Source organism: Megascapheus bottae, chromosome 20 (genome assembly GCF_031878675.1).
Source record: "Megascapheus bottae isolate mThoBot1 chromosome 20, mThoBot2.hap1, whole genome shotgun sequence".
Taxonomy (NCBI): domain Eukaryota; kingdom Metazoa; phylum Chordata; class Mammalia; order Rodentia; family Geomyidae; genus Megascapheus; species Megascapheus bottae.
This window is the reverse complement of record NC_143528.1, coordinates 18,213,814-18,285,902: the sequence shown is the minus strand read 5'-3', so window position 1 is coordinate 18,285,902 and position 72,089 is coordinate 18,213,814. Positions and strand designations below refer to the sequence as shown.

General features: G+C 36.1%; 1 long non-coding RNA gene and 1 pseudogene across 1 annotated transcript; both read left to right on the top strand.

Moving 5' to 3' along the window:
• The first annotated feature begins 22,036 nt into the window (after positions 1-22,036).
• Positions 22,037-36,848, top strand: LOC150049239 (uncharacterized). Its single transcript, XR_016539007.1, has 3 exons — positions 22,037-22,112; positions 35,685-35,827; positions 36,779-36,848. It is a non-coding gene; the product is annotated as an uncharacterized LOC150049239 (long non-coding RNA).
• A 6,077-nt stretch (positions 36,849-42,925) lies between these two features.
• On the top strand, positions 42,926-45,928 carry LOC150049238 (vesicle transport protein SFT2A pseudogene; annotated as a pseudogene).
• Positions 45,929-72,089: the final 26,161 nt, after the last annotated feature.

Sequence of the window (72,089 nt, the reverse complement as noted above, 5' to 3'; positions counted from 1 at the left end):
GGTAGAGTGCTTGCCTAGCATGCATGAAGACCCAGGTTCTATTCCTCGGTACCAGGTACATAGAAAAAAAAATGCCAGAAGTGGTGCCGAGGCTCAAATGGTAGAGCTCTAGCCTTGAGAAAGTCCAAGGACAGTGCTCAGGCCCTGAGTTCAAGACCAGGACTGGCAAATATATATATATATATATATATATATATATATATATATATATATATATTTCCCTTTCTCAGTAGTCTCCATCCCCTTCCCATTCCACAGGGAGTTTATTTGAACAATAACCAGAAAAGCACTTTGTTCTTAGTTTCTCTATATGGCTCTCTCCTCTTCAAATTTGTAAAGATCAAATTGTGTCTTGTTCCAAAGTTCTCCATCTTGTACAGATTAGGTTATCTTTCCCAACTAATCTACATTATAAAGCAATGCTTTGTTTCATTTGGGACACGTATTCTGAGACTCTGTATCTTCTTTGTGTACCAAACTCTCCAGTGCAAGCCATGAGATGGACTGATTACAAACATATACATGAAAGATTACCACTTATTAATTTATGTATTTATGATGAGTAGTATTTACTTTTTATATGGGTACACATTTTGGGCCGGTACATCTAACCATGGTCTGCCACAAGCAGCTAAGTCTCCAAGCCATAAGAATACCAAGGAGGAAAAGAAAAATGTGGTGAATGTTTCCTGGCAATGACTTCAGCAGTGCATTTTCAAGTTTCTTCTCTTCAGATCCTAATTTATAAAATATAAAACAATGCCTTCATCTCAGATTGGTGCCTAATGGGCACAAATGTTTCCAAGTACACACATTGGTTCCAACTCCAACCACACAACTCACCTTAGATGATACACTTTCCTATGTAGGAAGAGAAATAATGAATGAGTTGAAGTTTAGAATGAAGTTTGCTCAGATTGTTGAAAGAGTGTGTGACTGCTGGGTACACTGTGAGAACTTTCTGGTTACAGAATCTGCATAGTGTGGGTGTCACCTGACACAGACTAACTGCTATACATCAATGCAAAGCCTAATAATCACAGTGGTCTTGCTTTTGATTTTAAAACCCAGACAATGATTTAAGAAGCCCTAATACTGTTTTTCTTATGCCTTTTCTTTCTGAATGGTGGGCTAATACTCATTGTTCGAACATGAACATGGAACTAGGATTCTTGGAGAAATGGGTGGGGTTGAGATAGATGGAGGGATGGGGCAGGAGAATGACAGAAGGAGTGGCATTGATCAAGAGTCACTGTACACGTTAATGGATATATTAAATGGAAGTCCCTTTTTGCAACTATTTGAAGATCACAATAAGAAAGCAGAAAACTCTGAACACAGTATTCACAGTTTTTCCACCTAAAATTTGAAGATTTTTTAGTCACTTCTACATCTAGTAAAGATAACATATTGAAGTACATTTTAATTCATGATCAAATTCTTCTTTAAATTCTTCAAAACCAGGGTTGCGTATCTACAGGGTGTTGAATGCTAATGGTAGATAGATACCATCCTGAGCAAAAAGAAGGGGGAAAATGAATTCTGTTTCATATCCTCTTTTCAACAGAAGATATACCACTGCTGGAAATAACAATCATGAAAACAGTAATCATAATTATACCAAAATAAAATTGTGTATATATACAAAAAAAGAGATTACCACTTATAATGCTGCTAACTAAATCAGAGGCACATCTGCAAAACCTAAATTGATTAAGCACACAGCCTAAGAAGTAGCCTAACTTTCTTCCTTGGATTATCTAAAAGAAGGAACAACTACTCGTGGGTAACTGACACCCAATGATACCATCTGGTGAATGAACAATTAAATCCATCAAGGACAGACAAGCATACACTGAGCACTGACAAATTATGAACCTGAGATTCTATCCTTGGGCTTTGGTTCAGTTTTATCTTTCTGTTTGGAATTGTGAATTACCATCCATCCAGATACAGGAAGCCTAAAATGAGATAACCAGTCATGCATCTTGAGCCATCATCATACCTTGAACTAACTTTACATTCTGATACTACCTAGACAAGTGTATGTATAGTTCTGAGGTTGTATTCCTCACTAATAAATTATCCACTTGTGCAATCCAAGGACCCTCTGTGGCTGTATTTGCATCCTTATTAACTCTTTGAACTCAATTCTTCCTTGGTTGATGTAGCTTTATGTTATGCAGTATAGCATGTGATCTGAGATTTAATATTAGTAGTTCTGATAGAAATAAAAGAATCTTTGGCAATTGGCTTATGGCTATCAAGAGAAATCTGAGTATTTGGAAAATTGATGCCAATGAAATTGACGTAGCTTTGGGATTTATTTGTTATTTAACAAATTATAAGAAGCATTCCTATGTTCCTGACATAGCTTGTTCACAAAAAAGGTCGATTTCGTTACTCTAGATTTGTGACATGATGTACTCAAACTAACAAAAGATAACAATAATTCAGAAATGTCTTCTCTTTTGTCAGTTAGCTATCTAAATTGGCTCTAACATTCTGTAACAATGGGAATTGATTATTCTTCCCCTATAGTTCTATTTATTAATACAGCCCCCAGAAGTTGGTTATCTGCAGCTTGGGTGTTTATGAGCCAGTGGTTGTACACACTCCTTTATAAGGGCTATTTGACTAAACTGCATTATGATTTTTACATCTGCAGGTATGACTTTATACCTAATGCTATATCTAAACTAAGTGAACTCCTTTACTGAAACAAATTTTACCTTAACCTGAACATTAAACATTTGAAACAATTAAATAGTGCCTTTTCCAGAGGGGAGTACTTTTTTCACATCAAAAGCTCTATGAAAAATTTATAAAATGGACAGAAATTCTCAAGTCAAAAGACAAATCATTAATATGAGATTATACCTTCCAAGTGCTATGAATTAAGGGTTTGGGGCATGAAAGCAAAGTTTCTGTTATAGAAAGAAATGTCCAATTACACTTTATTCTGTGTGAGTATTGAGTTCACTATATTTCAAAGTTTTCTTTTATCATTTCTATAATTTGTAGGTGAAAAATCTCAAGGAAAGTGTTTAAATAAATTTCGAGCAGCATTTGGATGAGTTCCTTGCTAAGACAGATTCCCAATACGGCCAGGTTTCTCCAATTCAGGAACCTGAAGTAAAGTACACTTTCTCAGAAGTTTAATTCACTATTGTAATGTTTCTAACATGAGAGATGGAAGAGAAAAGCACAGTGTAAAAGTGATATTGCATGTATGTTTTGTGATTCTTTAAATTCAATGGATGTTTATAATGATTCAAAGGGAAGCCAAAGGAAGCATTCTGTTAGTGATTGGTGTAGTAGTTAACATGAATGAGTTAAACACCTAAGACAGACATTGCCACTCATGGTGATAAGATTGGGAGTTGGCTGGATTTTCACTTGGGCTGGTGGCAAGATGCACCTGCTGCAGAAGAAAGCAGAACGACCCAGTGGAGGGGGTGAAGGAATAGCTGTTGTTCCCAATTTTCACATTCTGCTTGACTGTAGCACTGAGTTTTACAAAAGCAGCTGCTTGTGGCCCCTTTTTCTAAGAAAGAAATCTGATTGCAGACTTAATTAGTGAGGAGATGACAAGAGTTGAAAAAAAACAGTAATAGGTTTCATCTTATGCTCAAGAAATAAAGGAAAACCTCTCGTGAAGGGAAATGTGTGATTGCCGATATAATTTTAAGGCTAGACACCAGTGGCTTGTGCCTATATTCTTAGTTACTAACATAATATAGATCCACAAATGAAGGTTCAAACCCAGCCCCAAACAGATAAATCCAAGAAACTCGTGTGTGTGTGTGTGTGTGTGTGTGTGTGTGTGTGTGTGTGTTCCACGGTATTTTTTCCTTCATTCTTTTTTATTTTATTTTATTGTTGGGATAATGTATAGAGGGGTTACAGTTACATTTGTCAGGTGCATTACTTCTCCCACATTAGTACCCCTTCTCATGTTTTTGTCCCCATTTCCCTCCACCACTCCCTCGCAATCATCTTCTGTTCCCCTTTCCTTTTCCTATTTCAAATAAACAAATAAATGTATATACAATATACCAGGTAACAAAATCCAATACAGTAGCCACATGAGATTAACTATAAAGGCAAAAAAAAGAGAGAAGAGAAATAACATGCATTAAGAACAACAATCACAAAACATAAAGCTCTTGTTTCCATATCCTAGAATTTTTTTTCCCCAGTCCTGGGGCTTGAACTCAGGGTCTGAGCACTGGTTTTGGGCTTTTTCTTCAAGGCTAGTGCTCTGCCACTTGAGCCACAGCTCCACCTCCAGCTTTCCTATGTATGTGGTACAGAGGAATGGAACCCAGGTCTTCATGTATGTTAAGCATGCATTCTACCATTAGTCCAAACTCCCCACCATCCATGGTATTTTGTGGTGGCACAAACACAGGATTGGAGGTAGATAACAATGAAGGTAGAATAAGAACCTGGTATTTACAAGTTTTTGAAATTTTCCCAGGTGAGTGATGTCTTCTATGCCAAATGAGTACATAATACTATTTCAGGGCACTGTGAGAATTAACCATCTTATCAGTGATACTCTTTATTATTGGAATAAGGTACAGAGGGCTTCCAATTACATTCATCAGGTAGTAGGTGCATTACTTCTCACACACTGATACCACCTCTCATGTTTTTGCCCAGTTTCCCTCCCCAGCCCTTCCAATAATCGTGTTTTCCCCCTTCCCATTCCTATTTCAAATAAAAAAAAAAACATATATACAATATACCAGGGAACAAAGTTAGGTACGGTAACAATACGAGATTATCCATAAAGTCAAAAAAAGAGAAGAGAAATAGCATAGTACATTAAGAACAGTAAGGACACAAGATAAAGCTCTTGTTTTCATATCCTAGAGTTTCTTTTTTGTAGTCTTGTCCTATATGACCTTATGTATCTAGGTTTTGAGAATGGCCATTATCAAGAAATCTAATAACAGGAGGGATAGCTACTGCACTGTTGGTGGGCGTGTAAACTCATACAACCACTCTGAAAAGCAGTATTGGGATTTCTCAAAACACTAAATATAGAGCTCCCCTATGATCCAGGAACTCCACTCCTTGGCATTTACCCAAATGACCAGAAACAAGGACATACTAAAGCCATTAGCACAATGATGTTCATTGCAGCAGTATTTACCATAGCAAAGATATGGAACCAACCCAGATGCCCCCCAGTAGATGATTGGATCAAGAATATGTGGTATTTATACACAATGGGATTCTATACTGCCATCAAAAAGAATGGCATCGCTCCATTTGTAAGGAAATGGAAAGACTTGGAAAAAATCATACTAAATGGCCAGGAGTTTGGCCTAGTGGTATAGTGCTTGCCTAGCATGCACAAAGACCCAGGTTCAATTCCTCAGTACCACATAAATAGAAAAAAGAAGTGGTGCTGTGGCTCAAGTGGTTAGAAAGCCCAGGGATAAGTGCTCAGGTCTTGGCAAAAAAAAAAAATCATACTAAGTGAAGTAAAACAGGTCCAAAGGAACATAGGCTCCATGGTTTCCCTCATTTGTAATAACTAGTACAAAACTTGGACTCTCCTAGCAGAGGATTACAAACCCAAGAAACTCTTATCTCAAGTGGTCAAGCACTAGTCTTGAGGACAAAAGCTAAGCAAGAATGTGTGTAAGCAAGGCTCCTAGCTAAAATTCCATTATCAGTATCATAAATAAATACATATGTTTCTTTTGCATGTATTTTCATTGTTATTACTAATTAATTCTCTTTAAGAAAGTTATTCAGAAAGTACTGTATTCTCTATATTCATGTGTTGTGAATTTTCTTTGGGAACATTTATTTTACGGAAATGTTCAGATTTTACTCTGATATTTATTCCAACATTTGATAAAAAATTTTCTTCTGCAATTTTACTTTAACAACTTAAAGCAAAATTATTAAATCATGTACTTAATGATTACTAAATCATTGATAAAATTTATTTTTACCATTGATAAAAGTGTTAAATGTGAGCTATCAAAACTGGATGCTGAATATTTTATTGTTACAGACACAATTCTATAGAATTTAAATTTATGATAATTTTACAAAATTTACATCCATAAAAATGAATGTTATGACTTAATTTAAACTTCATTAAAATTTTGAGCTATTTTTCATGCATTGGGGATAATGGATTTGTATTTTAGCTGGAAGCAGAGATTATTTTTCTTATTGTATACTGAAACATATAAACAGTTGCTAACTACTATATGAAAAACACATTTGCAAATAACATGTTTCTTTATGTCCCCTGAAAATGTTATCATCTTCACTGTTTTCTGTATAAAATTTTCTCTATCCATTGTGTGACAGCTTCATTTCTAGCTTTTTGGTGGTTAATTGGAGAGGAGAGTCTCACCAAGTTTTCTATCCTGGCTGAATTTAACCAGCAATCCCCAGATCCCATCCTCTTGAGTTGCTAGGATGACAGGCATGAGGTCTACAAATAAGGTCTAGCCATATTTGTAAATTTAGAAAAGATCATTATTACATGGCGTATGCCCAACCCAACTATCTGCTCAATTTTCTAATGAATTTAACTCTAAGGAAGAATTTCTAGAAGATCTGATGAAGGAGAAAGTTGTCCCAACAAAGTTCTTGTAAACACAATTGGAAAATCTGTTGAAACTGCTGTCAAATTTCTTTTTTTGGATATGAAAATTTGATTGGTCCTGCGGGGAGAGTCACTTTTCCTGTGAGCTCTCTTAAACAAATTCCTAAGCAAAACCAGAAGCTGAAGAGAATGATGTGGAAATAATTAGATTGCCATCTTTGATGCCGTGCCTATGAAGTAGCAAGAATTTTATTAATAAAAGAAACTTAGAATAGATGGATTGTAAGAAAATTACCTACCAAACGCTATGCTCAAGTTCTTTCAAGTATATCTGAACCAGTGAAATCAAACATAGTTTTGATAATTTCACAAAGCACTTCCACCTCTTTGGTGAGTTTAATTTATTCTCTTATAGGAGAACATTGATATCCTACATCCAAATGGAAGAGTCTCTTTGAGAGGAGTTAAATATTATGAGAAGTAAGGGAAAATAAAATCATGGGCTGCAAACAGCAGAAGCTATCATAAGCAGATTAATTACTTTTTTAAAATAGATCTACGGACTAGTTATGGTAACAGAATCACACACAAGCTAGTGTGATTTAAACCTAATTTTACAAACGGAATCACAAGAAAGCAGGGTGATGCAAGATGAACGCTAGAGATCAAGCACGCGTGTTCAGTATTTCAGGTTGCAGATCTCCTGTTCATGGTTTCTATGGAAAATGTCAGAGTCAAGTGACAGTAATATTAACTTTGAGGACATTCAGCTGTGACAATATGATGGACAAATGTGTCGCACTCTTCATGTTGGCGACTATGGTTCCTAAAGAAATCAATATCAAATGACAGACTTACTCATTTCTAACCAGAAAGGAAACCTTAATCAAATAGTTCCCATTTAGAAGAAACATGATCCTTTGGAAAAGTTGTCACCATTTACTTAGTCTCTGGTTCCAGCCCATCAGTTGACTGATCCGTCCATACTGTATAATGGACTGCCATCAAGTCAGCCTTTGGCAGATTTGCAATCTCATGACACTTCCAAACCTGGCAATAAATGCAAATGTCACCTTATTGCCTTGTCGTTAACTCTTAACTTCCCAAATTTCTGTGTGCCAAGTTGGCATTTAAATGGCCGTTAAATGTTTAGCAAAGTAGGCATTGTCAGGATGAATTGGAGTTTGACTTTTATTTTCTTTTTAGAATCTTATTTAGTTTTGCTTTAAAAAGTAAGAAAACATGGGAGATTACTAAGTGAGATGAAGAAATGTCAAAAGGAAGGTTCTGATAAAAAAACAAACAAACAACAACAACAAAAAAAAACCTGAGGTAAATTACTCATTATACTGTTTTAGAAACTTGGCAATTCTGTAGAAACACAAGAGACATTCATGTTTCAAAAGTGTAAGCTTCCGGTGAGAACCATGAGAAGCAGTGCCATGCAGGTCCATCTTGCTCCCCAGAGTGGGGTCAGTGGGAATCTGCAAAGTGACAGTGCATTTGGAGCACTGAAACATACCCATATACAGAATGTTCTTCGTGGATTGCGAGGCAAGGCTTGCTTTGGTGAGAAAGGACACAAGAAAATTCCATGTTTGGTGGAGCACACACACTATGTCTTGTCTTCTGGGTCCTTCCTCTCTTTTTATCTTCTTCAGCTTTCCAGCGTCACCTTTAAATGTAAAACTATTTTTCAATGAACATCAATTTTGTAACTGACAGGTCCCTCAAAAACAGTCCAAGAATAGGCCGATGGCCTGATTGGAAAAATTGGAGCTGTAGTTCGACTATCATGGCTAAACAAGTCTAAGATTGACCCAAACCACAAATGAAGGTTTCTGAACATATTGTAGATAATAAAAGCCAACCAACCTTACAGGGTTTTTTTGACCCTGCTCTGATAATGAATTTATATCCATAATATGTCAATGACTGCATATATCAATAAAAAGAAAAATTCCCATTGAAGTATAAGAAATATTTGAATATAATTTCAGTAAAGATGATACAGATGTGACTCGTAAGCACATGAAAAGATACTCAAATGTTGAAGTCATTTGAGAAATGCAAATGAAAGACACATTATTTTATATTCACTAAATGGACAATGATCAAGATATAAATAATAAGAGGGGAACAAAGATAATGACCTTCATGGTTAGAAGAAATATAAAATAGATTACAAGGCCAGGAGTTTGGCCTAGTGGTAGAGTGCTTGCCTAGCATGCATGAAGACCTGGGTTCAATTCCTCAGTACCACATACATAGAAAAAATCTGGAAGTGGTGTTGATGCTCAAGTGGAAGAGCTCTAGCTTTGAGAAAGTCCAGGGACAGTGCTTAGGCCCTGAGCTCAAGCCCAGAACTGGCAATCAATCAATCAATCAATAATCAATATAAAATAGATCCCAATTTGGGGAACTAGAATGTTATCTCTTCACTTACATAAAGTAATTTGGGCCATATTTATTCTAAAATCTTCCCTCTTGTTACATATTCTCTGTAACCCAGTTTAGTCTCAATCTGCATTTTCTGCAGAAGTTTTTAAGACTGTATTATTATCATGACAACAAATGTTAGAAAGTGAACTGTACTTGTATTCAAGGTACCTAACTATAAAAGCTGGATAATGGCTTGCTTCAAATAGCTAAGAGAAATGTTGATCTGTTATAAAAGAATTCATCTTCCTTCAATTTTACATCTTTCATTGAATCAATGTGCTGTCATAGCTACAATTTCTGGAGTATATGTACGTGAGGTTTTATTATGGCTGTATTCAGACACCATTCCTTCCGAGTTTTTAAAGTCACTGATGAGAATAGACTGACCTGTCAAGGTGGGTCAGGTTGTGTCCGAAGTCATTCAGTTAACATTTAAATCCCGATTGATCTGCATCCCCAAGGCATGCCCATCAGAGTGGGGGATGCTGCATCTGCCAAGGACCATTTCTATTCATAACATCATTCACAGGCCACACAAAATTACCAATACAGGCAGATGGCAAGAAGCATAAGAAATGCATATGTATCTGTACTGTCACATAGCCAATGATTTTGGAGGCCTTATGCAGCCCTGGAGCAATGCATTTCTTGAAATTCCTCTGGAAACTGGAAAGCAATAGCAACTTTTGACTTGGAGATGATTGTTTTACCTCTCAAGATCTTTGTTCCTTCACCAGTAAGAGAAGCCAGCTGAGCTAAGTCACATGGAACGGCTCTTGCAAGTTTGAGAGCAGCTGGGATTCACCTTGCTAACTTTACAATTTATCTATGTTGTAGTCATCACTAGATCCTATAAGGAGAAAAAAAAAAGGTTAGGTGTAGACTTCCTCACTACTTGCCTAAATGCCTTGTGCACCCCTCCTGAAACGTAGCAGAGCCACTTCCTTCTACACTATTGTCCTAGGGGCTTACACGTGCCATTCGGGTGGGATCACATTTTGAAGTGTGAACAAATCATAATATTAAACGAACCACTGTTAGCAAAGTAAGTAGTTTTAAAAATCTTAAACTCCACATCCACAAAATCTCAACTAAGAACCACAATATAGTTTGAAATCATTTCCCCATCTAATCTGATCATGGATGGATCTAATGCACACACTTTAAACACAAAGTAATTCTTGTTCCTTTCAGAATTTTTCTTGCACACATTTTCCTTAACTAGAAATGCCAAAAGGAAATTAAAACACTAAGGAATAGATTTTGACAAAAAGGATTTAAACAGAAGGGGGAAAAGTTGAAATTGGATTTAAAATAATTTACATGGACCCACTCTGAGCTGAGTATAATGAAATATAATTACGTGCAAAGTATTTTTGAACCAGCAAAAATATGGAATATAGTCAGCATATGGTGCCTTGATTTGGAAGAGGCAATTCAAACATAATTCAGCCTCTAGTTTATGCCATATTTGAATAACGTATGTGTCTTCTCTCTGCCCACTCGCATTCCCAGTATTCAATCTCCTACATTACTACTTAGGTACTTTCTGCATTTGTTCACTAGTCAATATTTTAAACCTTTCAAAAGCAATGATTTTCAATTCTGTCTTTTTCTCTCACACAATGCAAGCAGTACCCAGAGCTTCAAGTAAAATAAATAACAAGCAGGGCTGATATATTTTTATTTATTTCTCAGTCCACACTGTCTCTAGATCCTCTGTGAAGTAAGGAGATTGGATAGCCAAAGCAGGTTCTGTCAACCTTGTTTCATTATTGTGGACATGCATGGCCTCCTATATAATTTGCTTATTGATCTCAATAATGAAGACCAGAAAATTACGTACTCTCTTGTCTATGGAGCTATGAATCACAGATTACTCAACCAATGTCAAATTAAACTACTTGCCTTTGACTTGAAAGGATTCTCGTAGAGAAGAAAATGATCATGAGCTTCTTGTTACACCCAGCACATCACTTTTGTTAAATATAGTCACCATTGTTCTGGACAGCTGTGCTGCCTACTTTCAGGCAGTGCATAAAATTGCTCTCTCTTTCAATCACTAGGCTTAACCAGTATTTGAATCCTGACTTCCTTGAAAATTATGTAAACAGCTTTGTTTCTCAGAAAATCGCTGCTCAAAAACAAGCAAACAAAAAGTAAGCCAAATGGCTCTCAAGGTAACGGTTGTGATCTGTCTAAACGTTCTTAGTTGATACCTGAAATACGGTGTCCTAAGCCAGGATTTGAATACTCAAGTTGTCTTGCAGATTTATTTCATTCAATCCCCCAAATTAAACTCAGACTGTCATTGATCTTCAGAAGCAGACTCTTAATTCCAGATCACATTACTGTGTCTAAGAAACTTGAGTGTTCAAGGGACAGAACTGATATCAGGCTCCAGACTCCCAGTACAGCAATATTGAAGAGTATAAGATGCTCTCGGAAAAACATATCAAGAACGTGAATTAAAAGTGGAAAGCTAAAAGCTTATCTGACCAGTCTTATCATTATATGTGGAATATTGGCAGGAATGCAATGTGCAAATTTCCATGAGGTCAGATAAATCCACTTAGGCAAGTTTCACGGAATCCTTGAGCTTATTTCTTTTATCTAAACCTAAGGGTTTTATGGCATATAGGATGTTTTCATTGTGCCAGCATTGGAGCTCAAACTCAGGGCCTCGTGTTGGGGTACTCGACTTTTCTGCACAAGGCTTGAGTTCTAACCATTTCTGACATTTTTGGTGGTTAATTGGAGATAAGATCACAGGGCTTTTCTGTTTTGGTTTGCTTTGAACCACAATCCTCAGATCTCAGCCTCCTGAATAGCTAGGATGACATAATTCTTTTTACTCTCACATGTCTAGGGCTTAGTAGGACTTTCTTAATCTTATAATATGAAAATAATTTAAATTTTTTATAATAGCTGTATATATTTTATATCTATGTTTATGCCTAATTGTGCAATTACTTAAACTTAAATGTGATTGTGTCTTCTTATGTGATTTGCAATTTGGAATTCAACTACCTTAAAAGAGTACTTAATCAGTAAATGATACCTGGAGAGGCTCCAGTAAAATTCAACAACAAATGCCTTCTTTTTTGATCTAAGTGTTCTGTTTCTGTTTAAATATTGATTGAAAGTAAGAAGGTGAAACACAACCTTTTCTAAACTAATCTATTTAAAGCTTAAATTGTATCCACAATATAGATAGCCTTGTTTTATTAAAATTGCATCATTTACCAAGCTGTAAATCATCAATTCTTTTATCCTTCAAAATAAACCTATAATAGATATACACGCCATGCAAATTTTTTTAAAAACTTGTGTATTTAGGGCTAGAAGCATGCTCACGTTGTATAGAGGGTATGTGTAGCAAGCACAAAGTCCTGAGTTCAAACACCACTACCACAACTACATCATAAAGAGATTGTGTTTGTAGTACACCATATGTATGTAGACATTTGTATAGATATAGATATAGATAGATAGAGAATGTATATAAATGGATTATTTTCATATTTCAAGTTATAAATATTAAATACAGAAGTATGAACTTACTAAATATACAACTGAAGAAAATTTGAACACTACAAAGAATAGTAACTACTACTATAAAAACTTGATTGATAGATCTGTTAGTAAATTTGAAACCAAACATACATATTTTAAATATCCAAAATGTCAATACATATCAAAGAGATTATTAAAAAATTACTGGTGCTCTTGATAAATCTACATCTTCTGTCTTCCAGTTAAAATGACTTCATATTCTTGTTAAAAGAATGTTTATTATCTAAAACTTAACATTTTAGCTGCCTAGCGACCTAATTAGTATTTATATTTAAATGGAAAACAAACTTCAAGTGCTATGTCATGGTGAGATATGTTATTAAATTATTGTTAAAAGAGTTTACATGCTGTTTAAGGCCAGCTTTCACTAATGACTCTGACTGAGAACAAGAAGCCAATATAGATTTACAGTAGAAATAAGTTTCTTGATTCTAGGTTTCTAAAGGCCAACTAGGTAATAATGTACACTAATTATCTGAAGATTTGGATAACACATTTATTCAGTTTTTCATGTCAGAGCACATTGATTTTATATTTATATATATATATACACATATAATGGCATACTACAAAGGAATGACTTTCAACATTCAGCCTGCAACTTTTAGTATTTTATACATCTTTTTTGTGTTTGAATGTGTATACATGTATGTATATATATATGGATATGTACGTGTATATGTGTATATAATTTGTAAATATGTACACACATATTATGCATATATACATTATCAATACATATGTATATAAAATTATCTATTTCTCAATAACAAAAGTTAACTAGTACTATCATACCCATATACTGTTTTCATACCATAGAGTAATTTATGAATTATTTCTGAGGCTAAGAATATAGTTGTTTCCTTGAGAGATAGTAATACAATCTAAATCTTTAATACTGAGTTACTAGTATTAGGACAAGAACAATTACATCTATTACATATATTTAGTTACATGTGATGCTTAATAGTATATAGCTGAATGAAGAAGTACCTAACAAATAGATGAGTGAATACAAAAAAATCGTACTTATACTCAATGGAATTTTACACAGCCAATAGAGAGAATATTATGATGTCATTTGTAAGGAACTGGATGAGCCCAGAACAAATCATGTTAAGTTAGGTGAGCCAAGCTCAGAAAGACAAATGACCATATTTTTTCTCATATATGTAAGCACATGGGAGGAATTTTCTGTCTTTTGACTGAACTCTTCTATCATTTCTTACCAAGTCAACTTCTTTCTTTCCCCCAAGGTGGTCCACACAAATGCCTATTATCAAAAAAGCAAAGATGCTTTCAAGAAAAGATGCTTTCAAGAAAACGGAAGGGAGTATTACATGCTGTATCACAGGACTTTCAGTCTTGTCCTTGCGTCTTGTAAAATTGTGGATATTTCCTGAAGGATGGAGTCAAGTTGGTGGAAACCCACTCCTGCTTGTTCACATGTTATCCCAAGATTGTGTCAGCTAGATGAAAAGGCCAGGATATATTCTCAGCTTAAATTACTTTCATTACTAGAATTTGCTTGAAAGTGGCTTTTAGTAACATGTAAAGAAAATAGTAGTTAATATACTTTTAAATGGATTTTTGAAACTCAAGAAATGATCATGTCAGTAATAAAATGAGCATCATAAGAAATTTTACAGATCTCACAGTGAGTTAACAAGTATAAGGTATTTAAAAAAATGCTTGGCAAGGAAAAAGTGCACAATTTATTATCTTCAGCACCTATTGTACATTCGTGATTCCATTTAATCTACACAATCACTGTAGGAGGTAGCTGTCTTTATCTTACTTATGAGAAAGGTCAAGGACAGAGGCAAAGAACTATTTGCTCAAGATCAAACAGCTAGTTAGTGAACATGGGAAAGGATCAGAGTTCAGGTGAGGTAAACCAACCTTGTAAATACCTTACTTTTTCTTTTTTTATTTCCTACCCTTTCTTTGCTCAGATTTGTTAGGAACCCTTCAGATAGCCATGTCATCTGTTTCGTCTATTCTATAGACGTCAAGATTAGATCTGAATCTCAGCCAGTCTTGGCCTTGATGCCACAGGGGACTGTGATACAGATTCTTAGAATCTATATCAAATGAAAACTTCATTCTTTCCACATTCCCTGGGTGCTATTTCTGGACTTGCTAAAATATCTGTTCTAGCCAGCTTGCACTGCTCTTTGGATATATGTGTTTTCTGTTTTCTTTTTTATTTTTTATTCAAATAAGTTTGCACACTTTTATCCATTTGAGAACAAGATTTTTCTGCAAATCCAACTGAGACCTTTGGTATATGCGTGCAGAATTCATATTGAAAACAAATTCACTCTTTCTGCTCCTCAGGCTTTACTAATGTCTCAAACGTATTGAAGTTTGTTGCTCTGGGGGTTGAATGCCATTTTCGTATCATAAAATATAGCTGCACATTCTTTCACCTACAGATTTCAAAGTATCCTCCCAGAGCTATTTCCTCTGCAGCAAGCTTTACTTTGAACATTCGATTCAATGGTTTGCCACATGGCATTTATTCAACATGACATCACCAGCACCACTTCATATCACAGGTCCTTCTTTGAGTTCTGTCAAATATGAAGAGAAAAGTCATCTTTACGATAACAAAAATTGACATATGAAATGAGACATCTACAATGAGTCTATTATAGAGCTATTAAAATATGCTTTTAAAAGGCAAATTTCATCAGTTTTTCTAGTAGGAACTATATGGTCCAAGTGGAAGAATATTTATTGCTTTTTAATTAATAGAAAATGACCAACTCTTAATCAAAATGTGATTAAAAATAAGCATGGGATACTGTTGCAAGTCAAGTACAGATAATTAATATCTATATAGTAAAGCAAAAGAATAATTACATCCTCACATGTTACAAATTTGTAATGATATTTAAAGCCTTTACTATATGTTTGTGAACTGATTTGGGCTATTTTATTTTAGAATTTTACTTTTTGTTTACTTTTTAGAGGATACCTAAAAATATTAAGCCTACATTTATTGCCAACTCTCAGTGGCTCACACCTGTAATCCTAGCTACTCAGGAGCCTAAAATGTGAGGATTACAAGTTCAAAGCCAACCCAGATAGGAAAGGCCATGAGACTCCTATCTCCAATTAACCCCCAAAAGACAGAAGTAGAATATTACCTCAAATGGTAGAGCCTCAGCCTTGAGCAAAAACATCTCAGGGACAATAAAAGGCCATAAGTTCAATGCGCAGGAGCAGCACAAAAATAAAAATAAAACAAAATATTCCTTGCATATATTTAAAGGCATATCATGTGATGCTTAAATAAACACCTATATTGTACAAGGTTTCAATCTAATGAAACGTATCTGTTTTCAAAGCATTGATCATTTCTCAAAGGTGAATATCCTCAAGCTCCTTTCTACTGGCTTCCTTTTTCCTTCTGTGGAGAGGAGCATATCCATGAGCTGGGAGTCTAGGTAATTAAATGGATAGGCTCATTTCTACATTTGAGACAATCTTCTGTGTAGAGTCATATAGATTCCTATAAAAATGCTCCTGAAATTATGGCCCTGGCTTTCCTGGGCCTTTTCTACTCATACCTGTACTTGCAAGGTTAGAGTTCTGCTTGGATAGCCAAAGGAAAAATTTTGTTGGATGGATGAAACTTAATCCTTAGATGCCAGGATGTCCACCTGTGAAGTATAAACCATGTACAGAGCAAGACAGGACCTACAGGATGAAGAGAGCTGAGTCCTACCAGGTTAGAGGGGACAAACAAACCTTCTAGAGTTCATTGGGTAACTCTAAAGGAATAAATAATGTCCAATTTAAACTCAGGCCTTTACAAAGGCACATTTATTTTGTCAATAGACAAGAAGTGAAATGTATTTTTATATTACCAAACTGCCCGTTAAATTGTTTATTTTATTGTAGCATTGTTTCTAATCTTAGATAACATTGTGTACTAACTTGTTTGATATTTTGAATTATAATTTGTTAGCCTGATTTATAAATCTATACTCATGTGTGTTTCATATAAATATATTAGATCTTTGTGACCAGAACCCTTAACAAGTTTGTAATGTATCCTTAGCATTCCTTTACTTTTAATTTTTTCAGTCTCCCTTATGTTATCACTCTTGTCGCTCAAGATAACAGACTAATTTATTAGTCCAAGCCACTCACTGAGAAGAGGAGGCCTTGCTGATTGCAGAATGTACCCAGGAAGGGCCTTTGCACCCTCAGTGTCACACATGGTATGGCTACCCTCCCCTGGTCTCTCTCAGTTGGAAAGGGCAGTGAATACTGGGCAGACAAGTAAAACTCAACAAACTTGCTTTGTACTGAGAGAAGTAAAACCATGTTTAGTCAGCTAACTACTTCGAGTCTGTTTAATCAGTCCACGTTTCCCACATATACAAGTAATCATCACAATAAATTCATTGGGGTTGTTTTGAGGATTAAAAGAAATGATATGTGTGAGAACTGCTGTGCAGACTGCCAACATAGTCTGTGGAGAGGCCCAGCAGCTGCTAATAAAAAGTTAAGGGAAGTGCAAGAACAGCAGGCATGCTTGACAATGATTAAGAGTAGTGGTAGCAGGCTTGGCTGTTCCTGTCTCAAGGCTGTGCTGTTCCAATCTTTACCATTTGGGTGCTACTCGTTCCTAAATTATAATGGATAATGCTTACATCTTCTTTGCAATAAAGTTTCAGGCTCCATTTGGTCATCACATAAGCTGAATAGACTCTAAACAGGCCATTGAGTACATTCAAGGATTTCACAATAAATAGTTATGATCCAGTTATCAACCAAATGAAATGCCAACATTAGATTGAGGCCATGTGGAGGTGTTTAATGCTACTGCTTGGGAATTATAATTATTACTTGGCTTGACCTTTAGAGGTATGAGTCATATGATGTATAAATATTATATATTATATGCTAGTAAGAGCATTTGAGCCAAGCACCAGTGGCTCATGCATGTAATCCTAGCTACTCGGGAGGCTGACACGTGAGGATTGTGGTTTGAATCCAGCCTGTGCAGAAAAGTCTGTGAGACTCTTATCTCCAATAAACTACCCAGAAAAGGGCAGAAGTGGCTCAAGTTGCAGAGCACTAGCACAAAGAGGTTCAGAGATAGTGGCCAGGCTGAGTTCAAATAAACATGTTAAAAATCTCATGTGTAAACATTTAGTGACTAGAATCTATGTTAGCACTGAGCCCACACACACAAAAAAGAGCTTTCTTATCAGTTACTGACATCTATTATCTGGACTAAATTCAGTATGGCAAAAACAAACAAACAAACAAAAAATAGTGCTGGAAGGCTAGAGGCTCCTACCTATAGTCCTATCAACTCTGGAGGCTGAGATCTTAGAATAGCAGTTTGCAGCAAGGAGGAAAAGAAAAGCCCATGAGATTTCTATCCCCAATTAAGTACCAGGAAAAGCCATTAGTGGATCTGTGGCTTCTGTGTTACAGTGGTAGATTTGAACACAAAAGCTCAGGGGCAAAGAAAATAACAACAACAACAACAACAAAAATCTTGACATCCAACAGGAGTTAAAATTTGTTCTTGCGTTTAGTTTACTTTTGTTTTGTTTTTCCCTCTTTTTAATCGTTTATTTTATGGAAGAGAAGTATATGCAAAGAGACTTCTGCTTTAGGTGACCTGGAAGTCTGGCAAGATAGTCACTGGAAATGTGAAGAGAGGAAAGACAAACTCTCCTGACAATTATTAAATAGATATTTGAATGATAATTTGAATGATAAATTTCAGATATCAAGAAGCCAGAACAATGAACACTAGACAAATTCATAATTGGGTTCTGGAAATTTTGTCCAAATATCCTCTCTTCTTTGAGTACTGAGAATAAACTGAAAAAAGAATGCAGTATCCACAAAAACCTCTGTTCAACAAACAAGTTTGTTGCTCGATTCATTTTCCTCATGACACTGGTGGTGAAGCATAAATTTTTCTTCCCATAGACTATCATTTTATGAAAATAATTTGCTCAATCAAGAATGGAAAAAAAAACTTAGAAGAACCCACTCCAAATCTATTTTTAGGTTTGTATTTAAAAATCTGTTTAATAAAGAAGCCCAAATCTGTTTTGCATTGCTTAGTGTTAGCATCTAGAAAAGCTGAGTTTATAAAATTTCTTGACAGGTGAATTTCCATATTACCATTCCCACGGCATTCATGCTATTTTATTCCTTGCCACATCAACAAAATCCTTTGAAATCTAATGTCTCAAATAAAGCTGCTCTTGAAAAGATGTTACCAAGACAAACATAATTCTCTTGTGAAAGTATCATCAAATATTATTTTTATTATCTTTAAGTAGTTGTAAAAAGGAGTTGCCATTTAACAAAGCAGTTTATGAAGAAAATGAATCTTGATTAATGTTGCTCCTTTCAACATTCTCCTCCAACCCTCTCCTACCATCCCCTCCTTCACTGTTAAATTTTGTAGGGTATAGTTTGCATTTTAAAATTGCATTCTCCCCCTCTTCTCTTTTAAATTCATCTACCCCCTTCAATTTAACACCATCCTACCTTTTTTGAGTCCCAAATTCCTGATGTTTCATTTTTGTTGAATTTTGTCTTTGCTTTTCTAAGAAATTATGCTACTTGAGTTCTCCCTTAAATCTCTAATACTTCAGTTAGTACATTTGTGTGTACTTGCTTACAACCCAACATATTTGTTTATGATTTGTTTGTGAGGGTTTTTTTTTTTTTAGTTTTAATTTTTGTCTGTTGTGGGGCTTGAATTCAGGGCCTGAACAGTATTCCCAAGTTTTTTGCTGAAGGTTAGCACTTTACCATTTTGAGCCATAGCACTAATTTTAGTTTTCTGGTGGTTAATGGAGATAAGAATCTCATAGACTTTCCTTCTGGGACTGATTTTGAACTGCGATCTCCAAATCTCGGTCTCCTGACTAGCTAGGATTTCAGGTGTTAGCCACAAGTGCCCAGTTGGTTATGAGCTGATAAGCTAAATCTAGCTTCCCGATGTAAGGGAAATCATGCCTCCTTTGCCTCTATGAGTCTGACTTATTTCATTTAACAGAATGTTTTTTTCCAGGCCTTTCCCATTCCTTACAAATATCACAATGCTAATCTGTCTAGCAGATGAGTAAAATTATACTATTTATGAAAATACATGGACTTGATATTGGTGACTTGTCTACTGAAACCCCCCCTTTCAGGGACCTCATTCTCATAAGCTCCTTTCCCTCAAGTTGCCCTTCTTTTTTTTTTTTCTGGGTCTCCACTCACTATGTGATCTTTTCTGTGAAGTCTTCCTTTCCAGTCTTATGTAAAATGGCCACGTCAGCCTTGAGGAACTTGCTTTCTATTTCTTGCCTGAAGTTGTTATTCTCTATATCACTATTACTGTCTATTGAAAGATATGTGTGGATTTCCTATCATAATTAGTTGGATTTTTCTCCCTGTACTCTCATGTGTCTAACAGCAATGCTGCAGGGAGTCTGACCAACTCTTCCAAAGTGATGGCTGTTGTAGGAAAAAAAAAGAAGAAATAGTTCTGCATCTATGACCTGTGATGTGTTTTCCCATCAGAATAAAGCTTCAGCAGAGCTGTAGTCCAGCCATTGCGAGTAAAAGCTATCACAACACTTAGTTATCATCTTTCCTCCTTATTCTCCCCCCCCAACCTTTTACCTTTGAAAAGTGTTTTTTTTTTTTTTGAGCTAGGCAATGGTGGATCACACTTGAGATCCTAACTACTTAGGAGGCTGAGATCTGAGGATCAAGTTTTGAAGCCAGTCTAGACATGGACATCTGTAAGACTCTTATTTCCAATTAGCTGTCAAAAATTCAGAAGTGGAGCTGTGGCTCAAGGAGAATGATAGTTTCAACAACAACAATAAAAGGCTCAGAAGCAGCATTCAGGCCCAGAGTTCAAGCTCTAGAGCCCACATCAAAATAAAAAAGAAAAATAATTCTTTGTTGAAATAAATAGAATTATTTTTAATTTTGAAATAAAATTGAAAAAATAGCACTAACAAAAACATGTAAGGAAAACATTTAAATTAGAGCAAGTAAAAGCATGACAATTCATTAATATGGTCATAGACTGAATTCCCACTTCTTGACTACATTTTCACATCTCTAGTTCTGAAGAAACACCATGTGGATTGTTACAGATAGTATTTAATGTCTGTTAGTATATTTTAAACACCAGTTTAAAGCATTGCTTTATAAGGAATGGTAAATGTTCCTAGCAATGCTATAATTATTGAAAAAGATCCCAAGTAAGAGAGAATGTTTTGACTGCCTAGTTGGCAAAAAATGGTTATAAAGCTTCTGAAACAATATCAAGTTATGCATTATGTGTACGTCAGAGCACTTTACGGTTTTAACCAAACCACTTAAACCTCAGTATCTCTCAGGTTTTGTAGATGTTTGGGATTTTTTTTTTCTGGACATCTCAAATTCAGCACATCCACAAAAGTTCTGGTCGTCTTTCCTCCCACACTCTCATCACTATTTGTATTTCCTTTGATGAATGGTGGAACAGTCCTTGAAGTTATTCTTACTCTTGCTCTTGTAAATATTGCCTGATGCTCCTACAGTCAGATTTGAATCTGCATTCTTGTCACCAACACCTCCATAATCTCAGTCAAGGAAGTGGATTTGTTTAAATCCTTAGCGCTTTGGGCTTTGTATTGGGCATCAGGACCAATTCCACAGGTATGATCTAATGATGGGTTGAAGCAATGCGTATAACACACTTGGCTTACAACTGGTCTGTCACATGGATTCAACAAATGAGGAACTGCTTTTCAGACTTGCATTTTTTTCTTTTGCTTTGTTTTTCTTACAAGTTTTCTTCATTGGCATATGTTCCTCCTGCTCAGTTTTTGTTTCCCCACATATATACCTTGCGTAGAAGTGTCTAGAATTCTATTTAAAGCACATGTCTACTCATGACAGTGGCCCTTTTAAATCCCTTACTGGTTCCTGAAGATTGCCTTTTACAAATCCCAAACTCCTTTGATTAGCACATGTGCCCCTTTTATAGTATTCTTGTTATTATTGCTGTTATCTTTAAGTAAGTCCTACAATGGAGTAGCAATTTAACAAATCAGTTTATGGATATATCTTAAACAACGTTACCCCTTTCCACATTCTCACTCATCCTTCTCCTACCCATCCCTTCTCTTATTCTCCTTAATGTTGTAGGGTATACATTGGATTCTTGTCATCATTTCCCATCTCTTTTCCTCTTCATTTGTCTACCCTCTTCCCTTGACCCCACCCTATCATTTCAAGTAGCTTCTTTCTGGTGTTCTATTGTACTGAACTTTGATTTTGGATTTCTAAGTCTCTTGTACCTTCTATTCATCTAACCTTACTTCGATTCTTTTCATCAACGTCTGCAGTTCCTGCTACAAACAGACTCGATGGCTTAAAACACCTTCAAGGAGTCATGCAGGCCATATCTCCATACATCTCACCTGGATATATGAGGAATGATGTGCCTTTCTGATGAATTAAGGTAATGCCTACTCAGATCAGAGGGAAATTTCTTTGGTGATTGACATTCTGTTATATTCATTCTACTCTAGCATTAGGAAGTAATATGTTGTAGGGCTTATTATTATTTTTGATGTGAGCTCAATTTGCATGGTTCTTTCATGTCCAATTCATCTTTTGAACTTGCAATGGGGAATACTATTCCTGGTGTGTAAATAGCTGTGCCATGAGCATTTGTTAAGAAAACAGGTTAAAATACCTTGTAATGGAGACAAAGAACTTCCATTTGTCATCTCACTGCAGAGTTCTTCTCCTTACTGAAGACTTCTCTGCAACCTTTGAGTCATAATATTGTGTGAAAACATTGGGATAGAGTATTCTATATCTCATAAGAATCAAGCCCAAGAATAACTTGGTCCCAACCTACCTCTTTCAGAAATGAGTAGAAAACACAACACCCTAGAAAGAGTACCTGGGCTTGTTTCTTCTCAGTGAGATAATATCTACTGCAGTCCATTTCACTCCCTACACTCCATGTGCTGTACCACATGTACGACCTTTTGGTCGTTAATTGGAAATAAGAATTTTACAGATTTTTCTGCTTTGGCTGACTTAAAATCTCAGCTTCCAGAGTTGCTAGTATTACAGTTGTGAACCACCAGCACCCAGCTGGTTGGTTTGTATTTTACATGTAACACAGATAAAATTAAAAAGGGTTCCCAAGACACAATATCATGACAATGCCATCACACTTGATAAGACCCACAAGTTCTACCTTCACAGGCTTACTTTCTAGCTGCAAACTTGGCTTCGATACAATGTATTCAGTTGTTTTCCTTTCTAATATTGGTGTGAGTCAGAGAGATTTGGAGTAGATCAATAGCTTGCTCCCCTCCCCACCTTCTGCTACTAGATCAATGTATCTTCTAAGAGAAAATAGACAATTTAGTTAAACTCTACATTTCCTGAACTTCTTCTAGATCAATAGTTCATTATCTGCTATATTTGCCAATATGTAAAACCTTCAGGAGAGTTGCCATAATTAAGTGAAAAATCTATATTTGCAGAGCATATATGATCTGGAATTTAAAATTATTTTCTCCTTTTTCATTTTTGTACCATTGCTTTTGGCCCTTACTCAGCATGCCAGTCTTTCTTTTAAAGAATAGGGGAATCTAAATGTGTCTCATTTCCACACTAGCGGGTCACTCACCTTAAAAAAAAATGTTTAAACCACTTTAAAGATCTCCTAACTTCTCAAACCACTGTTTTCTGTTAGGTGGGAAGGGCTCTCCTCTTGGGAGATCAAGGGCCATTAGATATAATTAACTTTCCCAATTCTTTTCCTCTTAGGAGATAGATTATAAACTAGCATGCATCCCAACATGGGTTATGATTACATTCTATTAAACATGATGAAGCATCTTCAGAGGAGAGAGCCATCATTATGAATTGCATTTAAAAACAAATTCCCACGAGACCTGATAATTATCTCCTAGAGTAGAATTAATCTGACTGCAGTGAGTGGATTGATTTCGTCCATTGCTGTACTTTTAATAATAGCTTACATTGTGAAATAAGAGAGGGAAGGAAGCACATGGCAGAGGCAGAATTTTAGTTCTGCAAAGGAAAACAGCCGCAGGACCACAAGAACAGATTGTAAACACATTTTAAAAGAGAGTGGAGCCCTCAGTTGCATTCTCCTCTCTCAAGCCAACATACTTAGGCAGAGTAGTTCATTGTTAATATTGTTCAGTATCTCTACCTTCAACTGCCACATGTAGTTTGTAAATCAGAATGAGGTACTTAGTCCGAAGCGCCTCACACTTCCCCAGACGAAGTAAGTAGTGATAAGGAAAATCACACAGGAAAGGAGGACAAGACAGGCATAATAGGAAAAGGCTAGCTCGATCTGATATGTGTCAAAAGATGACATGTGTCAAAATTTAACTGTTCCACAAGGAGTAGAAATCCAGGGACATGGAATATAGAGAATAGTAGCCTTTGATTTTTTTTGGCTAATAGTTTGGGGGATGGTGCTTCGAATTAGGGTTGATCTTGTGTTTGGGGTCCCCTAGCAATGAAATAAGTACATCACAGAAGATGTGGATGGTGAATAGCGAAGATATGGAATCAACCCAGGTGCCCCTCAGCAAATGATTGGATCATGAAGATGTGGTATTTATACACAATAGAATTCTATGCCAAAATCAGAAAAAAATGAAATCGCACCATTTGTAAGAAAATGGAAAAACTTGAAAAAAATCATATTAAATAAAGTAAACCAGACCCAAAGGAATATAGGCTCAATGGTTTTCCTAATTTGTAATAATTAGTACACATCTAGTACTCTCCTAGAAGAGGATTACAATAGTTCAAACGCTAGATACATAAGGCCTTATAAGATGAGGCCAAATTAATGGATCTCCAGGACATGGAAACAAGAGCCTCATTATAAGTGACTGTATGTATTATGTTTTTCTCTCTTCTCTTGTGTTGCCCTTTGGTTAATCTCTTATTGTTACAGTATCCCACTTTGTTACTCGGTATATTAGATACATGTTTACTTGTTTATCTGAAGAAAGGGAAAAATGAAGGAGGGGTTGGGATGTGGGAAATGGGGACAAAAACATGAGAAAGGATATCAATGTGTGAGAAATAATGCACCTTCTATCTGGTGAATACAACTGTACCCCTTCTATACATTAAAATTTTAAAAAAATGTAAAATAAAAGAAATGGATGGTGAAGGAATTCTCTCCTTCCATGACAGCTAGAAAATGGGAGAAAGGAAAGGACTGGGGTCCCAATATCTCCTCATAGCCATGAGTCCTCAGTGATCTAACTTCCTCTCCTGTCACTGTACACTACTTCTACCACCTCCAAAACTAGTGACTAAGCCTTTGGCATAGAGTTTTTAGGGATCACTTATCCAAACCACCGAAGATATTCTGTGGCAATAATTTATCAAGTCATTTAGAGCAAACTTCCAAAATCTCTTATATTTACACGGATGGGAAAAGTACAAAATCACATCCTTTGGCCCAGTGTAAGTGCTGTGGACTGCTCTAAATAAGTGCACAACAAAATGGAGGCCTGAGAGCAGAGCACAGTCCCATCACAGTAGCATAAGTTGAAGGCCAACAAAATTTCCATTTGTATAGTGCTGAAAGCATATTTGTTGTCATCTCAATTTTCAGACAGGAAATGCAAGTGAAAAGAGATGAATCATAACATTAATAATCACAGACAGGGTTTTTTCTTTTCCCAATCATATGTCAAGATTAACTCTACATTGCAAATATGTAAGCTCTGTGTGTAAATATGTGTGTGTGTGTTTGCATGCATGTGTGTGTGACTTCTTAAGGAAAATATTTCCATAAACCTATTGTAGTATTTCATGTCTTAAAAACAACAACAACAAAAAGACAGTAAAAACAACCAACACAAAACCAGCTTAGAATCCTAATTTATAGAAATAGGATGTTTACTGCCTACCCAAATTATTTTCCCCCAAAAATGTTTACATCACTTTAAAGATCTTCTAACTTGTCAAATCAGTGTTTTCTGTCTGTGTGACTACGTATGTTACTTTCATGATCATCTTCAATCTTCAGACCTGTAAGTGAGAAATACCTAGATCTCCATAAGAGGGTTTTGGTGTCTTTTGTGACAAAGATGAGAAAGCATCCAGATGAGCTGAACCTGGTTCACTAGAAAGCCAGTCACCATGGATGATTGTGCTGCATTCTCTCATTGTGCTGCATTCTGAGTGTTCTAGTTTGCTGTCAGAAACATCTACATGTGAAGTCCCTGTTTGTGTTTTAGCAAGTGAATGAGTAGTTGGGGAAAAAAAATAATAGCACTGTGACTCAAGTGCATGACTTTTCATGATGATTTGCTGGTGGCTTTCAACAAGACAGAAAAGACTTGGAGCTGTCCACAGAGTGTCGTGGCAAAGCTCAATGACAGCTTCAAACATCTGTCTTCTTTAGTGTCTCTGCTGTACATCATTTACACAGGGTGAAGCCTGGGTCCTCGTGAGGGGCCATGGTATCCCTTGAAAGGTTTCTAGGCTGTAATCCTGAAAAGACAATGAAGCTAGAAGCTACTTTGGAATCTTGATTACATATGTTTGATGCTGCTTTGCATCGCAGTATCTTCACAGCTTCCACATAAAAGAGTCTGATAAAGCAGTTGATGAGATTGGGCATGTGAAGAATGAAAGGGACAAATTGGTCTTTGTTGTTCCTCTAAGGAAGAAAACAGACTGTTTGGCCTGCCAATCTGATGCTGCAAAGAATCATTTATCAGGTGATCTCATGTCTGGAACATCATGATGAGAGTTAAACAAATCTTGAAACTTGGTCAACACTAACTGCCTACCAACAAATGGCTACATGTTCTGTCAATGATAGCAGCCAAAGCATTTCATGGATTACATCCTGGAAAACCAGCACCAGACATGAGCTCATTCTCTGTCTTTGTCTCTTACCTGTGGATACTGAGAAAAATTTATGTTCCAATCACATATCTTAGTTAACAGAATTCAATATAAAAAATTCTATCTGAAAAATCATCTAATTTGATTAGAACAGGAGACATTTCGTAAAAATCTAGATAATAATTCAGACTAGCTTGACAAATATGTCTAGCTTTTTCACATCTATTGACAGTGAAATCTTTACCATGCAAAAGGATTGTTGTTGTTGTTTCTATTCAAGGGTTGGGGGAAAAGGGAAATGTGGAAGATTATTTGATATTGCTAGAGGAATAAGATGCTGTAGTAGTCTTGTATACTTGCCATGGGGATTTTCCCATTGTATCTTCTGCTTGGGAGAATCACTAATGAGTCCTGAGTTCGGACACAGAGAATAAGCAGCTTTCTAGAACAAGTGTCTGAAAAGTGAAAACTAAGGAAGAATCAGAAGGGTAGGAGATTGGAGTTCCCCCAATCTCAGGTAACTGAATATCGTAAGAACAACACAGACCTAGCTCTGAGCAGTTTTGTTAGCTTTTTATCTTCCTTGTGTTTTTTTTCTTTTTAATTATATTTTATTTTATTGTGAGGATAATGTATAGAGGGGTTACAGTTACATTTGTCAGGTAATGAGTACCCCTTCTCATGTTTTTGTTCCCCTTTCTCTCCCTTCTCCTCGTCCCAATCATCTTGTTTTCCCCCTGCACTATTTCAAATAAACAAACAAACATATATACAATATACCTGGTAACAAAGTCAGATACAGTAATCACATGGGATTAACCATAAGGGGAAAAAAAGAAGAAAAGAAATAACTTCACACAAGATAGATAGATAGATGGATAGATAGATAGATAGCCACTCCTGGGCTTGAGCTCAGGGCCTGAGCACTGTCCTTGGTCTTTCTCAAAGGTAGAGCTCTACCACCTGAGCCTCAGCACCATTTCTGGCTTTTTTCTATGTACGTGGTACGAAGGAATTGAACCCAGATCTTCGTGCATGCTAGGCAAGCACTCTACCAGTAGGCAAAACTCCCGGCCCTTCACACCGTATATTAAGAACAACAATCACAAAGATAAAGCTCTTATTTCCATATCCTAGAGTTTATTTTGTTTAGTCTCATCCTATATGACCACATTTACATAGCTTTGAAGCTATTATGATCCTCTGTTAGGAGAATCATAAGTGTGTACTAATTATTACAAATGAGGGAAACCTTTGGGTCTGGCTTACCTCACTTAATATGATTTTTTATGATATTTATTTTTTATTTTTTTGCCCATCCTGGGCTTGAGCTCAGGGCTTGAGCACTGTCCTTGAACTTTCTCAAGGCTAGAGCTCTACCACTTGAGCCTCAGCACCACTTCCAGCTTTTTTTTCTATATATGTGGTACCAAGGAATCGAACCCAGATCTTGGTGCATGCTAGGCAAGCACTTTAACCACTAGGCCAAACTCCTGGCCCTTAATAAGATTTTTTCCCAAGTCTTTCCATTTCCTTACAAATGGGGCAATGTCATTATTTATGATGGCAGCAGAGAATGACATTTACCCAAATGTCCAGAAATAAGGCCATACTGAAGCTACTAGCACATTGCTGTTCAATGCAACATTTTTTACCATAGCTAAGATATGGAACCAACCCAGATGCTCCTCAGTAGATCCATGGATCAAGAAAATGTTGTGTGTTTTTTATTTAATTTTATTGTCAGAGTGATGTACAGGCTGACTGTAGTTATGTACATAAGGTAGTGAGTATATTTCTAGTTGGATGTTGTTACCCCTCCTATGTGTTACTCCCACTTTCCTTTTTCCCATCCCCCTCCTAGTTCTAAAGTTCATTTCCCACATATTGTCTTGTGAGTATCACTGTTGCATTGGTTCACCATTGTCCTTTGTCTCACCATTTTGTTGTTCCTCTTCCCTTTCCTAATTCAGATAACATACATATAATATATCAGGTATCAAAATCAGATACAGTGACAACAGGGAATAAACTAGGAAAACAGGGGGAAAAAGAGCTAAGAAATAACTTCACATATGACCCATCAATCCCACTACTAGGTATCTACCTAAATATCCAGAAACAAGGCCATACTAAATCTACTAGCACAACCATGTTCCTTGCAGTTTTACTCATGTTAGCTAAAATATGGAATCAACCCAGATGCCCCTTAGTACATTAATGAATCATGATGATGTGGTATATTTACAACAGGGAATTCTATGCTGCCAGCAAAAAGAATGGCCTTTCTCCATTTGTAAGGAAAATGAAAGACTTGGAAAAATCATATTAAGTGAAGTAATCCACACCCAAAGAAGCATAGGCTTCATGGTTTCCTTCATTTGTAACAATAAGTGTATGTTAAGAATTCTCCTAACAATGGGGCTGGGAGTTTGGCCTAGTAGTAGAGTGCTTGCCTAGCATGCATGAAGACCTGGGTTCGATTCCTCGATACCACAAACATAGCAAAAAGCCAGAAGTGGTGCTGTGGCTCAAGTGGTAGAGCCCTAGCCTTGAGAAAATCCAGGGACAGTGCTCAGACCCTGAGCCCAAGCCCAGGACTGGCAAAAAAGAAAAAGAATTCGCCTAACAAGAGACAGTGGAACTCATAGGCACAAGCAAAAGATTCCTGAACAGAATCACAGGATCACAACAGATTGCAGAGAGACTAGATAAATGTGACTACCTAAAAATTAGTTTCTGCACAGATAAAAGCATAGCCACAAAAGTAGGAAGACAGCCAACCAACTGGGAAAAGATATTTACAAATAATACATCAGACACGTGCTTACTATCCAGTACATACAGGGAACTCAAGACACTAATCCCCCTCAAAATCCAAAAAGCCATTCACTAAATGGGCAAGGGAACTAAAGAGAGACTTATTAAAAGAAGAGATTAAAATGGCAGAAAAGCATATGAGAAAATGTTCATCATCCATGGTCATAAAGGAAATGCAAATAAAACAACCCTAAGATACCACCTTACCCCAACAAGAATGGCCAAGATTTTGAACTCAGACAATGACAGGTGCTGGTGGGGTTGTGGAGAAAAAGGAACCCTATTACACTGCTGGTGGGAATGCAGACTAGTTCAGCCACTCTGGAAAGCAGTGTGGAGGTTTCTTAAAGAACTGAAAATAGACCTTCCCTATGATCCAGCCATACCACTTCTGGGCGTCTGTCCTGACCACCCAAGATATGATAAGGACACCTGCTCAGCTATGTTTATCTCTGCACTATTCACAATAGCCAGGTGATGGAAACAATCCAGATGCCCTGCTGCAGATGAATGGATACAGAAAATGTGGTGTATATACACAATGGAATTCTACATAGCCAACAGACAAGATAAAATAATGGCATTTGCAGGGAAGTGGATGAATCTAGAGCGAATCATGTTGAGTTAGACAAGTCAAGATCAAAGGAACAAAAGGTGCATGGTATCCTTAATATGTGGCTATTAGATCCAAACACTACAAGAGCAAGGACTCAATAGTTGCATACCAAATGCTATGGGATGGTACTGGAAATATAACCACAACTGCATAGACATAAAATCTTATGACTCTATAGACATAATGTTTTATTACATAGATTAATATGTATCTATAACATACAAACCCTCAGCCTAATTTTGATTATGTTCTAAAAATCTAAGTGCTAGTGATCGTATATAGAGATTCCCTTCTTGAATACTTGTTTGTTAAACACGTCGTTTGAAATATGATGTAAAAATCAGTGTTAATAAATTATTTAATAAAAAAAGAAAGAAAGAAAAAGAATTCTCCTAACAGAGGATCATAATAGCTCAAAAGCTATGTCCATATGTCCATATAGGATGTGGCTAAGCAAAATGAACTCCAGGATATGGAGTTGTTCTTAATGTACTATGTGAAGCCATTTCTTTTTTTCTTCTTTTCTTCATTCTTCTTTATTTCATGTTGTTACTGCATCTGACTTTCTAGATATTTTATATATGTTTATTTGAAAGAGTGAAAGTAAGGGAAAAACAAGATGAGTAGGAGGGAGTGGGGGAAGAGAAAGTGGGTGAAAAACATAGGAATGGGTAACAACATTAAAGAAGTAATGCACCCACTACCTGATGAATGTAACTGTAACCCGTCTGTACATCTCCTCAACAATAAAATTTTTAAAAAGTAAATAACAAAAAAAGGAATAAATAACTTCACATACCACATTTGAAAAACAACAACCACAAAGAAAAATCTCTCCTGTCTATATCCTGGAGTTCATCTCACTTAGCATCATCTTATATAGTCATGTGTACTTAACTACTGAGCAATTGTGGTCCTCTGCTAGGAGAATCCTAGACATATACCAATTATTACAAATTTGTTGTTTTTTTGTTTTTCTATATCAAGAATATTTTCAGCAAGCAATTGTCTCCAGGTTTTCTTTCTTTTTCTTAACTATTACAGAATGTTTTTTTGTTTATGTCCAGATGACTGATTTTGCTTTACCCAATTTTTTTACCCAGTTTTTCCATCAAGGTATATCCTACTTAATATTCAAGCATTCAGAGACAACCAAAGAGATGTGGTTATTCTGTGGTTATTCTACATACTTTCTTCACATGTGGAGAATTTAAGCATAGTTTGGAACCAAAGTTGCTTTAGATATGAAATGGGCCAACAATTCTATTTTTATTTTGCTTTATTTTATATTTTTATTGTAGTATATAGAGGGGTTACAGTTATATTTGCCAGATAGAAGGTGTATTACTTCTCACACATTGATACCCCGTCTCATGTTTTTGTCCCCATTTCCCTCCCCCACCCCTTCCCAATCATCTTATTTTCACCCTTCTCTTCCCTATTTCAAATAAACAAATATATGTATATACAATAAACCAGGTAACAAAGTCAGATACAGTAACCACATGAGATTAACCAAAGGGCAACAAGAGAGAAAAGAAATAACATAGTACATTAAGAACACCAATCACTCAAGATAAAGCTCATGTTTCCATATCAGGGCCAATAATTTTTGATTCCCAAGATTACTATAAGAATTAGAGAAAATACATATCTAGTGATTAACATAATATCTAGTCCATCTGAGATTCGCAAACATGTCCATTTTTAGCCCAGTCGATCAAGTTGTTGTATCCAAAACAATGTTGGGCTCATTGATGTTATTTTGTAAGTGAATTGGTTATAACGGCCACGATGTATGTGGTCTACTTTTTCTCTAAAGTAACAGAGCTCTTTCAATAGTTCATCCTATTATGAGTTTTTGAGATGGAGTTTTTACTGCCATAATTCCTATTTCTCTTTAGGCTCACTATATACTTAACAAACTAAGCTTCTAGGAAGGTAAGAGGTGTTTTCATGTCTTGACAGTGCTTCCAGGCTGTTAAGACATAAAGAGATTCAATTTGGTTCTTTACTTTTTTGCCTGGATTTCGTTCTGCTATATTTTTGATTGTGGAATAATGATTCCTTTAGGCTTGTATACAACAATATACTTGTGAAATTCAGAGCTTAGAATAAGGTTTATATTGACTTTAAAATATAATATAGGAATCCTTTCCCCTAAAGGTGTGACCTCTCATATAGTTATAATTAGTTGTCTTAGCCAGGTGTGGTAATTCCAGCACTTGGAAAATTGAAACAAGTGTATGGGGAGTTTGAGGCTATCCAAGACTACGTAGCAAATCCATATCTCAAAGAGAAAGAAAGAAAAAAGGAATGCTATTAAGGAAAGAAGGAAGAAAAGATGAAGGAGGGAAAGAAGGAAGGAAGGAATGAATGAAGGAAGGAAGGAAGAAAGAAAGGGAGAGAGGGAGGAAGGGAAGCAGGGAGGGAGGGAGGGAGGGAGGGAAGGAGGGAAGGATGGAAAAAGGAAAAGAAAAGAGTGAAATTAAATGAAAGGAAAGGAGATAAAAGTAGCTGTCTTGCCAGGCAGAATGCTCTTATTTTTATAATGGTTTAATATGTGTCCAAACAATTTATTGGCAGGGTGAGCCTATTATCAAATATGCTTTGGAAAAAGAAAACAGAGAGTTGATACTGTTTCCTACATTCTATATGCTAGAGCCAGAAAAACAATAGGAAAGGCTATGTGATAATCTGTACTTGCATGGATACATTTTACTCAGCAAAAGAAACTTTTTCTCTTTGGAAGTGAGCAATGCTGTCCCTTGCATGTGATCTGATTGCTGTAGCCAGAAGCATCATTGGTAGTGCAGGCCCTAAGGCGAGCCTCCAAGTCTGTCTCTCCTTCTCCCAAGGATGTTTTCCTACAGGCAAACCTGGAATAAATACAGTGAACATTAAAGACTGTCCTGAAGGAGGGAAAAAAAAAAGAAGAAGCGTCTAGAGAGTAGTCTGAAATGCATGTGAATTTGAAAGATGAAGTCCTTGTGCTTTGCAGAGGAAAAAGGAAGGGTGATGAGCAGACTGCAAGCTTAGAAGCCTTTTCTATCGCTGCATTACCACTGCGTGGGTGACTTACTCCACTGAATCGCAGCTCAGCTGACGTCTCCATGCACCTGGTAAAACAGAAGACCCAGAGAAAATAATAGTCCTACCTTATAACACCATAGCAAAGGTAGTAATTAAAACATGGACTTTCAGCCACAAAAGCCTGATTCTGAGCATTTAGACATCACCCCCACACTAGCCTCTTGGGGATGAGGTTGGTGGGTGCTCCCCACAGTTGATGGGGCTTTAGTGCTTACCTTGACATTCCCAGTCCATTCGCCATCCTGCCTGGTTATGTAGTTAGGGACAGTGTAAAAACAGTTGGGACTAATGCCTACATAATGGTGTCGCTACCCTGAGTGTCTCTCCTTAGCATCTCTCAGGCTGACACGGGGTCATTTAGGTGTGCACTCACGAGCTTTGGTGGAATCCCCGTCTTTGTCTTCTGAGAAGTTGTTATTAAAGGCATGTACCTCCACTTCCAACCTGCTGTATTTGTTTCCAGTGATCACTTCAGAAAGAGGAAAGCATCCTGCAATTTCAAAATAAGTGTTTAATTGAACTTGTTATACAATCTCTTCCATTATTCTTTCTCCTGTTACCCACTCTAACATATATACAAATAGAGACAATCCAAACCCTGAACACACACACACACACACACACACACACACACACACACACACACACTCCTACACAGGGAGTAACATTTTATCTGTCTTTTATCTCTTATCTTGTCTCTGAGATTTTTCTTTTTCCAACTGTTACATAAGCTAAAAGTCATCAGAATGGAATTCTTTCACAGGGGCCCTGAACGTGTGTGACCCAGGTGCAGATATTATATATTATATCATCTTCCATTCAAGTCATCTTGTTTCCATGGTTCCCATTTGTAATTTTTAACTTATTTTTATATGACTGTTAATTTTTAGAGTTTCTTAAATGCTTACCCTGTTTTGATGACCATCTCTTTAACTTCCAAATGAGACAATCTCTCATGACAGTGCTATTACTCTTTGATCATACACCTCTCTGTTCTTTGTCAGAAAAATCTTTTGATTCAAAATATGAATAAAAATGCATGAAAAATTATTTGACAGCAGTGAAGGGGAGAGGTACCCCATGTATCTAGTAATGTAAGTTAAGATTGGAATTAGGCAATTACTATTAAAGGCTTTAAAGGATATAAGTGTGAAGTTACAGGTCCATAGCCAGAACACACAAATATATAATTGCAAGAATGGTCACCAGTATGAAGCTAATTGAAAAGACCTCGTGGATATTGAAACAAAAGCCATACAATGAATGATTATTGTCCTTAATGTACTATGTTATCTCTCATCTCTTTTGCTGTCCCTTGGTTATCTCATATTGTTACAGTATCTCACTTTGTTATCTGATATATTGGATTTATTTGTATTTGGTTATTTGAAATTGGATAGGCAAGGGGGAAAACCAAGACGGGGGGGGGGGGGTGTGGAGGGGAGGGTAATGGGAAATGGGGACCAAGACATGTGAAAGGGTATCAATATATGTGAATCAATACATCTACTATCTGGCAAATATCATGTAACCCTTTTATTAATTACAATGAAAAAAGAAAAAAAAAAGAATGGTCACCAGTGTTGCTTATTATAACAAAATATTGGCTGGGAGTTTGGCCTACTGGTAGAATGCTTTCCTAGCAATGCACAAGGATCTGGATTTGATTCCTCGGTACCACTTACATGGAAAAACAAAAGCTGGAAGTTGTGCTGTAACTCAAGTGGCAGAGCTCTACCCTTGAGAAAGCCCAAGGACAGTGCTCAGGCCCTGAGTTCAAGCTCAAGGACTGACATATATATGTATATGTATATATATATATATGTTATGTGTATATATGTATATATACATTTATAGTATATATATTGCTCCATATTGCTCTGTATCTGGGGATCTCTAAGAAAATATTAATAATGTTTAGAGAAAAAAGGGAAAAAAACCTCTCATGTTCTACTGCTCCAAGTTCTCCATGGAAACGACTGTCGGCTCACCCTGAGGTGACGCCATGAGCTCACCATCAACAGTTTTGTGAATCCAGACACTGCACTGTGTGGAGAGCATGCATTTTACTCCAATGCTCAGCACTTGTGGAAGAAACCACACATTGTTTTGATACAGAAAAAGGGATAGCATGTGTACAGTACATATGTCACTCTGTTTCCTGATTGGGGCCTGACAGAATGACTGGATTTGGAGAGAAGAGTTAATTAGTAAACTGTTTTCATCTTGCAGGGACAACATTCCAACAGCCTGAACTAGGCTGCAGAACAATTGTAGTGGAGAGAGGTGCTTTGAGAAATCTTTAGAAGAATCAGTAGCACTATGAGATCTATTAAAGTCCTGGAGCTACCAGGTGAAATCATGGATAATTGACCAAATCCTAAAATGAAAACTTGGATGCGCATTAGCTCTAGGAACTCCCAGAAGAAAGAGAGCAGAGTGCATAGAGAAGGTATTTGGGAATGAAGAAGGTGCTGTAGCTGAGGTGCTAATTCAATGAGTTGTAGGTGCTTGTAGGATATTCAAATTGGGAAAGTTCCACCAAATATGATACTGTGTCCCATTTCTTCAGTTTTATTTTCCTTATTGCCTTCCCATTTCCCATTTCTTCATTCTTTTCAGCTGCCCAAACCACCTTGACTCCCCAGCACCTGAGCCCCTGGAGGCTACAGTGAGCACACCTTTCCTGTCACTCTGCATGTGTCACCTTCATACAGATAATAACATCAATGCTGTCTCTCACCAAACCTACAAAATAACTGCAAGTAAGAGTTCAGATATTTTAAAAAATTATTTCAAGCCAGGCGCTGGTGGCTCTTGTCTATAATTCTAGTTACTCAGGGGGCTGAGATTTGGAGACCCTTGGGTGGAAGCTAGCCTGAAACTTTCTTGCTTCCCATGAGATTTTTATCTCCAATTAGCTGCCAAAACAACAACAACAAAAGGCACAAATAGTGCTGTAACTCAAGTAGTAGAGCACTAGCCTTGAGCAGAAAGTTTTTTTTTGGTTTTTTTGGTTTTTGGTTTGGGGGGGTAGGTTGTTGTTGTTTTTCTTGTTTTGTTTTTTTTGGGGGGGAGGCTGGGCTGGCTTCAAACCTGGATTTGACAGATTTCACCCTCTTAGCTAGGATTGTTAGCATGATCTACCAATGTAGGCTAAGGAAGATTAATTTTCAATTAAGAGGGTTGCAGTTAGAGGTGTGAGTACTTTTGAGTCTTTTAATAAGTATATTAAGTATATTTCTTGTGTAATCAGTGTCTGAAAGAAGTAACTATTCTCTGACCTAGCATACATTTCTTAAGAGATCCTACTAATAACTGCTCTCTGTTAGTTAAATACGTGGTATGTGTCTGTACAGTTCTAAGGAGCTTCCATATATTATTTCCAATTTTCCTGAGAGATCTATTAAATAATTACGAGTCCTAAATTAATCTAGTAAATTGAGTTTTGAAGTAATTAAGTCACATGAATGTAGAAATGGAAGCTGTGACTCAAATCTATGCCTGACCAATCTCAAAATTCAAACTACTGCTACTACAATTCTCATAAAACAATCCTCCTCAAGGAACTCAAATATACAACTTCTATGAACATTTAAAATAGGATTCATTGAAATGAATTCTAGGAAAAGAAGACGTGGGGATTTTTGTTGCTACTGTTGGTGGTGGTGGTAGTTGTAGTGTTGTTATTATTATTGCTTTTGTGTTTGTTTTAGGGATGCAATGAGGAGGGATAGGCAGGAAGAGAGGAAGGGGAAGCAAATGCAATCATGGTATTCAGTAAATACTACATCACTTATGAGCAGAAATGAGAGGGAGAAACTGGAGAAAATTGTAAGAAGAGGTAATATCCAAAAAACCCAAATGTACTCATTCCTTGACTTGTGAATAGTAACCTCTTTAGGGAACATCTTAATAATAACAATATATTTTTAATCTAGAAAATAGGTGACAATAATTGAAAAAAATCTTTCCCAACTGAAGGTCTGTTGTGACTGGCAAACCCTTAGGTATACGTCATGCAGCAATCGGGAGCTCCTCCAGCAACCGTAGCTGGGCAATGGATTCTAGCATGTTGGGATCTCATCTGAGTATCACAAGGCTGAGGAAGCTTCTCGCTTTCATATATTATCAGGAGTCATCCTATGTTTGGAACAATGGTGGCTCAGAAGGTAACCTTCTTTGTGGAACGAAGTCTATGATAAAATGCAGAAGATGAAAGTGAATGCATGAAGAAAATGGTGTGAGCTTTTAAGGTTTCATATTCTGATTGCCTGAAAAGGACATTCTCTCTTAGTATAAGGATACCCTATACATTCTATCAGTATGAAGAAGACAAAAGAGGCTAAAACTTTTCCAATGGAATGAATGCCAACTATGTTTTTAGCTTGGATGGATGATAGAAAATTGCAGCATGAACCACAGGAAAGAGATGGGAAGCTAAAGTGGGGGGAAAAATGGAATACATTCCATGAAACATAAATGAAATGAAATGAAAAGATTATGTCATTTTCCTGAATTCAGCAAGAGCTGCATGGTCTTTGGAGGAGCTGCCTAACTTCTTAGCCCTGTGATTTAGTTGACATCAAGTGACAGATAATAATATCTACTATGTAGGGTGTGCAAATACCTACTAAAGTTGCTAGACAATGGAATGAAATATAAAGCAGTCACTTATTATCCTTAACTCTTATTTTCAATTTTATTTATTGGAAATGTTTTAATAGCCATTATTTTATTAGGCCAAACAATACTAGAAGATATTTAGGAATGAATTCCAAGACTATAAAATTCCCAATTTTAAAAGTTGACAATAAACTACACTTTAAAACCATAGCACTGAAAGCACAATCACACGGAAGACTATGCTTGCCAAATTTATATTTAAACATATTTTACTGGGAACTTAAAGTTCACTGTACTTTATTATGAAAGAACAAAATATAATGATTTCCCCACTGTTGTGTTTCTTTATTCATTTATTTATGAGGAAGCAGTGTTTTTATACCCGCAATTGTTCCTTTTTTTCTACATGAATTATCTTATTTGTGAAAGATTGTGGAAGATTGGTTTTGAAAAAAATAATAAAGTAACCTTATCTCCCTGCTTACTATAAATTCTATTAGCTAGATGATGATGAAATGAGACTCACCTAAGCTTATTAAAGAAGAGTTAGAAATTATAACCCACAAAGAAAGGCTAACACAATTACACTTTTTCTTTTCCGTCTTTTTCTATGTCAAAAGACAAGGGGTTGATTTGATAACTAAATAACTAATATCTTCTCCTACTGTTTATTGATGAAAACTTGTGGGAGAAATTTAGTCCAGGAAAAAACAAACTTTTTAAAGTAGATGTGACAAGAATAATATGATTTATCTCAAAGAATTAAGAATTAAAATCCCATACTAGTGACTCACAGCAGTATGACCTTGGCCTCAGTTGAGAAACAGCCTTTCTTTTCTTTAACAGAAATAAATTTTGATTGCTTCTTGCCTCACCACTGGAAAAAATGAGAAAATTATAAAAAGCACTTTGTAAACTGTAATAGCTAACAAATAAAACTGTTATTGAATGTGAGAACTAGTGGCAAAAGAAAAAATATTGCCCCTCCGTTTTTGATTATTTATTCTAAATTTTTTAGCATGTAGGCCAAACGTTCATCTATTTGGGATAGTTATATTTAGTCTTCTCCAAAGGTAGCAAGAAAAAAACAACATATAATGCGCTGTAACTACTTTGTCATAAAGGGATAGTATGATACTTTCACAGGTAGCTGTGAGCTTAAGAGACTCCTTATCCATTTACTTGTCAAAATATTATATTACCAGCACTTTTTCTTGTAAAATTCCCTGTGGGGATGTTGTTTTTCTCCTGAACTCTTTGTTTTTTTTTTCAGCTACTCCCTTGCCACTCTACACCTCCTTCATTGCACCTTATTACAGCATCTGACAACATTGTCATCATTGCTAACTTATGCAACATTTCATCACTCATTCATACAGTAAAATATTTCCTAATTACTGTGTCCCAGCTAGAGCGTTCCCTCGTGCTTTCATTCCATTATTTTTCTTACTACCCCATGTTTATTCTCTCTCTCTCTCTCTCTCTCTCTCTCTCTCTCTCTCTCTCTCTCTCTCTCTCTCTCTCTCTCTCTCTCTCTCTTTTCCTGTTTTTGTCTCTCCGTGCTCCATGTCTGAGTTTCTCTATTTCTCTGTATCTATATTTCTATCACACCTGTTTCCACAGGAAAATCTTCATACCTCAGGACTGCCTACATATTAAAAAGTTTTTTGGTCCAATAAGAATATACCACCTCAATTCCTACACACTTTCAACTACAAACTTTGCAGTTACATATTTTGACTTTTTAAGAAAATTCTCGGTTTTATTAAAAAAAAACTTTTGTTGGCTTTCAGTAATTGTGCAAAGGAGTTGCCATTCAACAAATCATTCATGAAGGTGTAAATTATGAGCAATGTCACCCCTTTCAAAATTCCCACACAACCCTCCCAATGTTTTTTTTTTCTCTCCCAATGTTTTATTGGAAATATTATTGTTATCTAGGTAAGTCTTGTCCAGAAGGCCATCCTGATAGACTTAAAACATCCTTCATATCTTAGGGCTATCCTGATTTACTTCTCTTAGTGTTATAATATTTTTTGCCAACTAGAACTGAAAATATTCTCTGATTTCCCTTTACACCAAAGACACTGCATTTTGCAATGATATATCTATATAATATATATACTATTAAACAAACATATGAATCAAAATTATTATCAATATGAGAAAACCATTTATTATCACAGACAGGGTTGATACCATGCGAGGCAGAAGAAAGTAATTTTGTGATTGTTGTCAGCCTTTTGGTAGAATATGCATTTATGCATTTCATCTTACTACTTAAAAATAAATATAAATTTTGGCATTGATTGATCATTTATGACTCTCAATTTCTAAAACTCATATTAAAAATCTGACCTTCAATATGATAAGATTTGGAGTTAAAGTCTGTTGGGGACAACTATATTTAGATGATGAGTTTATCTGAATGAGACTTGTTGGATCTATTGGATTCATAACAAGAGGCGGCGAGGAACAGTTCTGTCCCCACACATACCTAGGAGAAGTCCAGGAGAATTCATGGAGAAGCTACCATTGTCTGTAAGCAGAAAAGATCCCTCCTGACAATCAAGCTTCTGCCTTGATCTGAAACTTCAGTCTCCTGAACCATGTGAAAGCAAATATCCATTGTTGAAACCATCAAGTCTATGCTGTCTAGTTATGACATTTCAGCACTATGCTAGTTGTACCCTGTGAAACAATTGTGTGATCTAAGACCCTTAAGATTATCATTAGTTGCAACATGTATCTTTGAATCCTCTAACTAGAGCCATTCTATTCAATTAAGTTGTCAGTTACTCTGTGTTATTCCATGGGGTCGGGGGAAAAATGATTATGCTAATCATTTTATTGTTGTGGAAAAGAAATGCTGTCTAGAAAGAATTGGATGTCCCTTCAACACAGATCAAGATGTATTGCATACATAAACTGGTTTATTAAATGGCAAAAAAACCCCAAAACTTTAAGAAAAGTGAGGGAAGGGGTGGGTGAGAATGTTGAAAGGAGTGACACTGTTAGAGGCATGGTATTCATAAACTCGGTTGAATGGCAACTCCTTTATACAACCACATAAAGAAAATAAAATGTATTCCAAAAAGTTGCCTATAAATATTCCTTTCATTAAGTGGGAATATTTTGGAGATGATTAAGATTAAACATTAATAAGAATTTGTATGCATGGGTGTTTTTCAGTAATAACTCAAACAATTCTCAAACCTTGAAACATGAATGTTCTTAGTTGACAAATGAGGAAAAAGTCATTGGAAAAGAAAATATTGGCCCTAAGATAGCAGGTGGTGGAGCTATGATTAACAATCAAATTTCTCTGAACCCATCACTCTCAAGCTTTCAAGTACATTCAACAGCCGTTAAAGGCTAACAGTTGAACCCCATTCTACATAAAGTTAAATTTATTGTCTGATAGTCACCTAAAGTGTTAAGAAAGTCATTTATATTTTTATGTCTCAGCTTTGGATAAATGAATTTCTAGTGAAACTTAGAACCTGGGTCACTGAAAGAAATGCCCTTTGTGTTCTCCCATCCATTTTGGCCCACTGGTAAGAGGAAGAAATCATTATCCAAGGAGAATCAGAAGAGTAGGAAAAGTTCCTATACTGATCCATGAAGGTCCAGAGACATTTTGTCCAGACAGGAATAAAATGAACTCATTTCTTTAATGATGATTAAATCTTGATGTCTTGCCATCTGGCTCTTAAATATTTACCACTTGGAATGACTTTTACTAACCACAGTCTATAAACACACACACACACACACACACACACACACACACACACACACACACACACACACACAGATGGAGACTTCAGTCTTTGCTACTTCCCAGCTGTCTGACTTTTGTCTTGGCTTTTGCATCTGTAATAGCATCTGATTTTTGGGCTAGAGAGATGGCATGCTTTAATACAAATAAAGCTGTGAAAAAAGATTCCTGGCCTAAGAAGCATAATAATTATTTTCATTTTATATGCTGGATCATTTTCCAATAATCTTCTAAAGCCAAGCAACAGTGGCTCACATTTGTAATTTTAACTTCCTGGAGGCCGAAAAGAAGAAGGTCAAGCAAGATTCCAGGCAGACCAATCACTGAGAAACCATTGTAATAGAAGTGTGTTGGCTTGTACTTGACATCTCAGCTAGGGTGAAATTCATAAATTACACACACTATGATTCAGGGTTAGGCTCAGGCCAAGAAAAATCAGTGCAAAAAAGGCTGGAGGCCAGGCACCAATGGCTCACAACTGCAACCCTAGCTACTCAGGAGGCTGAGATCTGAGCATTGCAGTTCAAAGCCAGCGGGAAAGTCTGTGAGACCCTTATCTCCAAATTACCACCAGAAAACCAGAAATGATGCTGTGGCCCAGAGTGGTAGAGTACTAGCTTTGAGCTGAACGGCTCAGAGACAGAGTCCAGGCTCAATATTCAAGCCCCAGGTCCGACAAAAGAAAAGGCTGGAATCTGGCTTAGTAGAAGAGCACCTGCTGAGTAAACATGAGTCACTGAGTTCAAATGCCATTTTTTTTTTGCCAGAAAAAGTCTTCTTCTGACATGTATTTGTGCTCATCTGGATGATAATACACAAAGCTCATTGACTGCTCCAAGCTCTGTATAATCACCATTCTCAAAGGAATGAACTTTCCTTATTTGAGGTTTCTGACAGAAAGAACTGAAATAAGACTGGAATCACAAGCAATAAATTCCCACAGACAGGTTAAAACCTCATCCGCTGCATCGTTAACAATACAGGGACTGCTCAAGTCAAAGATGACACCAAGACAAACGCAAAGGGCAGATTACCATAAAGACGTGTTACATAGGTAAGGAAATAAATATCAGCCCCTCTTTGGGAAAAAAAGAAGAAGAAGAAGAATCAACCTTGAAAATGCAAACTGGAAATTCTGAAGGGGATGAAGTGCTAAAAACACAAAAACACTATTCCAAAATTCAAAGGCTAGAACTACGCAGAGATCACATGAAGCAAAAGACACTGTGGCTTTCACTTTTACATTAATGGAACTGTTACAGCCTTATAAACTTTTTGAAGACATTGATTGAATATTCTTGGTCTTTAACATGCCAGTATTGTGTGCATTTTCTTGTTATCTGCCTGTGATATGATAGAATATACTCTATTGCCATAAATCCCTTTTTTAATGCTCTTTTCCAGTATCATAAAGGAGTATGTTGTTTAGTGAATGATTGAGTAATCTCATACCAACATGCCACTTTCTCTAAGCACTTTGACCAATATGTGGAAGAATCAGCAATTGCTGGAGAATCCAACTGTAATTCAAAACATTAGTTTCATGACTTATAAATTGGATTAGAAGGCTCAAGTTTGCTCTGCCAGGCTGCCTAGTCTTTTATTTAAAATTTAAAATCAGTCTATTTGTCACAGGCACAACTGTCCATATACTGTCTCTGACTTCTAGGTCTTGATGGAACACTTTTGCTCCAGTTCTGGAAGGCAGAGAGATGCAGAAAGCTGGTGAAGGACCTTGGAAGTAAGTAAAGGAAGACTCATGTCCTTGCTCTGTTGTTGAGTGACCCTAAGGAAAGTATTTAAATGCTCTGAACTTTATGGTACTCAGTTGTAATGTGAGGATAGTGTGTTGGCTTCCAGTAGGACTCAAACTTCAAAGCTTATTTGAATAAATTTGCTTAAATACATGTTAATACACACACACACACACACACACACACACACACACACACACACACACAGTAATGTATGTGCACATGCCACGCCTGGGGCTTGAACTCAGGAACTGAGCTCTGTCCCTGAACTTCTTTATACTCAAGGCTAGCTTTCTACCACTTGCGTCACAGCATTACTTCCAGCTTTATATGAGTAGTTTATTGGAAATAAGAGTTTCAAGGATTTTTTTCCTGAAACTAGCTGACTGGCTTCAAACTGAAATCCTCAGATCTGCCTACTCAGTACCTAAGATTATGGGTGCTGAGTCACCAGTGCCCAGTTCATTTAAGAATATTTTTAATCAAATATTCTTTGGATATGAAGCCTCTGTTGAGTAGTATTGGTGGAGAACATGGCCTCTGACAGGCTGAAGGTTTCTACCCAGTGTGTTAGCCCAGAATTTAAGTCTTAGAGTTGTCCAGGGTGGTGGTGGTGAGGAAAGAAGCAGTTTGTGAGTCACCAGTACCCATGCTACTGCTGACATTGGTTTGAATCACCTCACATTCCTGTCTCTTCCCACTGTAGGGACAAAGAGATATTTTAGAACTGCTGCTGCTTTCCTCTGCCAGAGTCCTGGAATTTATCCACGTGTGCCAGTGCAGGTATGCAGACTCCAGGAAGCAATCCCAGAAAGTAGGGCTTGGTTTGTACACCTCTGGAAGCTCAAGATGTCTCTCTTACCTTTTTCTCTTTGCAACTGCAGTCTCTTTCTCCCTAATCTGAAAAAAAGAACAGCCCAGCTCTCTTTCCTGTTGCTACAGTGTACTCACCTTCCATCACCCATTTTTTGTTTCCATTTCTTCTGCTTTAGCTAAAAATTCTTTATGTAGACTTTACCTACTCCTCTGAAAACATTGTGTCCTGGAGTTGAAATGACAAGTGAAAAGACATGGGATAAGGACCAAACCAAACCAAATTCACAGGCCCACATAAATCAAAACCTGAATATGTATACTATACATCTAACACACTTCATTGCTGCTGACTGCAGAAAAAATAAGCAAACATACCCTTTATAAGGAACATTAAGAATATGCAGTCTATTTTATTGGAACTAATGCAGGGAAGTGACAGAACATCTATGTTGATGGAAGCGAAAAATCATTAAAAGGAAAAGAGAAAGTTTCAGAAATATGCTGTGTATGTTACCAATATCTCTATCTGTGTCTAAAATATTGAAAAGTTAATCGGACAATGGTTTTAGTTTATAGACTTATAAGTAAATATGTTGGATAGTATACAAGTGTATATGAATGAATTAACTGAAATGTAGTGGATTCAAGAGAGACTGCAAATGGTGTAATTTCTTGGAAAGGCAAAGTCAAAGTTCAGCAAAACAATAACAAAAAATAATAGGTTCTGGAAAGGGATGGAGTAGGGTCAAAGGGGAAAGAAGTAAACAAATTAAGAGGAAAAGAAGTAGAGAAATGCAGTCAAACATCCAAAGTATATCCTACAAAATTAAGAAGAGTGAGGGAAGAGGAAGGATTGGTGAGAAGGTTAAAAGAGATAACACTGGTCAAGATGCATTGTTACATAAACTTTCTTAGATGGCAACTCTTTGTACAACTACTTAAAGCTGATAAAGGTGAAAACAAGTTAATCAGGAGGGAGTTGGGGGAGGAAAAGGAGGACAAAAACATGAGAAGGAGTATCAAGGTTCAGAGAAGTAATTCACCCATTACCTAATGAATGCAACAGTCACCCCTCTATGCATTATGCCGACACTAAAATACAACTTTAAAAAAAAAGGTATCCCAAGGAAAATATTGGTTTGACATAAAAATGTTAGAAAATTGAAAACAACTTTCTCAAAGTACTCAAAAGTTTTGTTAAAACATTTCACATATCCTGCCAATATGCAATAATATATTAGCATAGAATCCAAAGTAAGAACATCATTCTAAATGAGGACTCTAGCAAAAAGACTTCAAAAGAAGCCTTGACATGTCTAGGAGAAGAGACATTCAGCCAGAAAACAGAGGAACAGAGTTATTTCAAGAGGGCTTGAGTGGTGGGCACAGCAGCCCGCGGACCTGGCCCTGGAGAAGCAGGTCCTGACCGGCCAGGACCAAGAGGAGAAGAGCCTGATGGCACAGGCCCTAGATACCACCTCCCTGAGTTTCAGCACCAAATTGAAGTGCTTTGTGATATGCTTTGTGGCTGCTATTTTCTTCTCTATCCTTGGACCTGGGTTGCTGTGGCTTCCCAACATAAAACTTTTTGCTGTGTTTTATAGCCTTAGGAATCTTTCTCCTTGGCCAGAATCTGCTTTCTGATGGGACTAGTGAAGCAGCTGAAGAAAATGTTTGAAACCACAGCAAGATTGTTTGCAACAGCTATTTTGCTTCTAGGCCTCATCTTTACTCTGTGTGCCGCCCTGTGGTGGCACAAGAAGGGAATAGCCTTATTATATCCTGTGTATTGCAGTTCTTACCATGACGTGGTACTATCTGTCCTACATCCCATATGCAAAGGATGCAGTTCTTAGTGCTGCTCTTCTCTTCTAAGCTGCACGTCCTAACGTGCTTGTGGACTGGAGCATGGAAGTGTTCATAGACTGTGTTTGAAGTGCACAGCTTCCGACAGAGCCTTCAGTCACTCCAGAGCCGAAGACCCCCTCCTGTACTGGTGAATGCCCACACCACCCACCCGTTCATGCTTCTGGCCCTCCGTCCACTCCGTGCCACTCTGTTTCCCAAAGAGAGGGAGACTTTTAATCATTGCCAATTGTAAATAATTTTGCTCAGTATTTTTTATTGTAATGTATGGAGATGTTACAGTTATATTCGCTAGATAGTAGGTACATTACTTCTCACACATTGATACCCCTTCTCATGTTTTTGTCCCCATTTCCCTCCCCCCACTCCCTCCGAATCACCTTGTTTCCCCCCTTCCCTTGCCCAGTGTTTTGTTTTTTGTTTTTTTATGTTTTTTAAAGAATTTATTAATGTTGATTTTTACATCATATTTTAAATGACAAGTTTAACAAACAAGTGTTCAAGGAGGGAATCTCTATTTACAATCTCTGGGACTTAGTATTTAAACTTAATCAAAATTAGGCTAAGGGTTTGTATGTCATAGAAACATATTAATTTAAGAAATAAAACATTATGTCTATAGAGTCATAGGTTTTTATGTCTATATAGTTATGTTTATATTTCCATTACCATGTCCATAGCTTTGGGTATGCAGTTATTGAGTCCTAGCTCTTGTACTCTTTGGATTTAATAGCCACATATTAGGGATATGCCATGCGCCTTTTGTTCCTTAGGTCTTGACTTGTCTCACTCAACATGATTCGCTCTAGATTCATCCATTTCCCTGCGAATGCCATTATTTTATCTTGTCTGTTGGCTATGTAGAATTCCATTGTGTATATATACCACATTTTCTGTATTCATTCATCTGCAGTAGGGCATCTGGATTGTTTCCGTTGCCTGGCTATTGTGAATACTGCAGAGATGAACATAGCTGAGCAGATATCCTTATAAAATTTTGGGTCATGATGTTTAGGATAGATGCCCTGAAGTGGTATGGCGGGATCGTAGGGAAGGTCTATTTTCAGTTCTTTAAGAAACCTCCACACTGCTTTCCAGAGTGGCTGAACTAGTTTACAATCCCACCAGCAGTGTAGTAGGGTTCCTTTTTCTCCACAACCCCGCCAGCAACTGTCATTGTCTGAGTTCAAAATCTTGGCCATTCTTGTTGGGGTAAGGTGGTATCTTAGGGTTGTTTTTATTTGCATTTCCTTCATGACCATAGATGATGAACATTTTCTCATATGATTTTCTGCCATTTTAATCTCTTCTTCTGATAAGTCTCTCTTTAGTTCCCTTGCCCACTTAGTGAATGTTTTATTGGGTTTTCGGGGGATTAGTTTCTTGAGTTCCCTGTAGATACTGGATATTAAGCATTTGTCAGATGTACTGTTGGTGAATATCTTTTCCCCCAGTGTTTTGTTTTTAAATCTTCCCTCTCCTTTCCTTTCTTTCTTTTTTTTTAATTGTTGGGATAATGTATAGAGAGGTTACAGTTACATTCGTCAGCTGCATGACTTTTCCATTACTGATACCTCTTCTCATGTTTTTGTCCCCGTTTCCCTCTCCCTGTCCCCTCCTCAGCTTTTTTTTTTAATTCTTTTCAAGGCAGATCTTGAAATGTGACTAAGGGATGAATCTGTGCTACAGGGTATATTCAGCTTACTTGGTTTTCTTTTTTCTTTTTCTTTTTTCCAGTACTGGGCACGGACTCAGGGCCTGAGCACTGTCCTTGGGTTCTTTTTCTCAAGGCTAGAGCTCTACCACATGAGCTGCAGCACCATTTCTGGCTTTTTTCTACATATGTCGTACCGAGGAGTTGAACCTGGGTCTCCGTGCCATGCTAGGCAAGCGCTCTACCACCGGGCCAGACTCCCAGCCCCCTATTTGGTTTTCTTAAAATGTCTACATTTTAAGGATCTTTTTTAACTTTAAAAATAGGAAACTTAAGGAACAAAAGGCGCATGGTATCCTCAATATGTGGCTATTAAGTCCAAAGAGTACAAGAGCTAGGACTCAATATTTGCATACCCAATGCTATGGACATGGTAATGGAAACATAAAGATAACTATATAGACATAAAAACCTATGACTCTATAGACATGTTTTATTTCATAAATTAATAAATTTCTATGACATACAAACCCTTAGCCTAATTTGGATTAAGTTCTAAAAGCTAAGTGCCAGTGATTGTATATAGTGATTCCCTTCTTGAACACTTGTTTGTTAAACTTGTCATTTGAAATATGATGTAAAAATCAATGTTAATAAATTCTTTAATAAAAAATGGGAAACTTAAAAAGGGAAACTTTATATCTTAAAATTGCTTATTACATATAATAAAATAATATATATACAATTTTGAAATAAACACACTCTCGGAAAAAAAACTTTAAAACAGTTATTTAAAGAGACATTTTTATAACATTATCTGATATTCTATTTACGGCCATGGAAATGTGAAAAATTAAGTAACAATTATTGTTACCAAGTAGACTGAGAAAACCATGAAAATCTAGTATTGATAGAAAGAACAGGAAACACTTGGCAATATAAGTTCAAGAATGAGATAATAACCAAGAGACAGGTATTTAAAGGCTTCTTATTAATAGGTTAAAGGAAAATGATATCTAGCCTCATGGCAGATCAAGGACACAGAAGAGGTATTATGTCATTCAAGATTATCTGGACAAAAGAATCAAAGTAATGTTTCATTTTTAGAAATTCCACTCCTCCTGTCCTTTTTTTTTTTTTTTTTTTTTTTTTGCATGTTACTGGATTCATCCATCTTTAAAACAAGAAAAAAAAAGAAGGAAAAAAAGCACTAGAGATAAAGGCAATAATTCGGGATTTAGTCAGTCTCCTTCCTAGACCTCCTCTCATGCATACTTTATGAACACTGTGCACTTTTATCTGTGTCTTATTTCACAGATACCGAGTGCACACAAATACTGCCTGCATCTTCCGAGAATGTTTGCTCAGAATTGCAAACTGAAGAGTCATCACTTCCAGTCAGTCACTCACTGATTCACTCAAGAAGTTCCTAGAAATCTTGGAACTCTTGAGTTGTGAAATTCTTTGCAAGCATTCCCCTTCCTTATATAGCCTAGGCATGGCTTGCAAGCCACTGTGGAAAGAGCAGATTGAAAGGGGAGAATACACAAGTAAAAATGAAGCGTCACAGAATTTCAAGGACATTCCATTCCTATTCAGAGCACTGAAGCTCTCTGTCTGTCTGTCTGTCTGTCTGTCTGTCTGTCTGTCTCTCTTTCTCTCTCTCTCTCTCTCTCTCTCTCTCTCTCTCTCTCTCTCTCTCTCTCTCTCTCTCTCTCTCTCTCTTTTCACTGTAGAAATGACTTCAGTGTTTCTCCATGTAGATTTACTCGGGTCCAGTTTCTAACCCACAGGGTGAAACATAGGGAACTTTACCACAAACTTTAAATGTAGTGTCAGTATGCTTATCTTTGATCCCACAGCCTTGGAGAAAATGATCCCATAGTGCGTGTGCGTGTGTGTGTGTGTGTGTGTGTACATAGAGAGAGAGTGAGAATAAATATAATATATATGATTGTATTTGAAATATTTCTATGTGATTTCTGTGCTGGGAAATCAAGCAATGACTGTACCCATGAAATAAACTGCCATGTAGCTGACTTGCACATTTCAGCTCTCTTAATGATCAATGTGCATTGCTGCACAGTTGATTCAACTGAAGTCAATCAGTGTTATTCATGAAATTTAGGAAATCTCATCTGAAAGGTATAGCTGGGATGCTGGAATCTGTTCTCACTTATTATATTAGATGGTTGATCTAGGTAGGAATCTAGGGACAGTTATTGTCTTCTATTTATTTTTTTCAACTCTGGAAACTTAAAGTTTGGCCAGAAGTGTGGCCTAGTGATAGAGTGCTTACTTAGCATATATGAAGCCCTGGGTTCAATTCGTTGGTACCACATACACAGAAAAAGCTGGAAGTGGTGCTGTGGTTCAAGAGGTAGAGAACTGGCCTTGAGAAAGCCCAAGGACAGTGCCCAGATCCTGATTTCAAGCACCAGGACTGGCAAAATAAAATAAAATAAAGTTTAAGATAATTTCTTTAAAGTCTCATCAGTGATGATTACTTTATAATAATAATTTGTTACAATTCTTCTTGTGTAAAACATATATTTAATATGCTTCAATTCCTCTGTACCACATACATAGAAAAAAGCCAGAAATGGTGCTGAGGCTCAAGTGGTAGAGCTCTAGCCTTGAGAAAGTCCAAGGACAGTGCTCAGGCCCTGAGCTCAAGCCCAGGACTGGCCAAAAAAAAAAAAAAATGTGGCAAATATGGCAAGTTTTCCATTTTTTTGTTAGTTCTGGTGCTTGAACTCAGGACCTGGGCACTATCCTTGAGCTTTCTCAAGGTTAACACTACCAATTGAGCCACATTCTCACTTTTGGCCTTTTCTGTGTATGTGGTACCAAGGAATTGAACCCAGGGCTTCGAACATGCTAGGTAAGCATTGTATCACTAGGCTATACTCCTGGTCCACAAGTTTTCTATATAGTTTTCTAGTGTCTAGAATCAGGCAGCAACCTAAGAGGACTCAGTAATTCTTACATCTAGGCTTTCGAAGATTATCTTGTGAGAAATTTTTATTTTCTTTCTATATTGGAGGTGTCAAAGAGATTAACTTCCACAGAAACTGCTTTGTTCAGAAAAAGTAAACTATAAAATAATGTGGACAGACATCGTGACTGGTCACCCAGAGAAGTTTTAACAAAATCAAATAACCCAAAGTGAATTGGGCTCCAGGTGGATTTTTGTGATAATCTTAAATACAGTGGAAAAGAGAGATCTGTAGTCTTCAGAAAAGTAAAAATAAGAAATATTTATCAGTTCAGAAGTCATGATTGAGCACCAAAAGAAAGCCATTCCTCAGGAAAGTTGAATTTCTACTAAAATAGATGCTGGTTATCTAATGTATACCTTATAAAAGATACTATGGCTGCTATTGGAGTCTCATAGAATGTCCATATTTTCCATTTGTTTCTATTAGCTATGGGCTTCATTCCTTGTCAAGTACAGAATCACATTGTTTTAAGGCCAGACCCCTCTATTTCCTGCTTTTACAAATGATTGAGGAATTCAAAGAGCTTTTGTAAATGTGGACTATCCTGTATACTTGTATACATTTACTATATTAAAATTGAAACCTTATTGCTTCCCTCATTTTGTAATAATTACTACACATCTGGGATTCTCCTAGCAGAGGATCACAATAGCTTAAAAGCTATGTCCTATATGACATACAGGTGAGACGGAATAAAATGAACTCTAGGATATGGACACAAGAAGTTCAGTGTTTGTGATTGTTGTTCTTATTGTACTATGTGCAGTTATTCCTTTTCTCTTTTTCTCCACTAATGGTTAATTTCATGTGGTTACTGTAACTGATTTTTGTTACCTGGTATATCATATATATGCTTATTTTTTATTTGAAATAAGGAAGAGAAGGAGGAAAACAAGATGATTGGGAGGAAGTAGGGAGCGGGAACAATAAACAAAAACATAAAAAGGGGTATCAAGTTTTGAAAAGTAATGTACCCATTATCTGACGAATGTTACTGTAACCCATCTATACAATATCCCAACAATACAATACAATAAAAAATTGAAACCTAAAACATTTGAAGATACAAGAATATGCAAGAACACATTTCTTAACCATGAGAATGTTGATAGTACCAATCATCAGGCTAGCGCTAGATAATTGAGCTGTGCACTCTAGAGAACGAGAGTGAAAATGACAGTATCTTATTTTGGAAATGCATTGACCTCACAGAGACCTTGCAAATTCATTGGGACTCATAAGATTTCATTGTCAGAAAAAGATAATGATTACACAGTTTTGATCAAAACAGAATATCACATAAATTGAAAACCTTCTGTTTATATTTGTGTTGCAAAACTTCAAAGCATAATCATTGAGCAAATTACTTCTCCAAGATTTAGTTTCATACAATTTAGTTACATACAATTATTATAAAAGTTACTATCGATATATATATATATATAAAACAAAGTATGCATTTAAAATAGTAAATTACTTAATTTATTTAACTTATTTTTAGTTTTAAAATAATTATGGATCAATGCCATAAAATACATAATTACTGGGAAATACTTTCTTCTTATGCCTTAATGACTATGAAACATAATCACCATAACCTAATTATTGTTGTGGTTGTTTAAAATAGATATGCTGAACCAACGTTGGTACTAGACCTTAAAAGAAATATCTAGACTCGTTTTCAATTTTAGGCCCTCAAAAGGAAGCAACTCCACTGGGCATAGCAACAACAAAAAAGAATAAAACCTTTTCACAATACTGTTGTGGATGGTAGTGGCTGTCTAAGAAGATTACATAGTCTTTGCAGAAGGTGTAGTATTTGTAGTGGATCTAAAAGAAGAGTCAATATGGAAAGTTCCTTAGTTCTTAGAGCTGGAGTAGTATGAGCTCATAGCAACAGGGATAGACTACATTTTTGTGGAGCAGTTGACGTTGCCAGAGTCTCCTTGGCCATGTACAGTCAGGAAATTGGCCCTCTTCATCATAGCAGACACAGGTTTGCTTTCAAGAGTTGCTCATTCGGAAAAGCAACGTGATGGTAAAAGGCACCCCTCTGGGTAAGTTTGTCAGGTTATGTATTGTGGTGAGAAAAGGGGAACCATTCGGCAGTGATACTCACTAGACACTATGGGACGGAAGTGAATTATACAACTTGGATGGAAAAGGAGGAGGCAAGGGAAAACTGGGAGGGAATGAAGGAGGGGTTAATGCTGTTCACAAAGAAATGTACTCATTGCATGACTTATGTAACTGTAGATCAACTTTATATTTTTTTATTTTTTTATTAAGAAAGAAAGGCGAGGGGTGATCAAATTATTTTCTATGTATGTAGTACTAAGGAATCGAACCGAGGTCCTCGTGTATGGTAGGCAAGCACTCTACCACTAGGCCAAACTCCAGGCCCACCAAATTGTTTTCTACACTTCAAAAAAGGCCCAGTCTTCTTCTCCACCCTTATACCTTCAACACTTGGAGAAAGTATGGCTTTTAAAAAACTATAGATCTAACAGTACAAGAGTGAGGACTCAATATTTGGGTACCCAATGCTATGGACATGGTATTGGAAATATAAACACAACTACATAGACATAAAAATTTATGACTCTATAGACATAATGTTTTATTGCATAGATTGATATGTATCTATGACATACAAACCCCCAGCCTAATTTTAATTATGTTCTAAAATCTAAGTGCCAGTGATTGTATATAAAGATTTCCTTCTTGAATACTTGTTTGTTAAATATGTCACTTGAAATATGATATAAAAATCAATGTTAATAAATTCCTTAATAAAAAAAGAACTATAGAAAGTAGTGCTGTGGCTCAAGTGGTAAAGCACTAGCCTTGAGCACAGAGAGGCTTGGGACAGAGCACAGGATCTAAATTCAAGCCCTATGTCTGCCCCCTCCTCTCACAAGAGAAACTATGGATATTGAATTTGAATATCTGCCAATAACATGACTGACTCTATGTACTCACCCAGAAAAGAAAATTTCCAAAAATGGTTTTAGCATCTCACTCTTAAATTTGATAGTGACCCCAGAAGTGAAATTATTAGACATTGTAAACAACCTATAATACTTAATATAGAAAGGTAAATTTTGCCATGACTGTATGGCCAGAAAACTAGTTAATAACTACATGACCAAAATCTAGCTAGACTGCAACTGTAGTTTTACCCTTTGCTAACAAAGTAACTTTATATAAATTACTTGACTCTGTAAGCCTTATTTTTTAATCTTTGAAAAGATAATGATAAATTCTACATAATAAAGTTGAAGATTATATGAAATAGAGCAGTGTAGACTGAACTTTCAACAGAAACTTGCATTACATTTGACAAAAGCAGTGCACAAATAACATTTCTTAGCATAGTTCAATTGCTCAGAACATAAAGTACAAAGTAAAAAAGAAGCTGGGGAAGGGAGGGAGTTGGGGGGGTAAGATTTCACAGCCACTGTGAACTGACTGACATAGCATTAGCATATAGAAAAACATGTGACAGGAACAAAATTGCTTATGGATCCTTCTGTAACTATGTAAGTCCCAGAGAGTACTACCTCCCCTGTTCTGCACCCGACAAGAAACAGCTATCAGCTCTTGCATGGCAGCATATCTCAACCACCACAGCCTAGTAAATCTAAATACATTGGGTTTTCATATTAAACTGTGAACACTTAATAAAGCCAAAAATAATATGGGATTAATTAACAACAACAACACAATCCTCTTCTTGCACTTGTTTAAATAAGGATTCAGAGATCTTTGAGTCTACCCAGGGCCCTTTTCAAGCCTCAGAAGACTGGATATTATAGCAATTAATTGTTTAAACCCATTATGAAGGATTATGATGAGAGGCCAACATAAAAAAAAAAAAAACTAATAAAGACTTGGTAGCTAATTTATTTTAAAAGCAATTTCTCTGCCAACTCAACATTTTTCTAGGCTATAGCTCCTTTCTGTGTTCAGCTATGAGAAACCAAGGGAATAACCCTTAAATGGACCCAAGTCATTATTCTCTACATAATCATGATAGACCACCTATAGATCATTTTCATACCTTGGCTAAAAGAAAAGTCATTTAGTTTCTTTAATGGTGAAACGAAAAGAAGATTGACTTTTAGTAAGAAGAGTACTAAAGTTAAGTGTTCTACTAAAGCAAGACATAAATAAAATAGAAATTGACACCAAGAAACATTCACTAATGTCACTAAATAAGGGAGCTTTTATTCTTGAACACTTGAAAGTTTAAGTTTTTTTTTTCCCTGTCCTTTAAAAGAATATTACTCTTAAAGCAAAAATAGCAAGCACCGATATACTGTTAGGTTACAATAATCTGAAATCCTTTTTCAAAATAATGACATAACAAATTGATTTTCCAATAATAACAAAATAACTTTATAGGTTTCTAGACTGGTATCAGAATACCTTTCAGAGTAGAGTATTTTTATATACCTGAGAGATTATTGTTACTTGTTGTTGATGAACAGGAGGGATGTTGACGCAGCATTGGAGAGAAAAACACTTAATGGCTAATTAGTTACCACTATTCTGGGCTTAAAATTCATTTGGAAGAAATTATGTGGAAAAGCCACTTATGGAGGATTTCTCCCCTGGGTAGGAAAATGTAATAAGTTTATGTATACATCCATTTGTGCATATGCATGTCTGAACATCGTCTCCAATTACCCTTCAAATGCTAATCTTCTATAATTTTATACTCTTCTATCATGACAAAAGTATCATAATAACATGCACAGTAGAAAAATCTGATGAGTTTAAATTCTGTAGAACATTTTCTACACCCATACAGACAGACTATATAAATGTTATCCTGCTGGGAATTAAGTTAGCCATAAACAGTAAGTTATTATAAAAGAGCAGTCTTGATTTCACAGGTGACTTATATTGAGAGACTTAGCATTGTGGTGAAATACATGTATGCCGGAGCCTACCGGCAGCAAATTGGGGTTCCTGAAATAGGGGGCAGGGACTGAAAAAATAGAAGAGACAAACACATCAGGTCCGGGATGTCTGCAGCCCAGGTAAAAACTGCTCCCCCGTTTATTGTCAACTCCAGCCTTCTATCCCTTCTCGAAACCAGGGAACTTCCAGCTGTTACATTCATATGGTAAATCTCAGGTCATTTAAACAGAATAAGGCCATAAAACAATAAGACAATAAAGCCATTGTCTGATGCAAATCAAGGTACAATTTGATTCCACTCTGGCTCCCAACACATGTACAGGAAAGTAAAATTCAGAGAAATTACTCTTTCTTTCCAGAATTTTTTGCCCATCAAAACACTGCAAAAGCAATCTCATGTTAATGTCTAGAAGAAACTAACAAGAGCAAAATGAAACTATATAGCATAGGTGTGCCTGAGACAAAAAGTTTACTTGGTTGTTCCAGTTGTGGAGCTAACTCTTGTATATCTACATTGCAGTTTGTGAATGACTTAGGCTGTATAATGTATTGTATTGTTCATTAGTGTTCATTTTTCACATCTGTCTTACCAGTTCTAAATATTATGCATTTGTGTTTCTTTGTAGTGATTTTTTGAAACTATGAAAATGAGACAGGAAGTATTTACCTACTTATAGCTTGCAGTTGTTGAAATCTGACTAAAAGTAAACTAGAATCAATAGCATAGCTACTGAAGAGCTCTGCATCCCAAACAAAACCATTTGTGATTGTTAATTAGGTATCTGAGTGTCATGGTAGGATTTTTGTGAAGAATAAATGAGTAGTTGTAGGACAGAGCTATACAGTCATACAGTAAAATTCTTTCCATTTCTATGTGACTTGTAAAAATCTAGCATTTTCCCAAGGAATTCTGATTCCAAGCATCTTTTCCATTTCTAGATTATAATTACCGTGTTCATTCGCAGCTATTTTATATCACACATATTCGTACTTAGGGTGACACATTTGTATTTAGGGTGGATGACATGTCCTTGAACCAAATATTCTTGGAATTGTATATCGTGAGAAAATTGTTCACAACCTATCCAAATATGAAGCATAATGGCTTAAAGGTCAGAACTCCTAGCTACTCTTATAATTTCTATTTGAAAGTAAATATTCATTAAATAATTGTCTGTAAATACTATGTCTTCAAAGATGACTTAAAAATAAGAAGCACTTCTGACTTACAGAATAACCTCCTGTGTCATATTATTTCAAAAAAAAAAAGCTTGAATGCAAATATCAGTAAACCTACAGTTGATGATCTGTTTTGATTTCATTATCCAATGTCTTAATATGACAGATCTTGACAGTCATTTTCTGTTCTCTTTTCAGATTTCTTTTATTTTTAATTTGGAGAAAGGAAATGGAATTTTATTTCCTGATTTCTATGGACTCAAAAGCCATAAAATTGTAAAGAGAGAAAAATTGTCAATTTTTTAAAGGTTAAATGCAGGAAAATTAAAGTGCCTGAAAGGGCAGACTCCAAATGGATTCAGTGCTGAAAGGTAGATAACATCAGAAGGCAAGCTCCAGATGAATATTGAACAAAAAGACTACGCAAGAGGAAGTCTTTACAAACAACCTTCCTGACACCATTGCATTGTTTCCTTAGCTGTGTGATAGTACTGAACATCCTTTCCAATTATGTAATGGAATATTGCAATTGTGTTATTAAGTGAACTAACAAGTTTGGGGAAGAATACTCACTAGAATAAACATTTTCTTATTTTCTTCCCTCAATTCTTCATGTGTGAGATGGAAGTTTTGATGGAAAAAAAATTATCACAGAAGTCCAGATGAAAAGTAGCTTCTAACTGCTAAGTGCAGCTCAGTTAGCAAACTTGCATACAGAAGAATAATCGTAAACAAGGTCTGCAGAGTTGAGCATCAGTGTGGTTGATACGTGAGGTTCTTGTCTTTGCAATTGCTGGACATATGAGAGAACATGAATAAAGGGAAGAACACTTATATCTTCTGTCAAGGATAAGGAGGAATTATTTCCTTTTCTTCATTGAGATTACAAGCTGAGGAAGATTTCTCCAGATTTCCATCTCAGCTTTCCATGAAAGATGTTGTTGGGGTGTGTAAGAATGGATCTGTCCTGGCTAACTTTGCACTTTACCTATAACTGACAGTAGGTCTCCTTCCTCTTCTCATTCATAGTACTGAAAGTTCCTTTGGGAATATGTTCAACTATGCAAAAGGCAGCATTAAGCACCTGTTGATGGCTCACACCTGTAATCATAGCTACAGAGCTAGCCGAGATGTAAGGATTACTGTTCAAAGTCAGCCCAGTCGAAAAGTCCCCATGAGATTCTTATCTCCAATTAACCACTCAAACAGAAATGGTGCTGTGGCTCAAAGTGGTGAAGTGCTAGCCTTGAGCACCAAAAGCTCAGGGACGGTGCCCATGCCCTGGTTTCGAGCCTGCTATCCTAGCTACATAGGAAGCTGACATCTGAGGATCACAGCTGGAGCCCGCTCAAGCAGGAATGTTCTACTCTTCCCTTCAATTAATCAACAAACAATTAGAAGTGAGATTGTGACTCAGGTAGTACAGAGCTAGCATTTGAGCAACAAACCTCAGTGGCAGTGCCCAGGCCCTGAGTTCAAGTCCCAGGACCAGAATAAAAACAGCATAAAAACAGACAAAGCAACATTAAGCAGCATTTGATTTTACCCAGTGATAAGGAGATAAAACATGGTTCAAAATTGTCACTGAATCTGTAAGCAAATTCAGGCAGAAATAAATAACTATTTCATGAACTAGATGCTTCTGGTGCCTAAACTATCCCTTAGGAAAAAAAAAAGAATTCTTAGGACATTATCAGAAATCCTTTCCACATTTCCAAGTACCTGCCTTACTTGTTCATAAATACTGCAGCAAAGAGAAAGGAATCTACAGCTTTTGTCAGCATCATCAACAGAACTAGAAGGTAAATCTGCCCTGTCCAGGACATAACGTAACACCTATTGTGCTCCTATACAGCGTATAGGAGCTTATTTTATCTAGGTAAAGATAAGAGAAATATCTGAAAATATAAATAATCCAGAAGGATTGTATGAATTATATGGGAAATGAGAGGCACAGAGAAGTAATCAGAAATCAATAAAGTAGTGCTGGGGGCATGCCTGAAATGTTACAGTGCCCACCTAGAAAGCTTGTGTTCAAATCCCAGTACCATTAAAACGAATGAAGGAATGAATGATTTTTTAAATTAAATATATAATTATATCTAGCTTTGAAAAGCTTCTAGCGAATCACTTACTGCTGCTACTTCCCTTTAAAGATGGAAGCGACCCTTCACTACGTGAACAATATTGTACCAAGGACTGTTCAAAGTTTTGTGACATATATGTGTTATTTTATACAATGCTTTTGTCAGGAAGGATTATTTGTTTTCCCAATGAAGAAACTGAAACTCAGAAAAAGTTACTGACTTACGAACGTAATATCACCCAGACAATAAAATAAAATTTAGAAAAAGAAAAAAGTTATTAACTCAGCAGGTAAGTAGAGAGGCAGTGATTCAAACACAGGTTTTGGGGCATCCGTTGGCGCAGATTCAGCTGCTTAGCCCTGATGACAAGCAGTCTTGATTCCTACTGCAGTGGTTCATCACGTTCACAGCAGCTCAGTAGGTTGCTGAGAGTTAAGAGGCTAGAAAGGTTGTCAGAGAGGGGAAGGCTACAGAAAGAAAAAAAAGTCGAGAAGTTCATTAAACAGACAATAATTAAAGCAGAAAGAAACTTACATCCCAAACCTTCATTCAGGTTAGGAATATATTTGAAATAGTCTAATAAATGAACTCTAAAATATCAGAATTATCCTTAGGTCTCTGGGTCTGCAGATGAAAAAGAGTATTGTTTGAAAAGAGTATTGCTCCTATAATAGTGAAATGCCAATTAAAATATTGAGAAATATATTAAGGACTGTATACAATGCAACCCATCAAGTTAGAAGTGTAAATTTAGGGTATTTAAATTCATGAATGATTGACAATTCATACGTTGGATTTTATTGACCACTTGACAAACATCTTTTGGTTGGGGAATTTATTTTCTATTCAGCAATTCTTGTTATATCACAGTTCTCTCTTGAGTTTTATGTTTTCTCTTACTCATTGGTTTATTTAATTTCAAAGACAATTAGATAGGCTATCGTAATGATTCTACAGATGTCGAAGTGTATCCTGAGATGAATAAATTATGGACATTTCAGTAAGTAGCAAATGGAAGAGAAGCAGCTGGATGCTGAACACAGATGGCTTTCCTGGATGAAATAAACTTCATTTCATCTTTTGTTTAATTAGGTAATTTTGGTGCTTTTTGTTGCTGTGCAAACAACCCACTGAAAAGCATAATCCTGGATGAATTTGCTTAGAAGGCCATTCTAAAGCTATTGTTTTGAAATTCTTTTATTTTTATTATTTCCTATATGGATTGTGTATGTGACCGAAGTCTCTGTTAGTGAAGCTTCAGATCTTAGACAAAACATGCCTCACAGAATCACAAACAAACTCTTCTGATAAGACAAAGACTCTAACTTTGTGTCATCCTCCTATCAATGAAAATGGAGAAGTTTTTCTTAGGAAACCTTGTATTCTTTATATGAGCTAAACCATTCAGTTGTTTTATGCAAAACAGTTGGAAATGAGGTAATACAATGTTTTAAGAATACATGTGTAAATAACATAGAATTCTAAGTAATACGGGATTCTTGGTTAAAGTAGCTTTAAAAAAATTCACATCACTGTGTTCTCAAGTTATAATAGATTTTCTCCATTCTTTACAGAGCAAAACAAGCACTCCTTAACATTGCATTCGTACTGTTTTATATAATAGATCCACTGTTTCCTTAACTTTGGCTAGATATCAAGAATCCTCCATGATGTGATGTGTACAAAGATCATGTAAGGAGAAATGCACGTGAAGGCTACCAGCTTCAGTCCTCAAACCTATAAAAGCCAGGTAAACCCAGCATATGCTAGATTACTAACCTGAAGCCAGTTAACGATAGTACCTGAGCCTTGCCTTTCTCAGCAAAGAAGCAATAATATGATTCAACCTTTTCTATAAGACAGTAGAGAATGTGAAATGCGATAGTGAACTTAAATACTTTGCTCAGTGCTTGATATTGTGCTCACCATCTGTTCTACTTAACCTTTTGTATGTATTTCTTATTGCTGTGATTTTTACCTGACCACTCACCTATATTCTTTCTGGAAGTTCTATCTATAGACCCCATCATCTCTGAATGGTCAAATTCCATGAATCTTTCAAAACGTAGTTCACTTTCCATCTCTTCTTTTGCTACATTTACAAGTCTCCCCCAAAGTGAACTCTTTTCCCTGAAATATTACCATTTGAAATGTCCACAACAATCATTAGTACTTAATTCTTAGAGACAAGTTGTAGTATTAATCTTTTCTTTTTTTTTCAGTTTTTTTTGTTTTTTTTAATTTTTTTATTGTAATTAGTAAAAGGGTTACATGATATTTGCCAGATAGAAGGTGCATTAATTCACATACATTGATACCCTTTCACATGTCTTGGTACCCCTTTCCCTCCCCCCCCCGGTATTAATCTTTTCATAAATTTTTCAGCCCTGACAGCAGTTACCATGGCTATTTCTACATAACCAATTCAATTCATTGTTCAGAACTGCAAAGAAAAAATACATATTTTAATCAACCTCTAATAAATCCATTCTGCTTTCACTGTTAGATAAAATGGCAACACAACCCCACTGCTCACATTTTATTTTTCCAAATTTTATTTTATGTCAGGATGTTGTATAGAGGTGTTATAGTTATATTTGGTCAGTTAGTAAGTACATTCCTTCTTGAAATTTGATATCTCTTCCCTTGTTTTCCTCCCACTTTCCTTCTCCTCGCCCCTTCCCAAGTTGTCAAGTTCATTTCCACTTTTACGTTGGTTCACCTTTGTCTTTTGTCTCATCCTCTTGTTCTTCCCCTTTCATACCCTAATTCAAATAAACAAATAAATGTGTATACAATACACCAGGTACCAAAGTCAAATATAGTAACAACAGGAGATACACCATAAGGAGAGGAAAAGAGGAAAGAAATCATTTCACATAGTACATTGGAAACAACAACCACAAAGATAAACTCTTGTTTCCATATCCTGCAGTTCATTTTGCTTAGCCTCATCCCATATGGTCATATGTACATAGCCTTTTCATTCCTCACATTTATTATGCACAGTGTTGCTACAGTTCATTATGTCCTAGATACTTGTTCTAAATGCAGATACTTGTTTCTAAGTACTTATCCCTGTGGTTCTCACACCAGTATATTTATATTAGTCTAATTATTTTGACCTGAAGGTAGTGATACATGAAGGTTATCATAAGATTAAACTTTTTTCTGAGGTTTATAAAATCAGGCTGAGATTGACAGAATTCAAACCAAACTGACTGACTCCAAACTACATTCAATACTGTCTACAAACTCATACATTAACCAATTTACCAATAATTTCCACATTACTGAAACCAATAATAGTTCCATTCACTAGTTAGAAGCCCTAGAAGATATCCAGGAAGCCAATGGCAAATATTATTTTCCATATATTTTATTGTAATTAATAGAAGGGTTACATTATATTCACTAGATAGAAGGTGCCTTACTTCACATACATTGATACCCTTTCTCATGTCTTGGTCCCCATGTCCCTCCCCCTACCTCCGCCCCTCATCTTGTTCCCTCCTTCCCTATCTGATTTCAAATAACCGAACACACATATATCCAATATATCAGATAACAAGGTGATATACTGCAACATTATGAGATAACCAAGGGACAGCAAAAGAGATGAGAGATAACATATTACAATTAAGGACACCAATCACTCATTATATGACTTTTGTTTCTATATCCAATGGCAAATATTTTTATATCTTTTTTCTCACTAACATAATGAAAACCCAAGAAATGATATTTTAGAATGCCTTGATAAAAATCTGGGTTTGCCAATGGATAGCAAGTTCCCAAATTACAAACATCACATAAATTAAAACATACTCCTATCTTATATACACCAATTTTCCCTTTCTACCTATGAACAGTCATACCGACATTCAACATTATAGTTCTTAATAAAATATTGATCACTAAATGTCATTTAGTTATAACACTTAAATCATAATTTCAAGTTTAAGGAAGAAAGCACAATATAAAGCAAATACCAAAAGCCAAGAGCCCTGTGTCTTGATAGTCACTTCAGATCATTGTGTCTGAATTCTCCCAGCACTTCAAGATCACTGGATTGCAAATGAAAGTTGACACAATTAATCAACACAATAAAACTGAGAATAGAGAATATGAAAAGTTTTTCTTTCTATATGTGTGTATGTAACTCTTGGTCAATAATGAACTAAAATTTTTTCAGCATAAACAAAATTCAAAATAAATGTCAAAGTCTCTATTGCATTAGAGCCACCAGAACTAACATTAAGTAGATGAATCACACAAGCAGTTATAGGGTAATCAAATTTAATGTATAAGATTTAGTCTTGGCTTGTAGTTCTATAGACTCACATTGAAGATCATCTCATTTCTAGAAAGCAATAAAGGCTAACGAAAATGGGACAATATCGGACTAAAAAAAAATTTTATTGGCTGCAGAATAAGAGCCCTATACAAATTAGACATTTTGATTAACAACTCTGAACATTAGAGTGCCAGGAAAATGCATTCTGGAGTTGCTTGTAACAAATATTATAATGCTTTGGGGTTTGGGGATGAAGTGTTTTTCATAAACTGAGTCGAAATTGTATAAATCAATTCATATATTAAATTTGTTTCTCCTTCTAAATTTGCTCATTTCTGGGTGTAAACTTATGAAGACCTTTTTAGTCTAGAGTTCATTTTCTTAAATCATCTTCATATACCTTGTATAAGATATTTTTGGAAAAACCGTGCAAGAGTCTTCAAGTCATTTTATAACTGCACAAACACATGTGATTTAGAACTGAAAAATGGTAATGAAATGTAATAAGGTTACTTTTAAGAAAGTTGAACTCATTAGAAAGAAAAGGTTGAATTCAGTCATTTAATTTACTGATTTACAAATGTCTAATGATCATACTACTCTATTCTCTTTAATGATAATGAATAATGTTAGGTTAATTAGTGTTATGGAAAGTGAGGAAAGAGGAGAATAGACTCAAATGAAATTGGGACTGCATCTGGCAAGGAGGGATCGTAAATGGTGAAAAATGAAAAAGGGTTGTCACAGGGCTGTGATACAATCTTCCTCATGTTTTTCATAGAATTTAAGACAGGGCAAGGTTTGCATTAAGAGGGCCAGAGAGTAAGGGATTGCTGAGGTAGAGGAGAGTGGTGGTGAAAACAGAAAGGAAGGACTGAGAAGAATTTAGCTGTGGTGCTGTTTCTCTGGTGTTTGCACATAATGAGAGATGCTCTACCATTGAACTTAATGCCTGAATTCATGTGTTCTCTAATTATGTTTGATCAGTTTTGATGATCATCTCTAATATTATGTCTTTTTCCACTTGTCATCTTATAGAAATTAAAATGTATCACAATGTGATTTACAAAAAAAGTACTTTTTAATGTATTGGGTTAACTATACTGTACACAATCATCTAACTTTCACATTATCTTCAGTGAGCACTGTTTTTTACTGACTGGTGGGTGATCAGGTAAACTAAGGTAAGTATGACATCAGTTTTGGTTTCCTAGATTCTTCCATAAACAAATCAAAATGTATATGAATGTTAATTCAGGAAGTATGTTAGTAAACAAATTTTAATAGATTTGCTTCCTTTAATATATATATAACCAATCTGGGGCTAGGAGTGTGGCTTAGTGGTAGAGTGCTTCTATCTGGCAAATATCATGAAACCCTTCTATTAATTACAATAAAAAATATATGGAGAAAAAAAAACATTCATGAAGTCCTGGGTTTAATTGCTCAGTACCACATAAACAGAAAAGGCCAGACGTAGCACTGTGGCTCAAGTGGTTGAGTGCTGGCCTTGAGCAAAAGAAGCTCTGAGACAATGCCCACTCCCTGAGTTCAAGACTGGAAAAATAAATAAATAAATAGCCAGTCTGAAACATTATAAAGATGAGTCCTCAAATAAACAAAAGGGGTTTGTCTCTCTTTGTGTTTTTTTCAAGATAATAGTAATAATAATCAAATAAAAATACTTCCAAAACAATGATATTTTATTATAATGTACAAAGAGAAAAGAAATAATTATCTTTGCCATCTTGAACTTATCTGTTCATAAACACCAAAGATAGCAAGAGCTGGTTATAACATGTCATCCCCATTTAATGTAAGATGAAAGGCATCCAATAATAGTAATCATTTAGAAGGCATTCATCAGAGAATTCCTCATTGCTATTCATCTTATTACTGCAACTGAATAGAAACAATAGCAGATTTGTATTTAAGAAAGTTAATGATGGGTTTGTTTTCCTTTTAACAAAGAAGAGCACATGCAAAGGAAGCCCAAATTCAGACTACTGCAGGAGTCATAACAAAGGAAATCCACAAAACATCTATAAAGGCCACCCTGAAACAAAGGATTTCCACTCCAGAAATGACAATAGATACTGACCACAAAAGGTCCTCTGTAAAATCTTCGAGAAAAATCTCTACAAGCATATAACAGTGCTTTCAGATAATTGTTCAGTGTTGTACATGATGCTAAAAGCATATTTCTGACTTAAATTCTGATTGGTTGAATTTAGTTTACATGGTCTTGCATCTTTCAGGGAATAGTCAAATTCTTTCTCTTCAAACGTTTCGTATCTGAGTCACAAGTACTAATTTCATAAGTAGTCCCACAATAAAATATTTGATTTCTTTTTCCTACCTTTATTTCTCTTTTTCTCAGCAATTCTTTTTTTCATTGCTGTTTGTGTCATAAGAGAAGTGTACTCATAACTGAAAAGGGTTTGAAATTTGCATAGCATTATTATTTCATTTCTGAAAATCCTAGTCCAGCCTGTACAATTGTGGGTAGATAGACAGATAGATAGAAAGAATGTTTATAATGTTCTTTTTTATTGAGTTTATAATGTTCTTACTAAACATGTATTGGAAATCAAAAGCAAGAAGAAAACGATGCCTCAGGTACAGCTCTGCTGGGAACAAATGGAATTTGTTTTTGCCTGTCCTGGGCTTGAAGCTCAGGGTTTGAGCACTGTTCTTGGGTTTTCTCAAGGCTAAAACCCTATCACTGGAGCTACAGCACCACTTCCAGCTTTTTCTATGTATGTGGCACTGAGGAATCGAACCCTGGTCTTCATGCATACTAGGCAAGCACTCTGCCATCTGGCCCCAAGTGGAATTTTTAAATGATACTATAAGAAGTTTTACAGTGCCTTTACTTTATACCAAATGCTCAGATCTAAAGGATCAAGGTTCAAAACTTGCTAGGTCAGAAAAGTTTAAGATACTCCATCTCTGAAATAGCTAGGTAAAAGCTATACTGGAAGCATGACAGAAGTGGAAATGTAACCCAAGGACTTGAGTTCCTGGTACTAGTGGCAAAAAATTAAAGAAATTATAGACAAATGTAAAAGAGTGTTAAATCCTGCACCAATTAGATTTTTCTCTTTGTCTAATATATTGTTAAAGACACAATTATTGGATTTTTGTATTATATCAGTATTATCACTTTCATAATGATCAAAAGACTAATTTTGATTTTACATATCTTATCAATTACTTGCACTATTGAAATCCTCCTGTCTCAGATATTTCTCAGGTTCAGAAAGTACTAGTTTTTTTATTTGTGGTTTAAGATAAAAGGCCCTCATTAGCTAAGGTCAAGGAAATTTAGTAAATGTTCTTTTTGGTTAGAAGTGAACATTGCATTATCATCCAATGATTCATTCCATGTTGTCAATTATATAACTGCTGAAGAAATACCAGAACACAATGTCTTTTTTAGAAATTGTAACCAAGGGGTGAGAGTGTGACCTAGAATTAGTACTGGCCCAGTATGCACAAAGCCCTGGGTTCGATTCCCTAGTACCTCATAAACAGCAAAAGCTGGAAGTAGCGCTGTGGCTCAATTGGAAGAGCACTAGCCTTAAAAAAAGCCCAAGGACAGTGCCCAGGCCTGAGTTCAAATCAAAAAATCAATGAATTTTTACCATCACTACATTCAACATGCATCAGTACTTCCAAGATAAAAGTTTCTCTTCCTGTCTACTTTTGTGTTAAAAGAAGTTATAAAGCTGGCTGGGAGTTTAGCCTAGTGGTAGAGTGTTTGCCTAGCATGCATGAAGACCTGGGTTCAATTCCTCTGTACCGCATACCACATAGAAAAAAGCCGAAGTGGTGCTGAGACTCAAGTGGTAGAGCTCTAGCCTTGAGAAAGTCCAAGGACAGTGCTCAGGCTTTGAGCTGAAGCTCAGGACTGGCAAAAAAAAAAAAAAAAGAAGTTATAATAATGATACAGGACTATGAGAAATAGCATAAATAAAATTAAATCAAAAGTTTTCTACTTTAAGCAGAATCTAGCCCATGATACATAGACATTACTAGTGAACAAGACTGGTCTTAGGGATCAGTAGAGGAATGGTGAGTGAAGGAAGTGATTGAACTCAGTCTGAAAATGATATTGAGTAATGTAAGGGGATGAGCAGTGTGGGAATTGATGGAAGTGGGGAAGAGTGATGGAACATTGATCAGAATGTATTGCTCTGATAAACTCACCTGTTGAATTGAATAAATAACTCAATAAGTAATCGACATGGTACACATTAAAAACAAGTCATCCTCCCTTGTACTGGCTATACCCAGAGTCCTAACAGTGGGTAAGAGTTTAACAGGTACTAAGATGCTCTCCTCTGGGAAATGTTACCAAAAGGCTGCTGTGGGCAAATGATTGGGAAACAGATTCTAGGGTCCCAGAGGCAAATATATACCATGCACCATCCTCAGAGATTTGCTCTACCATTGGTATGTTAAAGGAACTGAGACATCCTGCGAATCAGCTTGTACGAATTTATGTAAGCCAGTGTGCTCATGCTTATTTGAGGATAGAAATGCACTAGTAGTTATTAAAAGGCAGTGTGGAATTTTTGTTGCTGTTGACAGTAAACTAATGTTGTACCCTAAGTGTCAATTAGTTTCTCTTTGGAATTCGTTTATATCACAACATATGTCAGTTGCTGGATGGATCACATGAAAATCCCAGTGGATATGTGAATTTGTGTAAAGTATGTTGTCTTTGAACCCAGCGTGCTACATTTAACAATGTGTTACCTTGGAGGAAAAAGAAACAAATGGATTAACTGGTGAAGTTCATTGCCAGTTGTTATCTTTGAGAAATGTTTCAGCTTCTCGGTGTTGTGCCTCAAATGACATATAATATTCCAGCAAGGGAGGCATCATTGAAGAACATCATGGGTTTTTAGCTTAATTTTAGTTTAATTTAGCAAAGAAAAACATCTGCTATGGAAAAAGCTTAATTGGTTTTCATTTGATGTCACAAAGCTGCTGTTCAGGCCCATCACCAGCATGCATTTTCTGACTACACACTGTGCTAAGAACTCTGGTTTGGGTTTTGTTGTTGTTGTTTTGTTTTGTTTTTGTTTTATTTTGTTGTAAAGGACATAAATCATACCATCTAGGAAGAGATGAAATATAGAAGAGCTTTATGGGTACCTCTCTCCCCATGGGTAACACAGTATCCAGGGAGAACTTAAAAGGTATTTACTTTAAATGATAATAGATATCCTCGTAGCTCTATGGCTGGTGACACTTAGTGAGATTCCTGATATAATTATGAACAACCACAAAGAAAGCCTCAAATGCGAGCCAGGTCTACCTAACACAAATCTGTTTCACTTAGAAAAAGCTGGGTTTCTTTATTTAAGCACTGTGAAAGCAAATTTAGGAATTGAACATTTTAATAAGTATTTTAGGCAGCAGCAAACCTTCAGTTTCACTCAACTTCATGAGAGCAAATGAGAAGATGGATAATCAGCCTTCAATGAACCTTTTCTCTAATAGCAAATATGTATTTTTGAAAGTTAGTAGTAGCCAGCTTCTAAGTCATAGATCTCCAAGTTTCATCTATTTGGAAACTTAGAAGACACATTACCTGATGTTTTTCAAATTATTAAAACTATGATTCAATCAAGAATAAATTTGCCCTAAGAAAAAAAGCAGCCCATAAAATAAATAAGTATATAAAGCAAACCTCTGCTTTGCACTTATTTGGGGAGTGACTTTATAAGTTAATCATAGTTAATAATTTTAAAGACTTAGTTTCTCTAAAAGAATTTAACCCTGGACCTTATACATGTTGAAACCACTCTACCACTGGGTCAAACCTTGCCCTATAATGAAATACTTAACATGGAGCTTTCTTTATACTTTAAGATGAACTAATCAAGCATTTAATTGGATTTTCTAATCTCACAAACCACATAGATAAATGTCAGTTTATTTGCTCAATGTCACTCCATGAAAAATTTTGATTTATATATTCATTTATTTTTATCATTCATTTTATTTTTATCTCCTTAAAGCAACATTTACAAAAAATAAAGTCCATTAAATGTCAGTATGTTTTTTGGACAGTATGTAAAGTACCTAGTAGGAAGTATTCGAACAGATTCATGAAGAAGAAATATATAAAGTACCATAGTGTTCTTTATTCAGTGGACAAGAAATACACATATTGTTTTGCAGGTATTATAGAAGTTTCTGACACTGGGAGTTTAGCCTACTGGTAAAGTACTTGCCTAGAGTGAACAATCCAGGTTTAGTTCCTCAGTACCACATACTTAGAAAAAGCTGGAAGTGGTGTTGTGGTTCAAATGGTAAAGCTCTAGCCATGAAAAAGCCCAAGGACAGTTCTCAGGCCCTGAGCTCCAGGACTGGAAGAAAAGAAAAAACAGAAAAAATAGAAAAAAATTTCTATCTGTTCACATCTGTTCATCCTATATAAACACACAGACACACAGACACAAACACACAGACACACAGACACAGACACACACACACACACACACACATACACACCACTATCACCAGGAGCATATTCATATATCAGCAAAAAATACTCTATATCTATATATTACTTCTTTAAATTTTATTGCAAAGGTGATATACAGAAGGGTATAATTACATGTCAGGTAATGAGCACATTTTCTTTTGGGCAAGGCTACCCCTTCCCTCACTTTTTCCCAGTTTTCCCTTTCCCAACCATCCACCCCCAAGTTATAGCTAATTTCCAACATAATGTCTAGTAAGTATCACTGCTGAATTGATGTCCCCTTTGTTTCACTGTTTCTGTTTCCCCTTTCCCTCCCCAAAGCAGATAAACATATATGAGGCAAAGGGTACAGAAATCAAAAACAGAGACAAAGAGAACAAACTGAAGAGAAAAAAAATAACTGAAAACTATACACTACAAAACCTCTTGTTTGTATTTCTTCAAGTTCATTTCAATGAGCATCATTTTATATGGTCATATGCACATAGCTATTGAGCCATTGTGATCCTCTCCTAAGATGTCTTCCTCTGTTCTCACTGTGTGAATGTATTTTAATTCAGACATACTCAGCCAAGCTACAAGATTCTAGCAAAGATTCTAGAAAGGATATTTATTACATGGCACACATGTCAGGAAGATACAGCATCAGTTCATCTTTAATTGTCCTCAGGATATGGACATAAGCTGGAGTTGAAATAGAGAACTGGGGGAGGAGGCAAAAAATACATAAACAGTCCCAGGCAAGTATGCTTATAGGTAGTCAGAGGTGGCCATGGGTGATCTGACAAGCCATTTGCTGGGGGAGTTCTTCTTACAATCAGAGCCACTGACAGCTGTCATATTAGTCAACTTTCTGGTCCTCTCTTCCCTGGCATCAAATGATGGTTACAAAGTGACTGCAAGAGAGAATATCTCAGGGAAAGATATATCTAAGGCAAAGAACTTGATACAAAACAGATGCTGCGGTTCCTATCTTTTATTATTCTTTTAAAATGTTAATTTATGGGCCTAAATAATGAGTGTTTACCAGCAAAAGCTGATTTTAAGTACCTATTTCAAAAGCTGTCCATAGTCATGCAAACAATGATCAAAAAATGAAAATAGATAAAATTTATACTTCATAATAAGTCACATCATATTCCAGATAGAAAAAAAATAATGGTAAAACAGAGACATCCAAATTCTACTGTGGCTTTTATAGTCAGTTTATAGGATCTAAAGTTATTGACACACAATTAACACAAAATTCTTTTGTTAATGACTACTATTCAAAAACACATATCAGCCAAGGAAAAGCTACTGTGCCAGTTCTTCAAAAGAATAATTTCTATTCAGATTTTATATCAAGAGAAAATTATATTTGTTTCAATAAGGAGTATATGAACAGTGTGGCTTTTAAACTAAGCTTATGAAGACCAGCATATTAAGATAAGTCTGTCCCTGTAAAACTGAACTATATTTTCTTTAGAACTTTTTCTCCATTTGAATAATGAGTGAAACTCAAAACTATAATAATTTTCACATGGCTCCTAAGTTTAATGAATGCAGGTAGATATTGGGAGAAAATATTTGGACAAGCTTAGGGACTTTCCATTACAGTGAGGCAAAAGAGAGCTATTTATGTCAGATATAGCTTCCTCTCTACATAATAATAAAATACAAATATTAAAAGGTTGTTTTGCTATGTAGGAAACCAGTGTTTCTGCAAGATAAAAACAGGGAACTAATTGTTTACATTAAGGCCTTTAAGACTGGTACTATTTTAAATGCAAATTTGGTAGACCCATTTGTTTTATGTTTATATTAAGTCAAAGGAATTAAATTGTCTGGTGAGTAGGAGGATGATAGACCATTTCATTCTATTTGAAAAGAATTTGCGATTCAGCATTTCCTAGAAATCTAATTGAAATGTAATCACGCATCTGTGCAGCAGTGATAAACTTAATATATGAGCACAGTTATTATGTGCCAATAAAATATCAAACCCTAGCAAATTAAAGAACAGTTATCAGGATGATGGTTTAAAGTAGTATGATTAGCTCCAAAGCTGGGTCAAAAAGACATATTTCAGCCTTCAGAAGAGCAGTCATAGGAGAATAAATTACATTTTTCGGACTACTGGTTAAGGCTCTCTGTAAAAATGACCATAGAGATTGTATCGAGTATTAGACTTGGACTATCACAGTGGGAGGTTGGAGTTTCACTGTTACCTGAGCCAGGGACAGCATCATCTTTCCAGTCACTCTCAGCACTAAGTGTTTTGTAACTTACAACAAAAAGTACTGTGGTCATTTGTGAAGTGAGGTTCTTTGCTGTGGGAGAGGAGAGGGTGGGAAAAGGTAACATTGCTTTTTGAGAGGAGGAAGTCAGGAATCTTTACAAACTGCATGATTAGTTATTTTCAGCTTTTCCCTTTCCTCTTTCTCCTCCTCCTCTTCCTCCTTCTCTTCCTCCTCATGTGATTTCTTGCAGAACAGTCCTGCAGGGCCAGAGTGCTTTCCATGGCCACCTGGTTGGAACAGAATCCTGCC